Here is a 72,089-nt window from a genome sequence, read left to right on the forward strand (position 1 = left end):
CAAAAGTGAGATAAATAAGTACCACCCAAGAATATTAAGAATACAAACAGTAGTTTAACATCTATTCAGTTGAAACACAATGAATATATGTTATCCTCTAAATTAAAATGTAACTGGTCTTTTTGGAAAACAATGTTTCAGAAAGTAACTGAGAAACAAATTACAAAGAAGGAAATAAAACAATGAATAATGTCAAAAGAGGATAGCCTTAATTGTTTTCTGACTGTCAATAAACATTTCACTGTATTTTGGTAGCTGAAGGAATTACCATCACGTTAGAAGTTTTTACATGTAGAATTAAACTCTATTTTGTTTAGAAAACCTCACTATGTTTTATCCAGATTGACTATGGAAAATTTCTGTTGAGGAACATCAGTGAAATTATTTGGTCAGAGCAATCTTTTGAAAAGCTTATTTATAAGAATAAAAGTAGAATATAAGTACTTTAAATAGTAGTCAAAGAAAAACTCATATTTGGTTAATGGCAAGTTAAAGTGAATGACTCTTCAATTGCTTAATGAAATCCAATGGATGTTTTGGAAACTGTTTCCAAAGAATCCAATACTTTTTTTTTTTTTTTTTTTAGCCATTATAGTGTGAAAATCACTTCAAAACTTTGACTGGTTTTTTTAATAAACTTCCATTTCACCCTTCTTTCCTCTATAGTGAGGACACAGAGTTTATAAAAACTCTGTCATTGCTTGTGTCTTCAAAGTCATCATGTTGTATATTTAGATGAAGTTAGAAATTTTTATTTCCTCAGCAGATTGCCAACATACAAAAATGAGCACTTTGATACAGAGAAAAAGACACAAAACCTTGTGTAAATGTCCTTTTTTCCTATTTCACTCCTGTTTTCAGGACTTTCCTTGTAACACAGTCACCAGCTTCCCCTGAACAAACTTATTATCTGTGATGACTAAATGGGAAATCCAGGATGACTCGGTTGTTCACATGTTTTTCATAATCTGGGAATAGGCTGTTCAGAGCTGCACAGGATGTGTCTCATTTTGAATGCTGGTTCATAACCCATGATTAAAAGAGGATGTGCAAGGAATACAGTTCCAACATTTGCATGAATTACCATCATCCTTTTCTGGGGCATTGTGTAATTCAGCTGGGATGATGAGGCTTGTCCAGAGCATGATCTAGGGGCCATTGAAATGAGAATTAAGGTTTAGATTTTTCATTCGAACCTTGAAAATAGTTGACTCCAACTCAAGATACTGTGAGATACAGAGAAAAGCCAAAATCTGATAAAACAGCTGCTCACTTGAAGAAGATTAATCTCCTCTTACCTAAATTAATCCTCTATCCTCCCCAGTCATCACTCCCTCTTTCACAGCCCATGCTCCCAGTTACACTCTTTCCTGGGAAAGTGTCTTCCATGGGGACCTGTAGCCTCCTGGAACCTTTTCTGAGGGGTGTCTACCAGCATATGCTTTCCTTCCTATAAGAGATTTCTGGAGGACAGGAGGCTGCTGACACTCACACAGAAGCTGGGGAGGAGCAAAATTCTATGCTGTCTGTTACTGAAGAACAGCAAATGGAGCACCTGAGTACGGATACAAAGGTGTGTGATAGCAAAAGTTTTTGCCTATGTTTTCTTCACCATTAGTTAAAGGTGAAGAGGCAAAGTCAAAGTGAGATTCTGGGGTCTTTGGTCCACAATTGCCTTTACTTTCCTCTCATTCTTTTTTTCTAGGAGAACTAGGAGCTGGAATGATTCATACAAAGTCTATTTTACCTATTTGCTGTATATTTGAGGAAGAGAGGTAACAATGATTTCAAAATGTACATTTACACTACAGAGACATAAGGAATAGTTAGGAAAGGCTTCCTCCTCAAGGGTGGAAGTTAAGTTCAGAGCATTTGAAGTCACAGTGAGTAGAAAGGCTACATGGATATGTGGTTAATTCCTGCAGCTGCTAGATACACCTGGACAATATGATTTGATTCGAGAGAGAAAAGAAACACCAGTGGAAAGGAAAGCAGGTGTCAAGTACGGGAACAGATTGGCTTTCCAAAGAAAAGAGACTGAAGTAAAGAATATGAACATGTCAGATACTTCAGCTGGGGAAAATTTGAATTTATTTCCTAGAGTGATCTGCAGATGCCACAGACTGCCTTCAGGAGAGAGCAGAGAGATGATCATGAGGGGTAAACAGTACATGCTCTTGCAGAGTGGGAAAGGCAGAGATGGGAAGACAGACAGTAATGAAAGAGACTATTCCTCCAAAGAGAGAGCTCTCTCTTTTGAAGTTTGTCTGTATTTTGTTCAAACTATTACACAGGAACTGCTTTTCACAGCTGCATTAAAAAAATGGTATTTGCAGCACACATTCAAAAATCTGACACGTTGGTCCTTTTGATCTGTAGAAACGTGAAGAAGCTCAGGATGATCATTTCTGAGGTCACAGAGCAGTGAAGGAAACTTTCATACTCAGAATAACCAGAAATTACATTTCTGTCTCTTTAACTACCTTGTTAGGCTGTGCCTGGGTCAATATTTACCTGAATCAATGTTTACTAAGCTGGGGTGAATATTTACTCACATTTTTAGTAAAGAAACTCCATTGCTGTGGTAAAGAACTGTTTACTACGGTTAATTGGAAGAAATTGTTATGCTCAATGTAGAAAGAAGAGACAGGCAACAGTATCTAGAGAATGTGGAGGATGCCACGTTAGGGAGCTGGTAAAGCCAGGGTATGAGATACTGAGGATGTGGAAAGGATCCCTGAGAGGCAGCCAAGCAGGGGATCTGGTTTCATTCCTTCCTGACAGGACTGGCACTTACCTAACTGGCTCACAAGGACTTCGAGGCACACTTGCCTGCCCTTCTTTACCACAACAATCACAACAATGTTAAGAAGGTTTTGATCATCAAAGCTGGGATCTACTAAAAGGCAGCCCAAGAAAAGTGCCTTTTTCTGTAGTGAAAACTTAGAATGAGAAAGAACTTTAATCTCTGGGACACCATGTTCCTGCAGAACAGATCCTGTCCTCCTTCTTTAGTTTTATTCCAATAGCTCTCTGCATTGCAATAAATGCTACCCATTTTTTTCCCAGACTACCTAAATAAAAGCCCTTCTTTCCACCCCCGGGGTGGAATTTGTGTCAGTTCTTCTGAGGAGTCTGCAACCTGTTCTCGCAGCACTGTGTGCCTGTTAGATGTGCCTCTCTCCCAGCCCAGCCCCATGCTTTGGGAGCAATTTCCCCAGGGTATGTTTGCTCCTTACAGGGCAGCAGTTCATCTCTTTCCTGAAAAGACCTCCACTGGACCCAGGTGGAGCAGTCACCAGCAAGCAGGCTTCCTGCCTTCTTTCCCATCACTTCCCTTTGAAAGACCCACAAAGTAATCTAAGAGCAAATGAAGCAGATGCTATCCATCAAAATTTAATAAAAAGATTGTTATATAAATAACATTTACATGCAGTTGCCTGTGACTTTCTGGGAATCAGTATTTGGAGCAGCATGTAGCCCTAAAAGTTTGTTAAACTGGAGTAATAAAATCACACAGAAACCTAGACTGTTCTAATAATGATTTTTTATACTGACTAAGCAATAGTCAAAGTAGGTCAGACTGGGAAGGATGGCTTATTGATGCTAGGCCATCTGTATGGTCATGGGTCATAAAATTATATAATGACTTAATATTGTTCTTTGGTCGTTTGGCTTTTTTAAGCTTGTTTATCTTTTGAGTGACATAGCAAGGGGAAAAGAGTGAGGTTAAAAGAATACTTGTATCAGAAATGATCCCACATTCCCATAAAGGCACACAAATATTGTATATCCAGATAAGGGCAAAGTTGGTGAAGGGTCTAGAGAGTAAGTCCTGTGAAGAGCAGCTGAGGGAACTGGGGGTGTTTAACCTGGAGAAAAAGAGGCTCAGGGAAGACATTAACACTCACTACAAGTACCTGAAAGGAGGTTGCAGCAGGGTGGGAGTTGGCCTCTTTTCTCAAGCAACTAGTGACAGGAGAGTACATAGCCTCAAGCTGCATCAGGGGAGGTTCAGGCTGGACATCAGGAGGCATTTCTTCATGGAAAGGGTTGTTAAGCATTGGAACAGATTGCCCAAGGAGGTGGTGGAGTCACCATCCCTGGACGTTTGCAAGAAAAGACTGGACGTGGCCCTTAGTGCCATAGTCTAATTGATAAAGGGGTAATGGATCAGTAGTTGGACTCAATGGTCTTCGAGGTCTTCTCTAACCTAAACAATTCTGTAATTCCTTAAGTTAAAATAATTAATAGGGCACTGCACCAACATTCAATCTTCTAAGTCTTCTCCCACTCAGTTGCTCCATCCTCACATACTCCACCTGCCATTTCAGGAGGGTTTGGATACCTAAAACATATCCCTTCTACCTCTGGGTATCTACAGGTAGCATAGTTGTTTTCATAATTCCTAAATGGAGTAATATCTTTTCCCCTCTAAGCTTCTTGGAATGGACCCCCAGTCCACTCAGTAGGCTCCCTGTGCTCCACCTTTATCTTCACATTTCAGTTTAACTCTCCCTAAAGCCTAAGACAAAAAGAAGGAGAGATGGCTGTCCAATCCTCCTTTGTCTCCAAAGAAATGACTAAGTTATTTAAATTACAACACCTTTCTATCCTGTAACAGATATCAGAACAAATGTATTAAATTTTGCTGGGAAAAGATATGAATGGGTTTTGTGAAGCAAACCGACAATGAGTTTACCGTGACCTGTTCCTCATCAAAATCTTGCTTTGAAATGTTTTTAAACACCAGATGCAGCTGGTGACCAAGGTTCAAATAACTGACATTACTAAGATGCAGCCAAGATTTCATCAAGCCTCATGGCGACACTTCTGGACAAAGATAAGGCTTTGTTGTAAGCATGAAAGCTTGGAACACCACTAATCATATGTAGAAAAATGTCACAACAAAACCCATTAGCAGTTTGAACCCAGTGAAGAACAGGGAAAAGACGTTAGCTTAAGGACTAGGGTTGAATAAACAATTCTTAACTTTTAGAGTGAGCTACATAAAGAAACTGTAATGTAAGGTGTCTGATTACACCTTTGTTCTACACAGACCAAAACTAACAGTCAATTATTCTACCATGGTTTTTTTCTACCAAAGGAGAACAATTAAAAAGCTCTTGCAAGGACTTTTGAAATTAAATGAAGAGGACAGCTAAAATTTCAAGAGTCTGTTGTGTCTAAAAATTTTGACTTCTTTTAAACATCATTTCACATTTACGGGCTTTAATTTCAGATTTGCACCTGGTCTTAGCCTAGGGGCAGAAATAAAAGGATACAAGTCAAAACACAGAGACACAAACCTTCAGTATTTAGATAGGACAGCCAACAGCACAGGGAAGCTACACATGTTCACAATGTGTTTGGATTACTAAATAAATAGTAATTATTGGATTTGCTCTTCTTTCAGTTTGCTAGATTTTTAAAATTGTGCAGGAATAAAGAAACTGCATTTTAGCTTCCGCTGACATTTGCATAAAACCAGAAATTACTAAAATAAAATATAAATCTAAACAATGAGTCAGATATATTTTTCCTTTTATGCTTTAAAAAAAAAATCTCCTCTGTCTCTTAAAACCCCCAAATAACAACGAAAAAACCACTCAACCCACCTCCCCCCCAAAAAAACCAAAACCCAACCAACCAACCAAAAAAAAAAAACTAACAAAAAACCCCACCCAAACCCAAACAGTTAAAGCTAATTTCCTCTCTGCTTTGCTGTCCTGGTGAGAAGGCAGTCAAGAAGAAAAAAAAAAAAAAAAGAAGCAAAGTTTATATAAAGCAGTTATAACCACAAAAGTTAGAATCGTTTTACTAATGAAAACATGATTTTCATGTATCTCAAAAACATGCTGTATTTTGAAAAAATACATACAAATTCTATTATTAAACAAGATAATAGTGAATTAAACTATATACTACTTGGTTTGACAGTGATTATAGCATAAGCAAAGGAGGGTTGATGTCTGTTTAAGTAGTTTTACTTAAAACTAACTCTTTTTTTCCTGATAATAATCTCCACTTTGCCTAACTCTAAGATTAATTTTATATAATTTCTTTGACTTAAAAATACTATAAACAAGAGGAACAGCCAAACAGTTTTTTTCATTAATGAGTCATAAAAACCCCCATAGTTAAAACCAAGAATTTCCTACATATATGTTGTAGGGACTTAACTAAAATAAGTAAGATGAATTACAGCTAAGAATCTGTCTTATAATGTACAAGCAGTTTGGGACTGTAAACAGTTGAGAGAGAAATAAAGGGAATGAAAAAGAAAAAGAAGGAAAAGAAAGCAAAAGAGCTGATAAAGTTTCTGGCTACAATACAGGAGACATATCATTACCATATGATCTAATGTGGGTGTCAGCCTGGATTGTGTTCATTGAGAGAAACCTTATTTTTTAACTGTGCTATGGAATAGAAGCAGGAGGGTTTTCCACCAAGTGACAGTCACTGAGCTGAATTTACCCCCTCCTCCTTTCCACACCTGCAAAGCTTTTTCCTGGGTTGAATATTTAGTTTAATTACATCTCAGCTTTGAGAGCTCCTGTTGCAAATCCCTGGATTAAAAGGTATGGTTTTTAGTAATTCTCCTGAACTATGCTGCACTAATAAAACTTCAGACAAGTTTACGGCAAGAACTACTTGAATTTTAAGATAAGCAAGCTAAAAATCCTACTAAATGTTTAGCAATGTTAAGTTTTCTATCCAGCACTTTTGTTTCTTGAAAACACAAGAATGCATTCTCAAGGACTGTGCAGATTTCATACTGTTTATTTGACTATTCTGTCTCTTGTTTTGATTTGTATAAGCACTGCTATAGCCCTTTCTTTTTCTTTACTGTAAACTTTTGCAGCAGTATATTCTCTCTCTGCAATCCAGTGTTTAGAATCGGTGATGTAGAGAGTGTAAAAAATGCGTGTGTGCTTACATTTCTGTTTTAAACTGCACTCTGTGATTTCTTTTTCGTTTCGGTTTCTTCATATATATTCCAGACACTGATGAATATAATTTCAATTTCAGAGAAAGAAAATATGTAGCAGTTAGTTAAACGGGCTCATTGTATGCCTTTAAAATGTTAGAAAGTGCTACGTTACAGGGTACAAACAAGGGAAACACATTTAAAGAAGGTTCTTATGAATGAAGTAGTAGGAAAGAAAATTCCTGGAGTTAAAACTCCTGTTAACAGAATTTTAATCTCTTTAAGAGTTCCAACTCCTATGTTTTCACATCTAGACTTGATTGCACAAAATGGGTAAAACATAAAACTGAAGGGATTTTTTTGAAAATGCACATATTGTTTAACTTGTCTTTTGTGGAATTTTGAGAGACTTCTGACAATAGGGGAACTAATTTAAACTTTAATATTAAGGTAAACTGACATGAAGACCACCAATACAGCAGTGACGTGAACTCATGAAGCACACTTCCAGGCGTATTTTAAACTGAAATGTGGCCAAGCCTATGGTATAGCTTCCTCTGTTTGTGGAAAAGTCTTCCTCATTGTAAACAGATAACTAAAGCAAATTTAAACAGTTATGTCCTGCAGACATAAATATTGTGTCACAGAACTTTAAGAATTTAGATTTTTGCCCTCTTTATTTTTTTTTTGTAAGTGAAATGTAAACATTTCTTGAAAGTACAGTTTTGTATATATCTTTTTCTTTGTTTGTGTTCACTTACACATGCAAACAATAGGAACAGATACATGTGTCTTACAGGATGAATACATATTTGACTGAAGACATGCAGACCCATTTATATTTCTATATCCTGATTAATATGTGGCTTGTATTTGCTATTTTCTCTTCTGTGTCCTCAGATTATGTACTTGGTTTCCTTTGTTGTCTTAAAGTTTTACTTTATAGTCAATTCTTTCTGATTTTATTGCAGTTTTTAAAAAACAGGGACCAAATGAAAAGGCCTACTACAGGGTTTAACTGAGATATATGAAGTCATCAATATTAATGTGAATAAGAAGCAAAGTGTGAAGACTTTCAAAGTGCCTTTGCATTTTTTGGGGCTTTTTTGAGTGGTAGCAATTTAGTTCCAGGATAAGATCCTGATAGTGCATTCTTAGGATGGACGGTACTTATCAGTGACCCCGAGAAGGAATACAAGAAGTTTTAAATATTTAAAAATAATTTAGAATCATATTAATACATTAAAAAAAAAATGCTGAGGAAGGTCTTTAAAAAGTACTGACTGCCACTGGCATTCTAGGATTAGCATGTAGCATTCCAAAAGTTTATTGATGTTAATGTACATTTTGAAAAATAATTTCTACTGGGGTAAAGTTTTATTGATTATTTTCACAAGGCAGCTTATTGCAATGAATGGTGATCATTTAGCAAATTTGTCTTCTCCTTTCAGACTACTAATAAATTGCATTGTTAATTTACAATAATTTGTAGATAATAATTATTATTTAAAAAATCTTGTTTTCGATTAAATCCTGGTAACATCTCACCACTATGCGTTAACAGCATTTTGCTGTGAAAGCCTGACTTCTCCACATGTACTCTGCCTGCACTGTGGAGGTGGTGGTGGGGAAGGGACACAGACCACAGACCCAGTGTCAATGGGGGGCCAGGATAGTAGGAAGCACAGGGGGATAGTCCACACAGGAACACAGTCTGCTCCATGTCAGCTACATGTCACGAGTTTACACAGCACTGAGCTTGGATGACAGGTCATGCTAAAAACTCTGACTGTCCAGTTGATGTTGGGGTCTGTGAAACCCCTCAGTGCCTGCAGTAAGATGTCTGTTCCAGGAATAGAAATACTTTCATGTCCAACTAAGGAAACAACTATGTCTCTTAAAGAGACAACATAAATAGCGGTTTACTCCATGTGATGTTACTTGGGAGTCTTTGGGATACCTGTCTTCCAGTCAGGTAGATCACAGAAATGTAAGCTATCATCTTAAACCAGTAGTCTCTCTCATAATGTAACCTTATCATCCTCTCAAGAAACAGACCTAAAGGTTTCTGCAGGACTACACAATATAAATTGTACCTAATTCCAGTCCTGTGGGGTTTTATTTATTTACTTATTTAGCTTTTTTTTAATTGTTTTTACACTAACCACTCCTGTTAGAGTAGCTGGTGGTAGTATTTTAGAGACAGGCTTCAGTAAACATTACCTATTCTTGTTAGTCATCTACCTGATAGATTCCATATGGCAGTGTAGGGAGGGAGACAGTACTCCTCTTCTGCCTCTCCCACAGTTTTTTTATCTTTCCACCAATGTAAAATGCTATACCACGCCCGTAACTGTCAGATTATTTCTGCTAGAAAAAGAAGTAATCTCAGCTAGCACCCAGACAGGGCATTTCAAAAGACATGGACCTGAAGAAGCAAGTGGACATTTTTCATTACACAGAGTAACATCTGTATTCAGGACTATGCCATCCATTTTAAGAAAAGGCTCCTATATAAATGACAAGTTAGCTTTTCTGTCACTTGGCAACTGGAAGGCAAATTTCTTAATTTTACTTTTTTATGGGTTGTTTTAGATCAATGAAGGTTTGTAAAATATAAGCTGCTTTATATAAAATACACAGTAAAAAGAAAATAATTTTCAGAAAATTAACTGATCTATACAGCCTTGATACAAAACCTGCAAACAATTTTGTAATTTCGCCTTAGTGCAAAACAACACAGGTAGCACAATGTACAGTATGTTGTAATGCATTTAGGCCTGGGTCCTGAGAACATGTATAAGCAGTTTTTCTTGTGTAGTGTTACTCCGGAGCATGAAAGTCTGCAGAATTAAATCCTGAAGTCCCATTAGAAAACATGCACACAACAATTCGAATGCTTATGCAGTGCAAAGCAGAGGATTTTCAGGGTGCGTGTCAAAAATTTGGAAAGAAAGCCAAGGATATTTGATATAATGCAACATTGTATTACATTTATTATGCTGTATAAACTGGGAAAGAAGTATAGTGCATTTAAACAGCTAAAGATCTTCCCCTCTCCCTCCACCCCATCACTAGATCCTACACTTTCTCAGTCAGTTTTACTAGGCTATAATTTAAAACACACACCAAGCTGGCACTTAAAAAAAAATATTTCTCAAGACATGAAATACTGAATTACTGTGAGTTTGAGAACCTCAGGATTGTCCCCAGGGGACAAACCCATTGCTATGAAATAAATGCTAATGAAATCAAATAGACTGTTACGTTGGCTGAAAACAGGCACATGGAAAATGTGGCTTATTGCTTTGACTGTTTTGCATAACAAAGTTGACAATGCTGCCTGTTCTTAATAAATATTGCTCTAAATATGCAAACAGATGTGTTTACAGTTGCCTTCAAACTGCTCTGTAAAAAAAAAAAAAAAGGCTATTGACAAGAAGTTACCAGAGTCCTATCACATAACTGTCCTATTTTCACAATTCAGTTTTCTTTTACTGAAAGGAACAGTTATGCAATTGGTGGATGCACTGGACCTCCTTCAGCAGGAACTCTGCAGCTATGGGAAACTGCTACTTTTGTTGTTAATCTACTGCTTTGAATCCTAGGTTCTGCTGGGAGTCGATGAACTAAGCCATGAAGAGGCTGGCTCTCCTCTTCGTCCTACTACTGCCAGCATGCTTGGCCAAGCCATTCCACCAGCAGGGCCTCTTTGACTTTATGCTGGAAGATGAAGGGTCAGCCGACATGCCTCCAACGGATGATCCCGTCACATCTGGATTTGGACCAGTGTGCCCTTTCCGTTGCCAGTGTCATCTTCGTGTGGTGCAATGCTCTGACCTAGGTAAGCCAAAGAGTGTCTTCACAGGTTATACACTTACTTTCTAGTCACTGAGTTTGCTGCTGAGATGGTGAGGCTGCTATGCACTGCCACCCTGTAACTGGTTTTGTTTCCAAAGAAATATGTTACAGCTACAGTTAACTAGAATTTACCGTACAAAGTAGGCCATAAACCCCTGACAAGATAGACATTTGTTGTGATCATGAAGAATGTTTGATTTTTTTAATATGAATTTTTTATATATAAATTTTATTTGTTCTTTGAAAGACCATGGATTTCTCTTGCAGAGAAAATAACTTTTCAAAGTTGTTCCTTCAAGTACATCTTAAATAAATTCAGTGAGGTCAGATGTGGGGATGGAAACATTTTAAAAGGTTCTAAATTGTGTGGTCCAAGCTCCAGGACCCTTAATCATTCTGTCTAGTACCTCAACATAGAAATCATCCCATTTCCATTGGAATACATGAGCGTGGAATAACTAACTGAATCATACATCCTGCAATCAGCTCTTTGGAGGAAAGAGCTTGGAAACACTCCAAAACAATGAACACATTTTGGAGTTCTTTATTAAATATCTTTATTAGACACTATATAAGCTGAAACCATGAGAACCTTTTTCACAAACTCCCCTTACTGCCTCATGTACAAGGGCTTGTCTACACAGTCAGAGAAGCAGGATGTGAAGCCTTGTCTGCCATCACTGTATTTGACTTTTCCGTGCAGAAGTCTCAAGTAATGAAACTGATTTCAGTGAGGCTGAATTTGTTTTAAACCAGTATTATTCAGACTGAGTCAGTGCGCAGTGCAGAAAATCAATTAAAGCTGGTTTTGGTCACAAGGAAATTAGAGAATTTATTCAGTGGACAGACAAATAACTTCTCATGATTTTAAAGAGGCTGTTTGGGTATTTTTAAGTCTTCCCTCAGCTCTTTAAATGTATAGCTGGGTGTTTCTATTTTCCTATGTTGTAGCATTGGCTTTGATGATTACTGTAAATCATGGTACAAATCTTCCAATTAGGAGCTGTGTTTCATTGTGGTGGGTGTTGTATAATTACAGGAAGGAGGGGGAAACTTTGGTTACACCCCTAGAAACTTCTATGACTTTATTAAAGCAAGCCACATAATTACGCAACAGATATGTTTGGCAAAGACCCAGTGAACAATGCAAGCCAAGTTGCACAAATGAGCGCAGGCTAACCTAGCCATGCATTCATAAAGTTTTCACAGTACTGTCCCTGTTGAAAGATATTTTCTTTTTTTACCATTTATATGCCAGAGAGTCGCAAACATAGAATGGGTATTGGGGAGGAGATTGCCCCACACGTCATGGAAGTCTTAGGTTTTATTATTGTTACACTTGGTAATGCTGATGGAATTTGAGTTATTTTGGGAACTTGTTCCTAGTCTGCTTCAATTCTCCAGAACGTAAGGAGCTTTCACTTGGTAAAAAAGTAGAAATATTCACACAGAGACCCTTTGCTGTTGTATTTGCTCCCATGGTTGTTCAGCTCTTCACACACACGTGGTTTACAAAGGGTTGCACTACAGTTCATTGCATACAGATACTTTGGGTTAATAGAGTCCCATATTGACCAAGACACTCAGAAATACCACAATTAGGGCTCCAGGTCTGTGTTTCCCAGATAATTTCAAGTGGAGTGAAAAGAAAGAGTTACATTTTGAGCTTGGTTTAAACCCACATGCTGTATAATGTCCAATGAACAAATTGTGCTTTTGAAGCAACTAGACTGATAATGTCCACCCTTTGGACACGAAGGAAAAGAGATCTCCCTGGGCTCAAAATATGCAACCCTGAAAAAAAAAAAAAAATGTTTTCCTGGCAGAGCTCAAGGAAGTAATAACCATTCAGTGTCAGCCTTGGCATTAGGTTTCACCTATCCTTGTAGCACATGGCTACCACGGCCCCTGCTGGGTCGTGGCCCAAGTGAGAGGCTCATGAGAACACAGGTCTGATGGCCACCCTGCAACAGGGAAAGGACAACTGTGTGTGCTGCCAGCTCACGGGCAAACCTGCCTTCCGCTCTTCTCTCTTCTGGCCTTGAATCCACTTCTGTGTGACTCAGACCCAGACAAAATCATATTTATCTACTGACTTGAGGAAAGCCAGTTGCTAGCCCTGAGCGATCAAACTTTTGCTGTAAGCTGTGGACATGACCTAGCATGCTCCCAAGCTGTGAGATGGACGGTGCTTGAGGTGCAGCCATCAGGAGGGCAATTTACATGCAGGAGCCATGAAAGCAGCAGTGACAGTTCCACCCCTCTGTTAACCACTGCTCTTGGTCTGACTCTCCCTTCAGCTCTAGGCACTTCCGACCCAACTAAATTAGCTACCTCCCTTCCACTAAATTATCAAATTTAGTCGTCTAGTCCCATGAGCACTAATTGAAGAAAAACTGCAGGTCATAATAAGACTCTTCACAGGGACATATTAAGACCTTACTAAATAAAGTCCCACAAAGAAAAGTTGAAATCTGAATCAGGATACTTTCTCCTATTCTCCCTCTGGCATGGGAGGGCTCTTTGCAGCCATGAGCCCATGGGTGCAGAGGGCATGTCAGAGTGAGGCATCTGGAGGACCCTAATGTGGGTAACATATAGAGAGGGCTCCTCCTCCTCAGCCTCTTTCTTTTTGTGCTCAGAGGGGCATTTGCTGTTTGTAAACTCTTGCTTCATAAGGAAAAAAACAACTATCTGACACAAGGTTATGTGAGTAAGCCACAGGAGAACTATTGGATCCAGAGTCCAGAGATCAAGTTTGCACTTTTTCTCATGAGCACTGGGTGGGAGTAACAAAAAAATAAAATCCAAGTTCAATAAAAACAGTGAAAAAAAAAAATGCCCAGTGGTCCAATTACACTCTTGTCAGCTAAATTTTTGCATTCTATACTTTTAAGCTTCAGTCACATCCTCCTAAGCACACACCTACAAATTAATTTATTTTGTCTCCAAGCCAAGAGCTGAGTTGGCAGGAAGGAGAACTCTGCCTTCTCATATCCTGAAGAAGAATTCTCTCTGAACTGTGGTTACTGATGAATCAAGAGCAGAGTTACCTTTCATGCCGTGTATTTTATATCTTTGTTAACAGGCTCAAGGGTCTCACCAAGGAAGGCCATTATGGTATCTTTATAAAAATGCTACCTTTTCTGAATCTGACCCCTGTTGCTGAAAGTGAGCAATAGGCTGACTTTTTAATCACAACTCAGTATGAGGGGTTACTATTCTGTAGCCAGACTTCCCATAGAAATCACAAACATACTCCTTATTAGTACACACTACAGGTAGGGTGTAGCTGATATAGCTGGTCAGAGCCCACTCTTCCTGTTTAAAAATAATAAGTAGAAGGAAGATATGCAGTTGGCCAGGCAAATATGCCTCATAAAAACTCTAGCAAGGATTAATAGTTTCATTTAAAGTCTTATCCTCCCAGAGGGAGTCTCAATTAAAGTTCATCCCAGAGTGCCCTGGTAGGCAGCAGGACGCATATGTGATTACTCAGCCCTGCAGCAGATGCAGAATGCATCATGAGCACATTCAGGGGTGGTGACCAGAGCTTTATTTCGCCTTCAGATAAGTCTGGCAGCCTCTTACTAAGCAAACAGTGTCTCTGTACAGGCATTGATATTGCCTTCCTTGGAGACTTTACAGGACATAAGGCTGTCCCTCCATCCCTCTTACAGTGAGCATCCATGGAGGAATTGTGGTCTCTGGAAGGTGTGCAAGAGATAGAAGGTAGTAATCAAAGTCCAAGCAGTAATATAACTACAATTGGAATTTTACTCATAGCTCAGAAATGTGAGGTTTTTCCAGCTGTAAAGAAGAGACCTCAGCACGGGTGTTGGAGTGCGTGTTTGAACAGCACTTTGAGATCAGTAAGTGAAAAGCTCACAGATATGTAAAGCATTATCCCAGGGATCTGGTAACATGAGACACTTTATCTTAATACACAGAGTGTCTCAATATATTGACTGATGGTTCTTCATAACTGAACCATGGTAACATGACAATTTATTTGTTGACTAAAGATTATTTATTTCATTGTATATAATCTTCCAGAAATATCTGAACATGCATTTTCAGATCATGACTCCATGTGAGAACCTCACCTCTCATTTTAAAGTAAATTATCTCCTTTGTGATATACCTGGATTTGAACTACTCAACATAAAATCTTTTCAAATAAAAATATTACATACCTCATTTGTTAGCCCTGAGGTTAACTCAGTTGGTCAGAGTGGAGTGATAATAGTGCCAAGGCAATGGGTTCAATCCCTGTATAGACCATTCACTAAAGAGTGGGACTTCATCCTCGTGGGTCCCTTCCAGCTCAGAATATTCAGTGATTCTGTGGTGATCAGTCTCAGTCATTTTATGAGTTCAACAAAACAGATAGACTTACTTTTCATTCTGTACATAGCTTTAGAATCCCTGCCACTGTTTGAAAGCTAACCAGCCTTTCAAAACCAGAATCTTTAAAGCTAAATGTTTGGCTCAAAATCTTCTGTGTTTCTAAACATGCAATAAGAGAAAGAATGGATTCTTAAATGGTCAGACATTAACAAATGTAATTTCTAAAGAAAAAAGTTTTAGTTAATTTACATTGCAATTGATGAGCCTTTAGGACAAGTTCTTTCATATTTTATGCATTTTTTTATTCTTCTAAAAATAAGGATTAGAGACCTACTCCTTTTAAGTTTATTAGAAGCTGAAAATCTCATGATTCCCTGGTTTCATTAAACTAGTTCATTTAACAAAATTATTACTATTAAAAATGGAACCAGGAAATCTGTGAACCTATACTGTCACTTATACTGAGAATAGCCTCTACATCATGATACTCTGGCCTTAAAACTGAAGACCAAATGCCTTTTTGGACAACATTCTTTAGCTGACCATAACTTAGGCCATCATCAAGCACAATTCATTGGGCTTTCCACATGCTGACTGGGTGAATTTCAATGCTCTTAACATATTGGCAGTCAGACTGGAGGATCTATATGAAATATTACAGGTATTATCTTCAATATAAGAGCTATTTCAGGTGATGTTAGGACTCAAAGAATCATCTGAGTTCCTTTCCCAGCTGTGGAGTGAGTTAGGCAGCTGCCCAAGCAGTAGTTCATCGTGTCTGAGGCAGATGTCAGTGACAGAAAGGATACATCACTCTTGGAGAATCAAACTGCCAAAACAGAGCAAAGACCACTCAAGGCTATGCAACTTACTTTCAGATTAACAAAGTTATATGTGATAAAATTGAGGCATGGGAAAATAAACTCATGTTGCCACCATTGTTTTGTGATAAATTTTCCATGGATTATTAAATTTTTTTTATATATTCTGCTTCAATACAATTTTGGGGATGCCCTGGAAGTTAAAAAAGCATGATTAAAGCCCTGTATTCAGTACATTCTGAAAAATTATTAAATTAAGAACCCAATAATTGGAAAACACTCTTGAAAAATTATCAAGAAAAAAAGGATAGGCCTGTATGTAGTCTGCTTTATATTAACAAAAAGCCATTACCCTTAGCCAGTGCAACAGTAAAAGACAGGCCTTTTTGCATTCCCACCTGAATTACTGATGTTCCAGGTCCAGATGATAAATAGGATTCTAGATGAAAATTAATCTACTCTAAATATATCCCTTCCTTATTGACTGCTTACTCCAAGGTATCAGTGACATGCTCTGTATGTTTTCTTCTTTTTTTCTTGTATTTTTTTTAGATTTGTTTGCTTGCTTCAGACTAGGAAATACCATTTAAGAAAGCCTAGTGGCAGGAATGGAAACAAGGGCTACTAAGTCCAAATGATACAAGAAGTGATGATTTTCTGTCTTGCTCTGCGACAAGCATTCATTTCTAAAATCTCCAAATGTACACATAAATAGCTAATAGATAGCTAGTAAAATATGAGTCAGTTATAAGTCATAGCAGGTGACTACAATGCTTAAAACATGATAAATAGCCACTCACACCAACTGGTGTTATGGACTAGTAGGTGTGACTTATACGGTGGACTAGTATATGTATTATGGTCTTAACACCTTTGAGGGGTATATTACTTGGTAAGATATAAAACTATTGAAAAATATCTGTGTTTTCACAACAAAAACCTGTGCTATTCAACTGTGGAATCTTCCCAGCCAAGTCTTAGGAAGACCTAAAGAGCCCAAAAGCTCCTTCGCAAACTTCACTAAGAACTCATTGCCAACAGGGAGGAAATCTAGGGATTTAGGTCCTATGTGAAGCCAACAATGATAACAGCAAGAAACTTCTGGTATCAGCCTCCAGCTCCTCAGGAAAACTCTGTTCGCAAGGTCCAGTTACCATGGTATTTTGAAAATATTCTGGTTTTAAGAACATTTCCAAAACGCCCGTCTCAAACCCAGATCTGAGTGTGTCCCCTCCTTATTGGCTTTGGACTCACTGGTCTATATCTTGCTTTACACATGTCCTGGATCTGTCATAGGATTAAAAGGAACTGGTCCAAAATCAGATTACAGAAAAAAAAAAAAAATTTTCCGAGTATACTTTTATAATTTCCTAAGGTTCAAATCAAAGAATATATTCTTCAAAATATATTTTTTAAAACTTATTCTTCCTGCTTTACATGCCTGACAAAAAAATATTGACAATTGCAGAAGGCTAGGTCTCTTCAGCTGTATTGTATTGAATATATTCACACAGAGCATTATTGTCTATACAATATTTATAGTATAGACTGTATTTATACTATAAAAGAAAAGAAGATAGATGGAGAAGATAGATAGAACCATAGAATATTCTGAGTTGAAAGGGACCCATCAGGATCATCAAAGTCCAGCTCCTGGACCTGCACATGACAACCCCAAGAATCACACCATGAGCTTATGAATGCTGTCAAACACTTGAACACCGTCAGGCTTCATGCTGTGACCACTTCCCTGAGGAGCCTGTTCCAGTGCCCAGCCACCTTCTGGATGAAGAATCTTTTCCTAATATCCAACCTAAACCTTCCCTGACACAACTTCAGGACATTCCCTTGAGTCCTGTCACTGGTAGCCACAGAGAAGAGATCAATGCCTGCCCCTTCTCTTCCCCTCACGAGGAAGTGGCAGACTGTGATGAGGTCTCTCCTTAGTTTCCTCTTCTCCAGTCTGAATAGAAGAATAGAACTTGCTTATCAGCTTCTCTACAAGGAAAGAGGGAGAAACGGTGAACACAGGCACACAGGGGCCTTAAGACAAGGAGCATGCCTGCATGGTTTTTTTTTGAGGGAGGGGGAGTTTGGGTCACAGTTTTCAACTTATGGTATCAATTATGAGACTCAAACAGTTCTGTGCAAATGAACCTGATTTTAGAGCGGTTACATTTGCTATATGGGCAACTCTACTGCAAACCTCTTATGTACTCAATGGGAATAAAAATGGTGAAAAACAGTATTTAAAAATTTTTGTGCTCTCTGCACGCATGCTCAAGTGAGAGGGCACCCAGGAGAGCATCTTTGTGTTTGTTTCCTGGGATATATTTGAAGTGGTTTTAGTTGCTACAAAAATCTGTTGAAGAAAGGATGGTTGTAGTTTTAATTTAAATGAGAAAAGGAATGCAATAAATATATCTTTAAAAAGCAGTGAAAACAAGAAACATTTCTGCCCACCTGATTTCATGGCAGACTTAGGGATTTAATGGCAAAAACCCCAAAGGGACAGATTATTTATAGAAATGCTGCAGTTTTAAAACATTTGCAAGTGTAAATGAGGCAACAGTCTAGTCCTAAAATACAACATTAACGCAGTTGAAATGTGCAATAGGACATCCCAGAACCAGTTTCTACTTGCACCTCCTCTACTACCTAAAATGTGAAAGCCTAGGAAAATTTTAGTTTCTATGTTGGAGTACATGTTTTCCCTTCTACTGCTCCAGAGTGGGCTTCAGAAAATAAAAAGGTTCTTGATGAATTCTTATTTGAGGGTGACATAGAAGAATGCTTGTAGTGGTGCAATAATCAAACTCATTGCTGACTATCTCCACCTCAGAGATGTAGGAGTAAAGGCAAAGGATTGAATTAAAATCTTAGTGGTTTTTAGGGTTGAGGGGCAAAATGTACATTCTCTTCTTTATTCTTTCACTCACTCTGTGGCAGAGAGTTTAAGTTCTGTGGGCTGGGGATGACTGATACAGCTGTAGTTGTCCTGGTGAAGATCTATCAATAAATGGCTAAGAAAATAAAAGGAGATACAAGCAAAAATTTCTAAGAGCTAAAAGGATACATATAACATCACATGGTAGAAAGAGGGAACTAGCAGGTTTGCAGACTTCCTGGTTCATTCAGGAAATTACCTCCCCAAATTTATTTAAATGTTATTCACTACGTCCCAACATGATCACAGCAGCTCCTTTGTTTGCTTGTATGAGAGTAAGTTGACAATAATCATACAACTTTTATGAAAAATGGCCATGTTATGTTTAGAAGTACCTGAAATAACCATGAACATATCTCTGCCCTCAGGTTATAATAAAACTAGGGCTATGTAATGACCATGTGGTCAGAACAGGAAGGGGAAAGTTTACTTGAAACCAGAGAAGATCTCCCCCAAATGACACTTTAAAGTAATTCTGGTAAGTCCCAAAGTAAAGACTGAGGAAGCTGTCCTCAAATTGTCATCTGCTGCCTGTTGCTTATTTAAACTGCAAAACAGGTAAACATGAAATTATATTACTGCAAAGGGTCATTCAAAATACAATTTTTTAGATAATGTTCACTTTTCTGAGTCACTGAATCTTTCCTATGACTACTGTAAAAATTTTTAAAAAAATAAATGTTTCACCTAATGCTTCAGTACTCGCAGATAGTACATCTAAGTTGCATCCACTTTGAGTAAAGCCATTATGCACATGGTGTTGGCAGATTGCATGAATCACACTGGTCAGTTGCTGTTGTCTGATGGGATGTTTTATGTCTGTAACTGTGACAATAGGAAATGTAAAGCTGATTATTCTAGGAGTTCAGAAAACTCATGATATTTTATTTTAATTTTACCTAATGTCTTAATCCCTGAAGTCTCAATATTATTTCAGATTATTTTTCTGTCTTTCTAAAATGCTCCAGTGATTCTTGAGGAGGCATATCCCTTTGAGAGAATCAAAATTAAAAGTCAGTTAGAAAGAACACAGAAGTAGAAGTTGCTTGAATTTTAGCTTTAAGAATGTATCATTACTCTTAGTATTACTTTTGGAGCCAGGATGCTAAATCTATCTGTACCAAAAATGTAGGACTGAAAAATGTAGGACTGAAAAGTAATTCATAACATCTGTGGCATGCAGTATCTGTTATACTTTGAAATATGTGTTCACTACACAGAGTGGGTTGAAATGGAAAAGAGCAATTAAAGCAGTACATTCATTTTAAAACATTTACTAGAGCATTTATAATTACTAGTACTATCATAATGCAGAATAATGCATTTGATTGTAATGTGTGAATATGTTTCTATTTTTTTGTGTTCCTCAGTCTATTCTGGGAAGCAATGTTGTAATGTTTGGGAAAAAAACCCCAGCATAGTAAGAGGTCAGTAGGTCTACCATTGTGAGAGGCTACCTCAGCAGGGAATGAAGTTTGTTTTCTTGTTCTTTCCCATGGAAAGGGTCAGACATATACAAAAATATTAGTCTGTAATAAAAATAAGTACAAAATGGATCTTAATGGAATATGAGTCTTAAAGACTGCTGAACAGGAAAAAAGTGATAGTAAATCACCTTTAAGTTGTATTTTAAAAGTCTTATGTATTCAGTAATGGATTTTTACATCTCTTAGAAAAAAATATTTACTGATTTCATAGCAACACAGGAGAAGGTGGAGAACAAACTTTTAGTTTGAAAGTGAGACAGAGAAGGAGGCTATGGATACTTCTCTGTAGGAAAAGACAATGATTTCTTATTTTATGGAGATGGTAGGATGCAAATAATGAAATTATTCTTGTTTGCAAATTCCACACAATAGAGAACAAATTTCCTGTAAATGGTGTAACACATAGCCTGGGAAAGTGTCAGCAAACTTTTCTGAGTCAAAGCATTCAAAGCAGTTCCTTGCCATCCTTCCAGAAAGCAGTCCTTGGATCTTGTTATTTTTCCGTGACTAAGATTCTTGACCCTGTAAACTTACCATTCGCCTCATTTGCCCCAGGGTCCACTCAGGGCTTTGCTAAGATCATTCACCCCTGGGAGGATTGCTGCCTGTCAGTAGGATGCAGCCGAGCTGGGCTTGGAGCATGCACAAGACAGCTCAGGCAGCTGCTGGAGAGGCTGCCTCCACTGGGAGTGTAGCCGCTGATGATCACAGATGGGAAATACATGTAGTTCAGTCCAAATTCCTCAGCTGGCAGCAGCTGCTTGTGGAAACTGAGGGAGTCTTTAGAAGAGCCCCATTTTATGGCCTCTGTCAAAATAATCATAAGCGTTGCTATGTAGTAACACATGTATCTGAGCTACAGCATTCAAATTTCTCTCTACCTTTTGGCCCCTCCTCTCCAGATGGGGAAGTGAAGGGTTATTCAGAGGAATAAACCCTACCTCTGCTGCTTGTAAATGGATAGACAGAGGAAAAATCTCCCAAATACCCCAAACACGCACAAAAATCAAGCCACAAACCCTATTGCATGGTAAAAATTGTTTATAATTGGCACTGTTCACATGTTTGTTATTTTGTTGTGGTGGTCTCATTGTGACAAGGATGAAATTCTCAGGAAACTGTCCTCATCTCTGGAATATGGGCTCAGACTTCCATTTGCTTAGTCTCCCTCACTGGCCCTATAAATCTTACATTCCTTTTCTGCATAGTCGTATGGCTTCAGCAGAAATGTGGCTCCATGCCAGATGCAGACTAGTTTGTGGCTCTCACTGCTGAGCAACTGGAGCAGTGGACTGAAACCTCTTCATAGCGAGGAGAGTTCAAAATACATCCTTCTCCTTTATGGGTTAAACAATTCCACAGCCATTTGATCGCAGCTCCTGTAGCTAAGCAGGTTACTCCCTCAGCTGCTGAAGTAATAAAGCCTGTTGTGTATAGCAAACCCCATAACCTCCCTTAGTCCTCACACTGTTTCCAGATCCTTTCTACATCTCCTATACCTGTTTGTCCAGCTAAACAGCAGCATGTGCTAGTTGAGCTGGTGCAGTGCTACACAGGAGATGGCTAGCCACTGATTGATTCTCTCTCAGGGACCAGATAACGGATGAATTATACCAGTCTTGGCTCTTTGCCTAATTTCTGGTCTCATAAAATCTCCAGACCTATCAGTCTTTTGTCCTCTCCAGGAGGTGAAGCAATCACAGCTAAAGAGCCAGACACTGCAATTTTGCTTAAGAAATTATAAGAAAAAGCTACACTCCAAAAGGATGCGATCCCATAGAAACAAGGTTGATTTCTGCAAAGTTACCTTCTCCATCTTCCACTAAGGAGGGATTTCTGAGCCTTGTAACCTATCCTCAACAAAAGTGACTCTGTATAAGCCTTGCCTGCATAAAAGAAATTATCCGCCTATGCTGGAGTTTATTGAATATATTTTGATTGTGTTTGTTATTTCAAAAATCTGTGGTGTAGTGACTAAGTGTAAGAAAAGTTAGGAACATTTCTGCCAGGGATAATAAAAGTTCAGCTTATCCTGACTAACAGAAGGAAATATCCAAGCTTACTTCTCCACCTTGTTCCTTCCATTTTGTAGTTCTGTGGTATATTCTGTTCTTTATGTGTTTTAATATGCATGCATTTTTAGACATATACATGTACACTGGTGGGAATAGTTGTTTGCTACAGGTTGATAAAGTAAAACAGTAGGAAATTTCTATTTCTAAAAATCCACGTAAGATAATACAGTTTTGACCTGTGCTACAGAAACTGATGGCTGTTCAGCTTCTATAAGTAAGTCATAATTTGTCCCAAAGAAATATTTTAGAGCAAATTAAAACTGTATTTTGACTAAGATACATAAACTGATTAATGAATTCTCTTCTATCTCCAGAATATTTAAGCTTTTAAGCTCAATGTGAAGGAAGGGTGGAGCTATACCTTTTCTACTAATTTGTGAATAGATTTTTTTAAAATTTATTTACCAACTTAAATTCTAACTGACTTAGTTTTATTCCACCAAAATAAAAAAGACATATGTATTTTCAATTTAATGTAAGTGGGAAAGGCAATGGAATCTAAATTTTTAATCAGTTATAAGTTAATCTTAGGAGCCAGAGGCCTGAAATATTTCAAGGTAACTGAATACCAAACTGTGTAACACTGATTATTAACATAAAAACTCAGATTGCTATGAGAGATTTTCATATGTTTTTTTAAGAAGCAAGCTACAATGTATGAAAAAAACATAGCCAAGAGCTGGAATATCAGTGTATACTGTTCTTAAAAATTTGAGATGTGGCTCAACTGACATTTTCCAACACCAGTTCCCCATTTGGTTGGTATTACATAAATTTCACTGGAAGGCATTTGTAGGTGGACATGTGGTCATACTGTACAACATGGCTTCAGAAGTGCATGGCATCACTTGAGTTTCTTGGAAATGGGTAGTAACAACAGCCCACAGTTCCCTTCTAAATTTCTGTCTCCCAGACAGAAGAATTAAAAAATCCTTTTGGGAAATAATAATTCTAAGCCAAGAGTCAAAAGTCATTTGAGCTTCTAGTAGGATTACAATTTTCTCCATTCAATTTAAATTCTGTCAGACTGTCATGTCAGTTCAGGTTCCCTCATTCATCTGACTTGACTGTCTATTGATCTGTCCTAACCAGAAAGGTTTGAGGGATTGTTCTCTAAGGAGGGAGTCTTCAGCACAGGGACTAGTTTGTACTACATCGATGCTCCTCCAACACATTCTCTGTCCAGAGGTACATCATATAAAGAACTGGCCCTGCAAGATGAAGCACAAGCTACCGTAGCTGTGGATCCAGTCCGCACCTCAAATGCAGTTTAGTTCTGAATTATTTAGATGCTGATTTTGCAAGGCTGTGTCCAGATTCATCCATTTATGAGCTCTTCTTCTATTGGAGAGCTCCTATTGATGTAGCTGAAGCTGGAGGATGTACTAAATTGCTTACTGATAACGCAAGGTCTCTCCAGTAGCTGATGTACGTCATCCTCTATGCTTTGCTCTTCAAAACTCGCATAAGTCATGAAAAGAAAAATCAAATATAATGTCTATAGCTGGTTTTGAAAACATTTTAAAAAACAGATTTAGGAAATTCGTAACAGAGTTAGACATGAGGTAGGTAATAAAAAAAATTTATCCCTTCAAGTGGTGGCAAATATATTCTGCAGGCAGAGGCAATTATTGTATTACATATCTGTCTAGTTTCTAGTACAAGATAGGAAAATGTTATAAATAATTTTCTCTAATGGATACCTGATTATTAAATTTGTCTTATCTTTATAATCTGAAAAATTTAAAGTCCAACTTCATTGCTTTCAGAAATTATTGATTCTGGTATTCATGGATAACACAAGTTTTTAGGAGCTGACATGTGAAGCTGAAAAGTAAAGTTTAGTTTGAAGTTTAGTCTCTGGCAAATTATCCCTTCAGTGGCAATCCAAATGTTCTCCAAGTGTTCTTACAAAATTATGTTCCAAGGGTATTACATAAAGTACAACTGTATAGCTCTTGTGCCCCACTGTCTGCCATAAACACTTAGAGATATCAGTCTACTAATATAAATGTACTGACAACCAGAATGTACTAACATTACTTTGAATACAAATAATTAAACCCTTTGACTTTTGTGTTTATATGTGAAAAATGCTATAGGAGTTGCTAGACTGTAAGAACTTATAACAGCATTATGGTCTTGAAAAAGTAGTGCTTTTTTGGTAAGAATTTTTAGTTACTGACATCATTCCTGTTCACTGAAGACAGAAACTGTCCAAAGACAACCAACATACAAATTACACAATGTCACATTTTCATATATTTGGAACTCTAGTACTAAAATTCTGAAGGTAATGAGGGTTTTGCAACTGCTGCAGTGAAAATGAAGTCCATGCCTGAATGAGGAAAGGTTATTTTAGTAACATGAAGAATGTTAATCCGGATCAAATATTTATGCACTAAATATCAGTAAAGTAAACAGGATGAGATGTGAGTTTTGGCTCTTGTCAGTTTATGAAGCTTTTACTAATTCATCCAAGGCTGGATGATTTTGCTTTTAAAAACTCTTGAATTCTGGTGTGATTAAAGCTCAGATAGGTTAATTTATATTGCACTGAATTTTAATAAAAATCTGATCCAAATATTTTAATGTTTTTATCTAATGTTAGAGAACTTATGGGTGGGAAAATAAATTTGAAGGGTGTTTGGGATGATGTTTTTTTAAATTCAGACATCAAAATTTTTGGTTCATAATGGGCAATGGAATATGTTCTGTACATATTAATATTATCAACTCAAAAGTAAGATTAAAAGAAGGAAACACCTTTCAAAAGTTTAGGTCTCCTGCATCCATATATAGACAACTAAAAAAGCATCATTTTTTCCATAATTTACTAAGCGAAAAACAGCATTAACAGACACAGTGGGATCTCTGACATGTTCAGCACTTTGGAAGATTCCGACAAGGTGCTGAAAGACAAATTGGAGGCCTCATCTGCATGCAGATATTTTTAAGAATATGGCCAAATCTATAATGAATTCTTAGCACATCATTAATTGTAGTAAAAGCTTCAGTACACATCATTGTGCCTCTCTACACTTTATGGTAGAGTTTTATAGTAGTATCTATACAGAATAGTGCTCCTTATGTAAATTGAAAAAATTGAATACAGGACCAAACATTTCCTTCTTTTCACGGTTTGCCTTAATCCTTTCCAATAAGAGCCAACCATATATACAGATATATTCTAAAAATGGATTGAAAGAGAAGGTGTTTTGCTTAACATAGGACTTTGACAGAGAAACCTACATTCTATGTGTCAAAACACATTTTTGAAGAATGTGAAGTATCACAAAATCACAGAATTTCTGAGTTTAGATGTCAATTCTTGAGATCATCTAGTCCACCCCCTGCTTAGGGAGGTTACTTAGGGCTGTGTCTAGACAACTTTAGAGTATGCCCATGGATGTGGGCAAAACATATCTTATCTGTGGGAAGCATATCTCCCTGTGTTTGCAATTCCATGTTTGAGATTAAAATATATTGGTTTAAAAAGATAATATATATAGGCATAGATCTTTCATCTGAGAAGAATATCATGCAGTCCACCATCATACTGGGTAGATACTGGCAATACTTGCAGAGAGATCTTTCCCAGAAGAGTTCAAATACAGCTTCAAGAAGACTAGTTAAAACCTTTACTTGTAAGAAAGACTGTTTTACCCAGAGAAGACCAGATGCCCATACAGAGACTTTATTAGTGTCTATAAATTTTTCCTACCAAGTATTCATTTATCATTTCACATTCTGTTATATAAAGAAAAGGGTAGTTAGGAAAGAACATTTTAATTTTGTGGTAAATCAGAATGAATATAAAAGATTTGCTTTATTCCAAGTCACAGTATGAAAGGAAAGCTGGGTAAAGCAAGTGTTATTTAACACTAAATAATTTCATTTCCATGACTTCATCAGACTTACATATCAGCTATTCAGAAAATAGTCCCAAAGTGAGTCTTTAATTTAAACTGTCTGATGTTCTTTTGGCAGTTGTAGTGAAACCAAACGATTTGTTCTCCAGAAAACTTGGACATAGTTTCAGTTCAAAGAAAAGGGAGGAGGCAGATTTTTTTTTTTTAAGGTGGACTGTACTACAATTTACTCACTGTCAAACAAATAGTATTTTTTCTGGAAATGATTACAATTAACTATTGTACCTCTTTCAAAAAGCCTAGTACCTCTTAAATAGCACGAAACATTCGCTGTCCACAAAAACGCACAGTGAAATTGATAAATACCCTATCTGCTTCCAAAAGCAATTTTTATTTACACAATTCAGTGGAATTAAAAGAGTTAAAAATAATTTTCCCAAACTAAATCCTTTTCTTCAAGCTAAAATTCAGATATATTCTCAGAAAAGGCATAATGGAAATGTGAATAAATAAATTTTGGGTAACTTAGCAAAATAAAACTCTCTTTGACTGGCTGGAGACAGAAACACTTTCAGATAAGTCTTCATAAACTTCTTCAGGAAATGAGTTCTAGAAATGGTGTTTACTGAAAGGAAAATGCTATGAAGAAAAATACTGTCCCTTATTTAAAGTTTCTTTCAAAGTCAGTTGTCTGTTCTTTTCACTGTTGTTAGGTCTGGAAAAAGTACCAAAAGACCTTCCTCGAGACACAACTCTGCTGGACTTACAGAACAACAAAATCACTGAAATTAGAGAAGGAGATTTCAAGAACCTGAAGAATCTTCATGTAAGTCTATAAATGAACTGGCATTTGTCAACAAAGATGGGGAGAAAATGTGGTTTTGGCCTGGTACTGTGATTTTTAAGGACAACTGATGAAATACTCTATGATCTTCCTCCACCAGCCCAACCTTTTTAGTTGCTTTCCCTTTCCTCTCCTGCAAATTCTCTTTTCATACAACAGAAGTTTTTCATCTCTCTTCAGCTCATCATACTTATCTTGTGTCCATTCAGTCTCCTGATCTCCATCATAATTTCTCTCACCTATTTATTTGTGTTTTCAGTCTCTTTGGGACAGTGACTTGGTTATTTCAGTCTCAACCCTGCCACCTCCCTCACTTATTACTGTATTCCTTCCCCTCCCACCTTTGAGCTCACAGAGGTTTGTATGTGCCGTGTTTGTCAGCAGATTTTCTGTACTAATTTTAGCTCAAGAATTTTTCCAAATCACTACAATAAAATAGTGCATTTGCAACAGCATTCTCATAGCAAAGCTCCATCCTCATCCTCCTTTACCTGCCTGTCTCTTCCATCACTGCTGTGCGATTTGCCCTTTGCTGAAATATTTTCCTTCCTGGATTCTATGACTGCTTCATTTTTCCTGGTTCACCTCTTTTCCAAGTTTCCATCAGACAACTACCTTCCTCTCTTTCTAAATTTCTTTTGCTCTGTCTGAGGTCCTCCTCCCTGTCTGTAGTTTTTATCAACATCTTACAATTTATACCTCATACTCTTGCTTCAGTTTTGTTGAAATATTTTTCTTTACAGATCAGAAAATGGCTATTAATTCTCTGTCTTTGAAAATAATATCCTAACTCAGGAATATGTCTGAAAATATTATTTTTCCAGAATTTCAACAACTGTTTATTCTGTGTATTACTCTATTTGATCATTTATTATTATAAACAATAAATTATTTGGCTTTGCTTTCCTGGCTCTTCACAGCCTCTTTCTATTCTATTCTGTTCTATTCTAGTCTATTCTATTCTACGCTATGCTATTCTTTCACAAACAGGAAGCTAATTCCCACTTTTTATCCATTGCTGGTGCCAATACCATCAACCAAATAAACAATGTTTCCAACCAGAATCTGCATTCAGCCACTCATACTTGGGAAAAAAAATCCTACAAACATTTACCTTCTTAATTTCTTCCGACGTACCTCTTAAATTTTTGTTTCAATTCAACATCAAGAAGATAATTTAAAAAAAATTTCTAGGAATAGGCACAGTGCCAGTCTGTCCATAGAGAAGAGATCTGCACAACTCAATCATGATGGCATTCATGTCATCTAATTTTAGCATGGGTGTCTATACTTGATCTAGTTACATAGATAACCCCTAAAGTCAACAAAACACTTGCTTCTACATCACATTTCATTAGGCTAGGTTTGAGAATGAGATGACTTTTTCCCAGATTTTTTTCAATTTCTCTCCTTGGCTACTGAGCAGATTTGACACCTTAATTCCTTCCCATTTTTTTTTTTGTTTTCTTCCACCTTGGAAAGGAGTCCTATGTTTTCAGTGAAGATTATCTACAAGGTGTTAAAAAAGACAAAAGTCTTATCAGTGAAATAAATCTTTTAGCAATCCTTCCTCATGACACTGCATTGAATTAGTCATAGCATGGTATTGCAGGTGAAAATCAAGGCTCCCAGTGATTTTGACTCCTACCTACTTGGCATTCAGTTTGAGTCTGTTACAGATCCTGTGAACTATTTTATCTCATTGAAGCTAACTCTAAGGGATTTTCCTCTTTCTTTCTTTTTCTTTCTTTCTTTCTTTTTCTTTCTTTCTTTCTTTCTTCTTTCTTTGTTTCTTTTTCTTTCTTTCTTTCTTTCTTTCTTTTCTTTTATTTCTTCCTTTCTTTCCTTTCTTTCCTTTCTTTTCTTTCTTTTCTTTCTTTTTTTTCTTTTCTTTCTTTTTTTTCTTTTCTTTCTTTTCTTTCTTTCTTTCCTTTTATTGCAATAGATACAATTTAATAATGAATTAAATAGGTAACTCTTCATTATTTGTTTGGCTTACTCATAAAGGTACCCAGTACATGCTTAGGGGTGACTGGAAATCATACAGAAAACTGACAACTTTAACAAAATTTTTGACAAATAACCTTCAAAACTGCAATTTTCCTGAATTTACTCAAGAACAAATAATGATTTTCTCAAGATCTCCTTCCAACCGAAACCTTTCTATGATTCTATGATTCTGTGACTCTATGATCTCCTCCCCAAAATAATTTAGTCATGTGGTACATTTATGTAACTAGGCACCATCTTTGTTCTCAGGAGGAATATTCCTGTGCCATAGCTGGGAACAATTACCATTCCTCAACTTTAACTTAAATATTCTTCAGAGTGATAGTGAAAGGGAAATGTTACTTTTAGGAAATAAAACTCAAAAACATTGTTGGTAGAGCTACATTGCAACTTTTGTTTTAAGGAGATATGTGTGTGTGATTATCTATCCATCTACCTATCTATCTATCTATGATGTATATACTTTTTAATCGTATTTTCTGATAAACATAACTTGGGTTAATGTCACACTTGATGTGATGTGTGATGTTCAAAAATTCAAATATTTCTTAGATATTATTAAACCTTCTTGTATTCTACTAAAACAGGAAGATTTGCAAAAATTGTCAGTATTATTCTTCCAAAATCTAAACCCAGAAACTGAAGTTAACCTTTTTCATGAAGTGATCATTTAAGGGAACAATTCCTTAAATTCCAAAATGGACAGTATACGCAGTTTATTCCTTTTGAATAATCCTTTTAAATACCTTCCTAATACCTATAGATATCACAAACCACAACTGTAATAGTTTTAGAAGAGATTTTCACGAGCAAGTTGGGTTGAACCTAAGATTCAACTAGTACTAAACCCCAGAATAATTAACAGGAAAAGAAAGGATTTGCCTATAACTTGCCCAAGGATTCTCCTTCAGCACAAATGTAGCTGGTTATGCTCTGTAGGGTACACAGCAATGAGATGAAAGAGAAATTAGAACCTACAAAAATATTCTTTGTATTGAAAATTTTCCTAAGTAGATAAAAGAGCAGCTAAAATTTGCAGCTGTGGAAATAAGACAAGTAATTAGAAAAGGATACAACTAAGGGAATATTTACCTGCAAATAATGGATTCCTGCCAGGAAACACCAGAGTCAAGAGTTATGCTTAATATTTTTCTAGTTTTAAATTATCCAGGAAAAAGTGGCTAAATTATTAATGTTTTACTAAAAAAACTCAGTGAGACTTAAATCAATTTAAAATTGACAGACAAGATTTTATTTTTTTTAAACCAGTGGACTTGAGTCTTTTTTAAGGGTAGAGGACTGAGTTATGTGGTTTCAGAGAGCTGACTTATATTATGTAAAAAACTTGCTTATAACTTAGACCTGTGGCAAAAAATCAAACAGACGCTATTGGAAGAGCCAGGAAAAAAGTCTTCTATTTCTATGAAACTGTCGGAATTTTCCAGGCAGACTGACATTTCTGGATAAAGTTCAGTACTTTGACCCCATGGACACAGTAAAGAATCCAAAATACTACATGAGCAAGCCCTCATGCAGAGTAGAGGAGGAGTCTACACAAACAACACATGGAGTTGCCTGCTGTGTGGCAAAACCAAAGCAAACCAGCATAATGCCTGGCACTTGGAAAAGGAGGTAAAAGAAACTACTGCCTATTAGATCACTATAAGAAGAGCACAAACAACAGTGACTGCATGCTTTTCCAACAGGAATTTTTCAATGGCACAGTGTCAGTATAGTGAAAGAAGATCAATGTGTTATTGGCCTGAAATCAAATAGAGCATTAATTAATTGAAACTTGTAGAAATACGCAAAGCCATGGTGGTACATACAATAGTGCTAAAACCAGTTTTATCTAAACTGAAGGAAAAGACCAAAGATTTAAGCTTGGAACTTAAGGTTGCAACCATATCCACAGTAAAGGATTATCAGCACTAAACATATGGGTAAAGAAAATGAAACATTCTTTGTAGTAATAGCAAGTGGAAAAATAATGTATTGTATTAGAAAAGTTTCATGACATCTTTTTCTTCAAAAAAAACTTTAAACTTTTTGGAACTTTAAACTTTTCTTTAAATAAATAAATAGATAGATAAATAAATAAATAAATAAATAAACTATTTAACTGAAGAAAAGTCTAAGGACATCTTCCAGGGATATAGAAAAGCTCCTAACAGATTAAAAAAAAAAAAAGGAATAATCCAGTCTTCTGACAAATCCTTACAGGTTCAGTTCCCTTTTCCCAGGCATAAAGAGAAGTTGGGTAAACACAGCACTCAGTAAATCACAGAATGAAGAATCATTAATTACTGTCATACCGTGAAAAACACAAGGACAGATATCTCTGTCCAGGTTCTATCTCTGAACTCAGCTCCTCCTATTATCGATGGCAGACATTCTTAGCTGGACTGACAGATATATATTTAAAGTTTACTTTTTTTCCCTCCCAGTTGGTGCAGCTGTAGGTTTCTAAAAAATATTCTGAGGGGAAAAAAAAGTTAGTCTTTCTGAAATACAGTACTCCCTTAGAGAGTTTTCATTTCCTCAGACTCTCCTTTGCATTGTCCTTAACACACGATGAGATTTTCCACTGAAACAAGCATGCAACATATCACATGCACACAAAACACTTTTCCTGTGCAGCAGGTAAAGATATTCTCATGTTAGGAAAAAAACAGGACAGAAGATCTTTTAGGTCCTTAAAATTCTGGGAAGAGTCAACATACCAAGTTTATGAAAAAAATTAATTTTTTATAGAATACAACAATAAAGTAATCAAGTAAATTGTGATAAATTTAATTAATTACAAAAATCCTTGTCATAGTAGACAAGGACAGGGTTGAAGAAAAAGGGAAATGTAGAGCCAGCTGCTCCCTCATTATCTGTGCAAGTCATGTTGCACGAGAGTTACCAGTGAGAGCTCAAAGGCCAGACAAACTAGATCTGCAACAGGCTCTTTGGCTTTGTGAGATTATTCAACAAGTTACTGTGTATGTGATCAAACTACTTTGCACAGGCTTCTGTACTGTCAGGTTGTTGTTTCAGGGCCTTGTCATCTTCTTTCTTCACAGTTCATTCATCTCTTCCCTATTGCTTCTATGTCATCCCTTTTTCCATGTCTTTCTTAGCTTTGTCCTCTTGATCCTGGGTTTGGACAATTAGAGAAGAATGTCAAGTTCTGGATTATTTTTGTTTGTTTTTGTTTGTGTTATTTAGTTGTTTGTTTTTTCCCTAAGTGTACATATGCCCCTAATAATTTGGCAGAAAACCTTGACTATGACTTAAAAACTGAAAACATAAGGCAAACCAAAGGGATGAATTTTATTATTGTTTTTATGTAGATGCCTAGCTCCTGGGCTTAAAGTTCTTAAGACATAACTGTTCCTAGCAGAACTGTAATAAAAACCAGGAAAAAATGTAACACATAACCCAGGAAATTAAAGACATTCCATTGGGTAAGTGGATTGAGTTTTCAGTTTAAACCCTCAAGGACACATGCATCATTGAAAAACTCATAGGTTAGGTAAGAGTACCATCCCCAGCTGGCAAAACAGGTGTTTCACTATATAGTACGACTGATAAGAGTTTGCTGCTAATTGTACTGTTTAATTCTGATGTCTGCAAGGCTCTCACTTCAAACTATCCTAAATTAAGATGAAGGGGGACTAAAACCCCTCAGAACAATCTCCTGAGATTCTAATATAATGAAATTACACACACACACAAAAAAAATTAAATCCCCTGTTCTCCACTCCTAGACAGGTCAAAATTTTTAAGTTTTAGTAACCTCAGGAAGAAAAACCCTATGCTATTTTCTACATGACTACTGCATGCTCCCTCTGCAGTTTGTCAGGGTATATTTTGACAAAAGCATGCCAATAAGGGTTCCAAAAATTTCATGAATTGTGAATCCCCCTTTTTGTTTTGGAAATAAATATTTGAGGTAGAAATCGTGTCAGAGGCAACTAAACGGCCAGACTCCCACTGACTTCAGCGTAGCCAGCATCTATTCCTGTCACACAGTGATTTTTCTTTTTTTTCCTGACTACAGAAATACCAGAGGTGTTTCACTAAAAAGAAAGTCATCTTCAGAGCAAAGCTTGGATTTTTTTCCTCTCTGAACACCACTTTAACTGCAGGTTATGACAACATGGTACAATATTATAAAAATGTTAGTGTTTACTGCGCAGTGTTTACATACTATGTTATGACAAAGGAAAAAGGCTTTATCTCAGGAAAATGAAGATGGAAGTTAAGTTTTTTCTTATCCACGGGGAATTGCTCTGAACCTTCTAAGCCTGGCATTAATACTTGATGTATTTATGCCTTTTTTATTTTCTCTTTGTTTCTTGTCTCTGTTTTTTACCCATGGCTATATATCTTTGCATCCATATCAGGTCATGTTGAAAGCTGGACTTTTGTATGCTCAGCATTTTTTATTGTGAATTGTTGATGTGCTTCTTTTTTTTTTTTTAGTACATTTATTTTAAATTAAATATTTTTTTCCTCCACTAAAGCAGAAGTGTGGAAGAAGGTAGATTTTCAAATAAAAGTGTCATTTCTTGTGACTCTCTGTTCTAGGCTGTCAGATCTCTGCCAAATCATTTCATACCAGCTGCATTGCAAGTGATGTCTGTGACCAAGGGGTCCAGCATTTTGAACACTTTCAGGTTTACCCTTATTTTCCTCTCCAATTACTCCTTGCCATGTACAAAATTTTTGTTATGTTCTTTGACATGATAAATAGAATGTCCCATCATGCCATCTGGTCCTTATTCAGGATAGCTAGTCCACATGACTTGTTTTTGCCTAACATCCATTGCTCAGGAACACTGCCTGCAGATGTTTTCCCTAGGTTTTTCCTCCCCTGGTTCCTGTTTTCATTGACCTCTAAAATCCCCTGAGCTTTTAATTTAATTTTATTTTGATTTGGTTTAGCTTTCGTTGCATGCAAACCAGACGGGACACATTCTGAGGAAAGTAAACAGCATTTCTCCAAGCCTAATAACTTAGTTCTTTAAGTCTTGCATATAATAGAGATATTGTGAAGTGGGAAGGGAATCCAGGGCTATGACTTGCCAGGTGCTATATTGGTGTGTTATCTTCATTTGTTGTTGCTCTGGGAGATAGTAAAACTTTTCTTGTAAACTCTAGTGTGGTTTATTTTTATTTCTTTGCAGCTGCACAACAATGGGGAAAAATAATGCAGGTTTAAAATACTAGGAGCAAGGATTTGCAGAGGAGGGTCTAAGTGGGAAATGATATTCTGGTCCAAAAAAGTTGAAAACTTTGACTTATGATACCTTCCCACCTTATACTACCATATACATGTTCCCACTGAGAAATTAGTATTTTTAAATGTGCTTTTGATAGACACCATCATTTCCGAGAGACTCTCGGAATAAAACAACTGTTCTGCGTGTTTCCGCAAGATAACATTAACATATTCAGGAGAAAGAACTGGCAAAGCAGAACAGATTAATCCTAGGTACCTAGATAACTTCTGGGTTTGGTCAAGGCTATCAGTTCTGCTCTGAAAAGATGTAACATCCTCTTAACATAACTACTCAAGAGAATATACCCACCTGCTTCCACCAAGAAATATTTCACACTAGATCGTCTTTTGTGATAATCACAGCCCAAAGATTTTTATCTAAAAGATAGCAAAGTTAAATCAAAGAAAAAAGAAAGAAGAAAGATAAGGTAGCTTTTAGCTGAAATAAATTACTAAGCAGTACCAAGCAAGATGCAGGATAAAAATTTCAAGTGTTCAGCAGATGAGTCCAAACTCATTAAATGTAGACTTAGAGATCTATGGAAATGAAATCCATTACGAAATTAAGAAAAATAAAGAAGAATGTAATTAACAGTAGAACATTCAATTATTGCAATAAAAACAATGTAAGAGATTAATCTGTATAATTTAAACTGTACCACTTTTCAATAACTGGGATGTTTGCCGTGTCCTAATACTGTACAGGTAGCTGCATTTCATTTTGGGCAGAATCTACATCTGTATCACAATTCTGGCAATGATGAATCAAGAAACCACACCCGATGAGTACCCTGTATGTTCTCACGTCAGTTCTTATAGCTCAGTCTCAAATAAAAGAGAGTAAGGGCCATGGCTTCCACTGACCAACATACTTATTTTGGGAAAGGCTTATTGTTAGGGAAATACTCTACTGAGCTATAAGTGACCTCTTCTACCTCCTCTTGCATATGTGTTATTTCTAGCTAACATATAAAATTAAAATGAGATATGTTCTGTTTTACGTGTACTCAGTGAACCCATGTACAGAACACACTGCTTGCTTTGCTCAGGATGATCTGCAAGAGGAGTACGTTAGGGGAAAACTACACATCAGGCACCATTTAAAACTATCTTCTCACTTCTCTTTCAGTTTACATGAGAGAGAGGTGCTGTCACAGATGCTGACAGTCTTGCCACTGTTTTAATAATTAACTGATTGTGGATGAGTTGAATGCTCCATTTTCCTCCAAGAAACAGACTTAATTGTAATTCTGAAAATATTGAAAGTGTATTAAAATGCTCTGAATGTTATCTATAGTATACACAGCAACTTTTTTCTTCAGTATCTGAAATTAGCATAATGGAAGAAGTGAACAAAGATGTTCTGTATCTATTCTCTAGTAATAATAAAAGCAGATATTATATCTATGTTTACATGGCCCATTCTACCTAATTCACTGCAACTAACATGCAGCACTGTAAGATAGCAAACATAGATAGCAAACAGATGAAATGATAAGTTTCATTCAAGTATGTATCATATCAAATACTTTCCATTATGTGTGTTATGTTCTGACAGCAATGGGACTTTCTCCTCCCTTTTTGTGTCATGGTTGATTAATCAATAAGAGACTCAGCAATAATGTAAAATTTCAGAGGTATGTGGAGCCACCTATTACAAGTAACAGAGTTTTCATGGAGGCCTTTGTCCCTCAGCTGTATAGAGAGCTCATTTGCTTAGAGTTACCGGGAGTCTAGATATCACAGTGGTAAGAACTATATCAGGCACCTACATGGAAGGCAAAGTGGGTATGGTCCATGATCCCTAACTGCAGGAGTTGGAGTATGATGCTTCAGATTTTTCCCCTTCCATACAAAATTACTCTAACAAAGAAAAAAAGCTTATATATCTCTGCAAAAAATGAAGCTGTTATCAGATAGAAATCTATTAAGTGCAGTCTTAAAAGACTGAGAGGAAATAGGTGATGCTATGTATATTTTTATTAAGCTGGGCTGTGCCTTCACTGCATTGAGTCATAGAGTTTCTCATTCAGGAGAAACTGGTTAGAATGATTGTGTGATGATGGGCAAGGCATAAAAATACCCTCAGAATAAACAAAATGAGAAAAAAAACCCAACGAAAATGATAATATTTGGATCTTTAATGACTGTCTTGTTCATTACAGCTTTCAAATGGAAAGGTTGTACTTATTCATGGGCATAAATTATGGATGCTAACAGAAGCTGCATGTGGTCTCAGCAATGAAACAACATGTGCGTTTGTTCTGTAGGACTTTTTATCTTTCACCATTTCTAAAGTTTATAATCTGTTTTCTTTAGTACTGTATTGCATTTTCTTCAACTCACTAAATTGGCCAAAAGGCTCTAGAAAATAATATGAATTTTTAAATGCTTCATTGCTAAACCAATTTCCTTTGTGATCATCTGAGATCTCCTTCATTATTACTCCACAGGCATTGATCCTTGTTAACAACAAAATCAGCAAAATAAGCCCATTAGCTTTTGCTCCTCTGAAGAAACTGGAAAGACTATACCTGTCTAAGAACAACCTGAAGGAACTCCCGGAAAATATGCCGCAGTCTCTTCAGGAGATACGGGCTCATGAGAATGAGATCTCCAAGTTGAGGAAAACTGTCTTTAACGGACTGAATCAAGTGATTGTCTTAGGTATGATCATGAGAAATTATAACAAAAGCAACTCAGTATTTTTCAAAGACGTTGTTTTTAGTTCAATCAGTGATTTCATGTAGAAAGCCAAGAAACACTCCAATAAATAGTACCTCCAAATTAGTTTTGACTGGAAGAATATAAGTACCTACACTGCATCACAGCTTATGACCATGTTTTGTTGGCAGAACTAGGCACCAATCCAATCAAGAGTTCAGGCATTGAAAACGGAGCTTTTCAGGGGATGAAGAGGCTCTCCTACATCCGTATTGCGGACACCAACATTACTAGCATCCCAAAAGGTAAGAAATTCAATTAATATTTCAGAGATTTGCACAGGTATAATATAGTGACTTCCAGTCAGTTGGGGAAAAAAAAGTTGTGGAAGCTTTTTGAGCCAGTCCTTCCAGTATTTCTTACTTGACTATGTTTTTTGATCAGTTGACTCTACTTAGTAGTTTGGAAAATTTTGTCTCTCTGTTATGAGAAGTTCCACGAGAGATGTACTGTAAAAAGTAAGCCATTTTATGTTATTTGGCTTTTCTTGTCCCATAGCTGAAATATAAAGTGGAAGAACGTTTTTAACCTCCAACCCTGGTTGTTGAGCCTGATTAACATTAAGTAGATATGAACTCATGTAGAATTACCTGAAATTCTAAAAGCATAAAATCAGCCCTCCACAAGTCTGTGGGTTTGAAGCCAAAAATACTTTCCTTATACAAAATAACAGCCTTTGCTATTTTTAAAAGTACTTAATTGCAAATTACTATGACATAAGAACAACTTCATTATGATTTATTAAAAATAAAACAAACAAACCAGAATGGTTGCAATCCAGAACAAATTAGATTCAACTTATTCGTACTTCAGCCAACTGATCATTTTGGAATGGCTGAAAACTTTTTGAAAGTTTAAACTGCTTGTTATTTTTTTCTTCCCACATTTTCTGTTTTGGATGTTCCTTTGAGGGTCCTCAGATAGGTAAAATATGTTTCCTTTTTTTTCCCCTGATAAACAGAATCTGTAAACTAGTATGTACCCTAGCTAAAAAAAAAAAAAAATTAAAATTATCTTACCTCATCCTTACAATTGCATTTTCTACTGCTGTTACTTGTTAAATACCTAGGAGCTAAATGTTAGTACATTTATGTATGTGGATATTCTGGTTAAAAAGAAAATTCTTTCTCTTACACTGTTATGCATATCCCACTTACACAATCATGAAGGCTAGAAATCATGTCTGGGAAGAATTTCAAGAGGTATTTTTCAAGAGTTAACTGTTCTGTAATGACCTTAGGAGTTTGGTCTTATTTCATGCTAAATAAATTGTTACTAGCTGTTTTAATTTTCCCTGATTGTGAAAGTTCTTTGTTTCATTCAGTGAATTGTTCTTGAGCATGTTATTAAAAGTCTTTTTTTTAACTGCAAAAGAGCCTCAGTATAATGCAAGTCTTTTTTAAAATTATAATAATCCAGTATAATCAAAAGCAATTTGATGGTGTTCTCGTTTTCAGGCCTTCCTCCATCCCTTACTGAACTTCATCTTGATGGCAACAAAATCAGCAAAATTGATGCTGAAAGTCTGTCTGGACTCACCAACTTGGCAAAGTATGAATTAGTTTCATCTGTTCACATAAAATATTAGTTGAAATTGTAATTGTCATACACTCACAATTAGAGAACATCAGTCTGGACTTCATGAGCATTATCATCAATGATGCAGGAAAAGCTTCTAAGGGTTTGTGTACTGATTTAAAAAAAAACCCAAAACTTTTTTTTCTAACAAAACTTTCCATCTGTTTTCAACTATGAGTGATGTATGTCCAAGACAACTGTTTATTTGATTTATTAAAAACAACAAACAAACAAACAAAAACAAAAAACAGGAAAAAAGAAAAAAGATAAAGAGAAAAATTAGATTTTTTTTTTTTAGATTATATCATATTTCATTAATTTTATGTCCATCTTCGGTTTATGCAGTTTTCTTGGTCATACAATTTGCCCTGGAAACTGATGAAAAAAGCACATGTGAACCAAAACTGCTTTCAACAGGGGTCTCTTTGCTTCTCAAGAAAGGCAAGTCTCCAATGGGTCCAGAAACATGATTAAAAAAGAAAAAATGAAAAAGTATCACTGTCAGATTGATTTTAATCAGCTAATCTGTGAATATGTTGTTGAATAAGTTTCTCTAACTGTAGGAAAATGTAAGGAGAATTCCCAAAGAGTAGTTATATGGAATAGGTTTTGAATTTGTTCACATCACAAAACATGCTAACAGAGTAAAACGGGCCTTTATTACAACTTATTTTGATGATATAATACTTTAAAACTTCATATTTGATCACAGACTTTTCTCTGCTCAAAAAAATTCTGTTCCTTTATTTTAATGAAAAAAATAAAAATACCATAATTATGGGATAGAGAACTATGAGGCAGTTATTGTTTATAACAGAGGTTTAGTATAGAATGTAACATTCTTCAGAGAAATTATGAAGAAAACTTCCAAAACCAAAACAGTATGATAACTACTCAAGTAGAGAGTAATTTATTGGAGGTGTGGGTTGTGGTGTGTGTGAGTTGTCCTGTAGATGACAGTTTTTCTACTCTTTCACATTCACACTTGGATAACACTACAGGCAGCATCTCATGGACAAAATTGTTGAAAGTCCATCTGAAGACATAAAGTTTTACACTGCAAATGCCAATATAAAAATGTCTAACCTTGGGCTGCTTCTATTGTGGCTGTTCTGTAAGGAGAAACAAGATATTCTGTTGATCATAGTGTAGAAATGTGGAGCTGCTCAGAGCAGGCACCAAGTCTTAAACCACTCTCTGGTCTGTGCTTAAGCAAGTAACCCGAGTACAATCAGAAATTCTGTTTTGCAAAGTTGAGAGGTAAGGTAGAATACAGATTGGTGAACAAGGAGCAACAAGGATTGGACGTAACAGAGAAGACAGATGAAGAAAGGAGGGAGCTACGCGAGAGCTCCAGGAGACAATATGGGATGATCTAAGGGCAGCATGCCCCTTGTGTCACAGAAACAAGCTACCAAAACCAGCTTTAATTTATACATCTAAGTCTTTAGAGATATTAGGACAGGATCAGATAACCTGGATCATGTCAACTCAAGCTCAACAGCCTAATAGGCACCCTAAAGCACAGTTAAACTTTGAGAAACAGGACATTTTTTCTGACTGTGTTAAAGTATTTTAAACTGTAAAATGTTCCATGAAAGAGCTTGGTATAGGTCTACTGCTCATTCTCTTTTGAGTTCTTGAATGCTAGTAGATGGCTAATATTTGCCCTTTTTGTTTTCTCATTTTCCTTGTAAAATTACTCGAGTTTTTAAAGGCCTTTCAGAGAGTATGCAGTACCATAAGCACAAGTTGAATGATATAATGATAATTATGATTGCATACGTCAGATGCCAAGCTTATTTGAATATATTTCTTTAAACTCCATGGTGACTAGCTCAGACATAATTCTGAAAATTAGTCTGGTCTCTTCTACAACAGTAATGTAGAGAAGGAATCAACCCAAGGAAGATGGTTATGAGGGCAAGTTTAAAATGTTTTTATTGTTGGTTTGTTGTGGGGGAGGGTTGTTTGTTTGTTTTGGTTTATTGTTTTTGTTTGTTTTTATTTTCTAGATTGGGTCTCAGTTTCAACAGTATTTCTTCAGTTGAGAATGGCTCTCTTAACAATGTACCTCATCTGAGAGAGCTCCATTTGAACAACAATGAACTTGTCAGAGTACCCGGTGGACTGGGTGATCACAAATATATCCAGGTAAAGTCTATCATATTGCCTCAGAGAGCAATAGTTGAAAGATTCCAAATGGTATTTGTGTGTTTATTCGGTATTGAACAGAAACATAAGCAGTATTTGTGCAAAAGGGAACTTGATGTAAGTTTCATAAACTCTTGAATTGTTGTGGAAAGGTTTCATACAACAGGAAGACTCTTATTATGATTTTTGTGGAAGTGGCTATGGAGGTATATAGATATGGAGGTGTACATTTGTTGTCTCTGTGTGTCTTATGGACCACAACAAATATGAGATATTTTGTGTGTTTGGTTTCCTCTTTACTCAAAAAAATACTTTCAAAGAACATTTCTTCTGCTGATTTTTTTTTCATTTCTAGTCAGTGACAGTTTGCAACCTTTCCCAAAAACCTTTCCTTTGTTATCTCACAAAGCAGGAGGGCAAAGAGATACAACAGGCATTTCACTTCAGCAGTATTTTTAGGGTCCTTGTGGCTGGATATCTAGAAATATGGCCTCTTGGAAGCAACTAAAATCTTTACCTGGACTAAGATTTTACAGGAAAGAAACCTCCCAAAGAATGAAGACTCCCAAATGTAAATCACCCCTTGTGTGTAGCTTGGGAAAATTAATCAGAAATTATGACTCAGGAGCAAACTAATATTCATCACCTATTTTAAATCATTAGTTAGTGACTACTTTGGCTTTGAGTCCTGTACGATTGCTCTCATGAGAGTGAAAGCACTACAGCTGGAGAGAAACTAATTAGCATCAAATGCATTGACTCCCTATTTGGTTACCATTACCAAATGACAGTAATGTTATTAGATTGCCTTGCACAGTTTCTGCACTTTTTGTAGAAATTATTGTATTGAGTGTACTGCAGATATTTCAAAAGGTAAGCTGAATCAAGGACATGTTTGGGAAAAAAGATATACTGTTATTCTGTATAATGTTGCAAAAAACATAGCAAGCATTTAATAAATGATATCAAATAATATATTTTGATAAATGATATTAAATAATTTATCTTATTTGACACAGTAGCTCTATTTCTCACTTCTGTACTTCCATGCTTTTCAGGTGGTCTATCTTCATAACAACAAAATTGCTTCCATTGGTATCAACGACTTTTGCCCCCTTGGCTACAACACCAAAAAGGCTAGCTATTCTGGTGTGAGTCTTTTCAGCAATCCCGTGCAGTACTGGGAAATCCAGCCCTCTGCTTTCCGATGTATCCATGAACGCTCTGCAGTACAGATCGGAAATTACAAATAGGTGTCTAAAGATGGGGTTCGGTTGTGTTTCAGCTGAAGTATCTCTTGTTACAGGCCTGTTCAAAAAATCGTTGCTAACAATTAATGCCAAATACCAGAAACTTCACTTTAAAGTGGAGACGATTCATTGATGTAGAATAAATGAAACATTACAGATGTACAAGAGCAAGCATAACATCAAAGAGAATTGTCAACTGTGCTTTAAACTGACTTATTTCAACCTTCTTTTCCAGCATGCTTTCTGTGGCATTTTTCAGTTCACTGAATGCTGCAGGTTTTCAGATTCCACTGTATATGAGATTTGGAGTAAATATTTGTTAAGCTATGATATAGAAAAAAAATAGTGAGTGAGGTTATTTTTATAGCCACACACACACAAAAATAGTAGAGGAAAAAAGACTCTCAAATCATCTTGAGACTTGAGAAGGTGAGAGTTACCTCCTTTAAATTTATTTCAAGCCCTGGAGGTTTAAAAATATCCACTATAACTCTAAGATAATTCTGAATGTATCTATTTAGCAGAGGCAAATAAAGTGGTTGCTAATGTCATTATTTTGGGAAAAATAAAAAAAATTCTTATTGTATACATAATTCTTTAAAGGTTGCCATTCTCCTAGAGCAGTGCTATTCAAAATTAGCCTAACATCATCCTGTTGAACAAAGTATTGAGTAGTCTGCAGTAAAAAATGTGTAATCTATACCTGGAGCTTAATGACTAAGTTTCTGCAGTGCAAATCCCTCTCACCTTAGTCATAAGAGCAGTTTTAATGACTTTACTGCCTTGAAGAGTATGGTATAAGGGTTTAGTAATTGATATCAATCCATGTATGTATCTACAACAAAAAAAAAATAGCAATTCACTGTTCACTTGTTCTGCATTGTACATTTTTCAGCATCCTTTACTGTTTTTGTTGTTTAAACAAAGTTTTTAATTGTTAAGTAGACATACACAGGCTCCTCCATCTGACGAATTTGTGGAATTTAGATTGTAAGCAAAATCATAAGTATAGAAATATATGAAGTGAAATAAGTGCAAATATGGACATTGCTGGGACATAATTTGTAGAAGTATCTATTTAGAGTGATTTTAAGCCCTCTTTAAATTGGGATTCTTCAACCCATATCAATGAGTAGCAAGCACATCAAAGGTAGGCTGCACATTCCTACTGTCAATCTACAAAGCTAAATCTATACTCAACAAAAACATCATCTGGAAAGAATCTTCTGCAGTCTCTTAATACTCCAAGGTCAATCTCTTTAATTTGTAAAACTTCTATGTCATTTATATTAAAGAATAATGTAATACAGGCAAACTCCAAAGTGTTTGTCTTTCATTTTGTTTTGACAGCATAACACAGTGTTAGCAGAACCTAAACTAAGTCTTGAAAATTGAACGTCTTCAGCATGGTGATAGCTAAAGTAAAAGCAAGTTGTGTGAAAATCTTTTGCGTCAAGGAACTTTTTCCATGTGTAAACCTCATATTTATTTTTTTTGTAGAAAACAAATATAGCCTTTTTATAGCTGTCATTTATTCAGTAGTAAATAACTGGAAAAAATTATGACTCAGTAAAGCCATTACACTCAAAAAGTATATTTGCACTCTTGCTAGGTATCTTCTGCATATAATAGCCAATGATTTTTCCCACTTGTCTCTGTTTTTTCTTCTGGGTTTCACATTTTCAGAGTGTTATTTTTAAATAAAATAAACAGTACATAATATCTTTCTGTCACTGAAAGGAAAACCCTCCAGAAATTCATCAGTTAGATTTTTTCCCTTTTGGTTCTTCTTTTGGATATTTGCTATTGTGAAGACAGAGACTTCATGCAGAAAACTGCACACTGGTATTTCAAGAGAGAACAAAGGTATTGTAAGTACAGTGTTTGCATGTGCCTGGTTCAAATTAGCAGATAGAGATACAATTTACAGCAAGAGATTCACACAACAAATAATAACAATTACATGTTACTTAAAGCTTCATATAAACATATTCACAAGCTTTCCATTTCTCCATCTGTAGTTTTAAAATTTCCCATAGTAAGGCTCTGCTTTCAAATTAGAAGGAACTTTTTGTCCAGAAGAAAATATCTGAGTCTAGTCATTTGTAGTACCCATGATATGTTCTCTACCTCTGCTTGCTGCTAAAGCACAAGTTTTCCCCTCCCATAAAATACATTCCCTGCTAATAACCAGGGGCTGCAAAGATAGAAGGGATTTCCTCATTCCCAGTCTTGCTCAATGAAACAGAATAAGCACATCCTATAACTAGAGACCTAAGCAAGATCTTGAAAAATTCAAAAGGTAAACACGCTGTTGGTTTTCCATAAATTGTGCAGCCACACTAATATTGTTTGACTGATGGGATCCTATCCACACACAGCATCTGCAGAGACTTCAAAGAAGCGGGAAGCAAAAAACTTTTAAAACTGCTTTTCATATAAATATAGAACAGATGCTCTCCCACTTAAAAAGAAAATAAGGAAAGGAAAAAAATAAAAGAAAGAAAAAAAGAACAAACAAAATCTATAAACAGTTGGGAGGAAAGAAATAAGAGAACTGAAGTAGAAAGCCTTTGGGTCCAACAGTGCATTCTCCATTTCTCTGTAAAATATGAAAACGGAAAATGGTCACAACTGTAGGACTCAAATACATAAGGAATAATACCCTTGTTTCCTAGTGGAGCCCAAAAGCATCTTATCCTTTACTGAAGGAAAAGCTGTGACCATTTTGGGCTGGTTTCTCCTATAGTACACCAGGTTATGGGCAATCATCGTATTTTTGATTGCGGATGTGTAAGTGACATTAAATTTAATTTCATTTCCAGGATAGATTCACCTCTTATATCCTTGACATGAATGTGTTGCTCTAATTTCTAGGACTATAGATTTCTTTCAGTTGCCTCCACAAACTCAGATGCTCTAAGCCCAAGGTCTGGAAACAGAGCTTTGGCCCATAACTTGGTTGTTGGGCTTCTTGAGTTGCTATAAAACTGCTCTGTTTTAATCTATTTCTGCTTATGTTTGTTATTTTTCTAAAAACAGATATAATTTTCTACCCCACAATCATATGTAAAAAAAAGAGAAAGCTGAGAAACTATTTTTGTTTGAAGCAAACATTAATTTAATGCATCTCTAATGTCATATGCAAAATAACTAGAGATTACAGACTTTCTGATCCCACCACTACTCTGAAGTGCCATCTAGTGTCACTGAGGGACAATAACAAAGTTACCGTTCTCTGAAAACCAGGAGGAAAGAAGTTTATGAGGTTTTATGAAAAGAAGGTGCACAAATTCACATACTCCGCTGTTTCGGTTTTATATTTATATTAAGTCAGGTGTGCATAGCTGTGAAATCAATAGCCTATTTGTATACCCACAGTTAAACACTCTTTCTTTGAACAAGAATGGGTTTTTGCTCATCCTCTCTGAATGCACACAATGCTCTGAAATCAGTTTTGCTTCAGAAACTGGTCTACATCTGTCAATTTTATTTTTTTTTTTTCAAAAGAGGTGGCCTAATTTAGTTGAAAGTAGTTCATTCAATAAAAAGAAAAATAAATTAAAGAGCATGTTAGTGACAAGTTGCACAGCACTGGAGGAGAAACATGGGCTGTGAGATACATGTTCAGTATTAAGTGCATCATCTTCAAACTGAAATAGTGCAACTAAAAATAGTTGATAAATTTTAGCATAAAACAGTACCTTAACAATGCTCCTACAGCTCCATCTGCAAAAGAACAAAGGATCTGTGGATGTCCTGACAAGCAACAAAAACTGTTTAGCTGTTTGAATTACACTCAACACAAACACTCAAACAGCTAAAGTAATTCAATGGCTACATTTTAAGTGACATAAACCAGCCTTTGGCCTCCTGCCCTACTTCCTGCTCTGGAAGTTCAGGGCTGTTAGTCTACCAGAAGGGCTTAAGGATCAGTCTGGATGTAGGCATTACAGAAGGCTGTTTACCTTATCTGTTAAACTCCACACTTTTCTTTCTGAGATATCAAGATGTGGTTTCTTCAAAACTGCTTTGTCAGGCAATTCCCCTACTCAGTGTGTACATTATGCTGCTTGAAAGCTTTGGAGACTACCTCCAAGTGGGTGTCTTAAATCAGCAGACCAGAAGAATGTTAATGCTCTTCTACTGCCTGCTTGAACTAGGACATAAATCTGTGAGAGAAAGAATGGACAAAACTATGTCTTAATAATATACATATTTGCTCATCCTTTTATATGATAACAGGGAACTGATAGTAAAATTGTAGCAGTGTCATGAGAGAGAGTGATGTTGCATTTCTATATCCACATGTATGTCTGTAGTAAGCAACATAGCGAAGAAGCTTTTGAAAAACAAATTTTTTCAACATTTACCCACACAAATAATTCCAATATTTTCAGTCAGAGGAATTGAAAGCTACAGGTTGTCACTCAGTTTTAAAGGGAAATTAAACAAAAGATGCCATCCATTGTCTAAATATAAAATTCTGTTTTTAAACAAACAAACAAAAAACTGCCTAAATCACATCCCTCCAGAAAATTTTCATCCAAGGAATTGTCCCAGGTACTGTTTTTGACTCACACCCAGATGGAGAGAAGATGAATACTTGAAAATTATGATTTCTGGTGGTAAATGTCATTTTGTTTAGATGTACAAATATTAATTGGTAGGTTGTGTTGCTCCTAACGTGGCAGAACAGACAGTAGAATATATATGCTTTACTCTGTATACTCCCTGGATGAAGGGTTGGAATGTACCATCAGCAAGTTTGCTGATGATATGAAACTGGAGGGGGTGACTGAATCACCTGAAGGCTGTGCTGCCATTCAGTGGGACTTTGCTTGGCTAGAGAGTTGGATGAGAGAAACCTAATGAGGTTCAACAAGAGCAAGTGTAGGGTCCTGCACTTGGGGAGGAATAACCTCAAGTACCAGTAGAGGTTGGGGTCTGGCCTACTAGAGAGCAGCTCTGCAGAGAAGAAGCTGGGAGTTTTGGTGGATGACACGTTGACCATGAGGCAGCAGTGTGTCCTTGCAGCCAGGAGGGTCAATGATATCCTCGGATGCATCAGGAAGAGTGTGGCCAGCAACCTGAGGGAGGTGATCCTACCCCTCTACTTGGACTAGAGAGGTCACATCGGGAGCACTGTGTCCCATTCCAGGCTCCTCAGTACAACAAAACCAAGGAGAGGGCCCAGTGAAGGGTCACAAAAATGATTAGGGGTCTGGAGCATCTATCTTATGAGGAGAGACTGAGGGAGCTGGACCTGTTTAGTCTGGAGAAGAGAAGGGTCAGGGGGGATCTCATGAATGTGTACAAATATCTCAAAGGTGGGTGTCAAAAAGATGTTTTGGACTCTTTTCGGTGATGTCCAGAGACAGGATGAGGAGCATTGGCCATAAACTAAAACACAAGAAGTTCCACCTCATCATGAGGAAGGATTTTTTTACATTGAGCCCTGGAACAGGCTGCCCAAGGAGATCGTGGAGTTTCCCTGTCTGCAGACATTCAAAACTCACTTGGATGTGTTCCTGTGTAACCTGCTCTAAGTTACTTTGGCAGGGGTGTTGGCCTAGATGATCTCCAAAGGCCCCTTCCAACCCAAACGATTCTGTGATTCTGTACAAATGGTTATAATCTGCTAAATGTTCTATATTCATATCTAATGTGAAATCAAGCAAAATTTTTTCAACTCTTTATGTTATTGTCTCAACAGAATTGAAGTATATAATTTATGATAAATCCTGATTACACTTCTTATTCATTTTCAACTAATATATTAAAGTACATATTATATTTGAATAAAAAAGCCTTAAGGATTTGGCTTCTTTTTTTTGCAAACTTTGGGCTTATACAAGTTACATTATTGTTTCCAGATGAGGACTTTAATTGAGATAAATTAGGCTAGTTCCTCTCTACAGAGTAATTTTTGAAAGTGTTCAAATCCCAATATAAAGGCATGGAAAATAGGGACCATGTGTCTGCTACTAAATGGATGTGAGAAAGCCCTTTCAACAGAAAAACTCAGAAACAATTAAAGCTAATCATGAATTATTCTGTTGCTGAATCCTTTAATCTTATAATTTTAAGGTATTGAATCTTTGCAGGAATCAAAAGTTTATAAAGAATAAACCAAATTTCAGAGAGTAGAAAAAAATAAATTTCAAAATGCATAAAATAATCTTGACATGAAAGACAGAGTAATTCTAAACATTGCTTGACTACGTTACAAATTCTAGACAACTGAAATGTTTCAAAAGGCTTACTCACTTCTGAGAATAAACCTCAGAGGTTTGTCCCTACACATCATTCTAACTTTGAGGGAAAAAGTGGATACATTGCAGTGAAGTCTTGAAATAAAGCACTGTCTTTGAAGTGTTGGCTAGAAGAGAGTGATTGAAAGATCCTAAACCTCAGGTGACTTAATATTTCGTCATGCCATCACAAAAAAATGACACAAAAAGATTAACCTTTTGGGGTATTTTTTTATTTTTTTATCCTTTACTGCTCATTTTCAGCATGAAGTTCTTTAAAGACATGCCAATCATTTTTTTTATATAGAGAGGAGCCAATGTATGTGTAGATTACAGGAGATAAAGAAGACTGTGTGGAATTCTGTTTAACAGATACAGATAATTGGATTATTATGGAAAAAGTTAAATAGGTAGGTTCTTTACTCCTGTCAAAGGACTAAATCACAGTGAAGTGGTAATATTCCCTTTGAACTTCCTTGTTAGAATTCTGACATACAGGATTGTTTTGTTCCCTACATCTTAGACAGAGGGAGTGTGCTCATACTATGAAAAACAATGCAAATGCACAATGATTTTAGATTATTCTGCAGAGCTGAGAAAGAAATAGCAGGAATAAGAACTGGAGAAGATGTTCCTTTTACCAGAGCTCTGACCTACAGCAGATGAAGCCAAGGATACCTCCAGTCCCTCTCTATCCTCCCTCACAGTTCAAGTGAGAAAGAAAATATAAAAGAGCATTCTAGCCTCTTGGTTAGCTCATGGACGGTTTCTGAGCTAGTATGAGAGTGTATGAGGTAGTATATGAACATATGTGAACCTCATGAAGATTGAGGTTATCCCAACATCAGTAAATACTCAGTTATAAATAGATTAAGATCAGTCCTGCAGAAAAGGGCTTTGGGATACTGATGGATGAAAAATTGGATATGAAACAGCAATGTGCACTTGTAGCCTAGAAAGTCAAAGGTATCCTGGGCTGCATCAAAAGCAGCATGACCAGCAGGCCAAGGGGAGTGATTTTGTTCCTCTACTCTACTCTCATGAAACCCCCATCAGCAGTTATTCACAGAGCGCCTGAGTCCCCAGTAGAAGAAAGTGCTGTTAGAGTGAGTCTAGAGGAGAGCCATAAGAATGGTCAGAGGGCTGGGACACCTCCTGCAAAGACATGCTAAGAGAATTGAAATTGTTCCAGAGAAAAGAAGGTTACAAAGAGATATTATTGCAGTCTTTTACTATATAAAGGAGGGTTATAAGAAAGGCAGAGACCTCTTACTGTGGTCTGTAGTGACAGGACAAGGCACAATGGTTTTAATCTGAAAGAGTGTAGAATTAGGTTGGATAGAAGGAAGATATTCTTTAAATAAAGGGTGGTGATACACTGGAACAGGTTGCCCAGAGAAGCTGTGGATGTCTCATCACTGGAAGTGTTCAAAACCAGGTAGGACCGGGCTTTGAGCAACGTGGTCTCATGGAAGGTGTCCCTGCTTATTGCAGGGAGCTTGGACTAGACGATCTTTAAGTGTCCCTTCCAACCCAAACCATATGCAGTATCAGGTCCCTGAGTACACCGGTAGGCTCTTGCTGCCATGACCATCTTCTAGAACCTTTGTCCACCTAGACATCTACAACTCATTGTCCAGGAGCTACGTTTAAGCTCAATTCCTTGTCCTTTCCCTGAGCTTATTGCTGGGGTTCAGCAAGAGAGGGCAGCTGTGCAAGTGAAGGCAAGCTAGGAGCCAGTAATTACACAAGGCAGGGCAGCAACCTCCGGAGCAAGATGCACGATCCCACAGCACCTACTGAAGCGGAGCAAAGCTGGTTTGGTGACTGTAACCAAGTCTGCCCCAACCATCCAGCAACAGATTTCCACTGAGGAGGCGGATTTAGGGTCAAACTCAGACATCATGTGAGTAATATAATGCCAGGTACAAAGCTAGGCACAGCTTACCTACAGCTTGGACTGGGGTTCATCTTGAATACAGCTGCTGGCCAATGGGTAAGCATGGAGTAAAATGTTCATTATCACCTGAGTTAATTAGGACCCCAAACATTGTTTTCCAAGACCTTGGAAGACACATTTCAAAAATATTTTACATGAATATGTGACGTCATTAGTGGTGACTTTCAGACAAAGGATTTTGTGCTAATTGATAAAGCAAACACCTTCTTCCCTTCACTGAGGTTTGAATGAAAATGTTGTGAGCTATCACCTGCACATCTATTCCCCACTTGCCTGAAAGAATAACCCTCATGTGGGTTCCCTGGAAAAGTCACTGATCTGAGACAAAACAAATCTGATGTGTCTCACGGTTATTCAATTATTGTTGTGTTAAAAGTTCCATAATAATTACAGAGATTTAACTGCTAAAACACAGTGCAAAACCCTTCCCTTCATGAGCAATATTATTAGAAATGTGTGATCCTCAGCTCTGGAAACAAGAAGGTCTCATTCTAGTTTTGTGAGACTGAAGAGCAGCAATGGCTTTTCTATACCACAGCTGGCTACCCATATTATTGAAGTTATCTATGGGATAAGAAAATGACTTAAATTATAGTGTTACTCACCGGTACTGCTGTAGCTAAGTTTGTGTCAGCAGTCCAATGTGAAACCAGTTTTTCCACTTAAATGTTATTACTCTGCTAAGTCTTGGAATCAGATGTTATTTCTTGAATATATCTGTTTCTCTATTATAAATTAAAAATAATCCATGTATCTTCTTCAAAACTTCAGTCCGACGGATTAGTGGGAATGGGGGAGACCTCCAGGCTTTAGGCTGCTAGCCCATTACCTGTGAGGTGAATGCCCTTCCCCCCGCCCCAGCACGTGGCCCTGCGACCCCGCAAGGAGCACACAGACCACCAGAGAGGGACAGACGAAAGAGGAAGTTTATTGTGGGGTAGGGGTTTATAAGGCTTCCAGGAGGGTCAAAAGGGGACCAATCACAAGTTCAGGGTCACATAGAAAAAACCATCAGGTGAAGGGTCAACAGCCAATAGAAAGGGGTTAACAAAGGCCAATGGGAAACATCTCAGGACACCTTCCCAGGACACCTTGAGTGGGAGCACAGGGGGTGTTGGGAAGAAGAGGCAATGACTCAGCAAAAAGGTAAAAGCCATTTTAAAACCTGTTTAAACCACCTTAAAAACTTCAGTTTCTGTAACATTTGAACTGCTCTCATTTTCTTCACTAATCCATCTCTGACAGGACTTCTTCCATCCTGCATATGGCAAATCCATTGCTACACTTCAGTGTAAAGCAAGAGTGATATATGCTCACACATACACATGGAAACACATAAATTTTGAGATAATGGTGAAAACAGTGAAATTATATTTTGATAATAATACAATCGTGCATCAGGGCATGTCAGCAGACCTTAGGACTTCAATGTCTACTTGCTTATTGATAGATCAGTTTATATTCCAAAGTCTGAAGCTGCATTTTTACTATTAAGTGAAATTATGCCATTTTCCATCACTGGAACATGATTTTGCCCCATCTCTGTTGTAAGGGTTTCTTACCAATGAAACAGGGTGGCCTCGTTTAAACTCTCTGTTGAGAGTGGTAAGTCTCAAATCCTGGCTAGGAATCATTCAGTTCAGTCTAGAATCACACAAAAGCCCATTCTAATAAATTAATACTATAAAGAATAACCTGACAGTGTCAGAGACATTATGAGGTTTACTGGTGTAGGTAAAGCCTAAAGGGGAGGTTTTATAAGATAATTTTGCTTTTATAAGATAATTTTGTCTTGTGACATTAATATTTTACGTTGATCTACCCAAATATTGAAAATGCTGTTAACCTGCTTGATATCTGAATGTTTTCCTTATGTTTTCTTCTCAGTCAATTCTAATGTTTTCTTCAGCCCTTCACAGTAAAGTTTATCTCTGAGGGTTTTTGTTTTGTTTTGTTTTGGTTTTTTTTAATCTTTGAAGAGCTGATACTATGGAGTTCGGATCCAATTGAGAGTCTGGAAGAGTTACAGCATTTGATTGCAATGTTTTACCTTCCATACCCACAATCCAAAAGACATTACAACCCAGTGTTTGAAGAGAGAAGGGAAGACATTCCCTCTGAGTTAGCTTCATATTACTATTCCAAAATGTACTGTATCTTTCAAAATGGTATTCTGTTGCGTAGCATGATGTATCTATATAAGAAAGGTAATTTAAAATATTATGAAAACATTAAAAAGTATGTTGGGAAGCTAAAGGGATAGATTTTCTTTCCAGTTTTTGGTCCAAACTAGTTTACCATTTAACAAACAGACACACCTATGTATAAATATACAGATTCAGAATTATCCAAATAAAATTGCTAGGTGCTTACTGAAGTCCAAAAAATATAAAAAGAGATAAAATAAAAAGAGGTTAAGTAGACAGAGATCTAAAATCTATGGGCAGTTAACAAATTTAATTGGGAAGTAGTGTATACTCCTTAAGACATTCCAGGATGAGGGAAATGTTGGTGCAGCTGGCCTATTCTTGGTTTGGATGAATATCAGATTAGACCTTGAGCACTTTTACATCCATTCAAAAAAAGCTTGAGTGCTCGTGACAGAAAATGTCTTAAATAGTTTCTGTCCTTCTCATGTGTATAACTTATACAATTATATTTGAAATCTATTGAAAAGCTTTCCTTGACTGAAGAAAAAAACCCTGTTCAGTTTTTTTGAGGCCTCAGGGAATGGTGTAACAGAATCGGGGAACTGTCTTCTGAATTTTTATTTGACCTTTCAAAAAATTCCCAATTTTGCCTTTTTTATTATTATTTTTTTAGAGGTGGTAGGAAAATGGAAAATACCTGTGGGGGGATAGTCTTGACTGTCTCCAGCCTTGTACATCTCATTTTGCTTGGATGAATTTCTGTGGCATTTCTTTGGAGACATTCTGATGAATACTCAGCTAAGAGAAGCCTGCAGAGAAAATTGTTGGTGAAAATACTATTCAAACAGTTTACACAAAGTGAGGATATTACTTAGGAAACTGACTGTCTCCTGGACAGGAGCTCCAAGGGCACAATTAAGGTTCCAAAATATAAGTGTCTAATGTCATTCTAGGTTGCTTATGTGTGCCTCGCCTCCTGCTGCTACTTCAGGATAGGATATGTCTTCTCAGAATCCTGAGTCACAGCAGCCAGACCCACTTGGATGTGCTATACAACCCTGGATATGTCAGACAGCAGTTAGATACCCTTGTATCACCTGACTGAAACCCTTTACAACAGTCAAGTGCCTAAATGCAGATGCCTTGTTATTAAGCACTGTGGAGTTCTTTGTTTTGTCATCAGCTACCATTTGAAAAGGGCACAGGTGTTAAAGTCCTTTCTCATAATCTATACAGATGAGTTGGATAACTTAGAGCCTCTCAAATATTATTAGATGTCTACCTAGGCAACTGAATACTGTTATGATGTCTGTTTTTGAGAATTGAATCATACCCTAGATTCCATGATTGTTTACTACATCCCATTGACCTTAAGGAGTGCTTGAACTCCTAGAACACATGCTGTCTCTCAGGACCAAAATGTGAGATACAGCACTTGAGACCATTTATAATAATAGATGATGCAATCTAGTGAGGTATGAGGTGGAGTAACTTAAGAAACAAGTAGCTTTTCTAATGGGAAATTTGATTTTTTGAGATATTAGTAGTGCCATGTAGTAAAGTGTACTACAGTGCCTATACTAAAGCATTGAGTTTCTCAACACTTCACAATTCCTAAGACAAAAGGTATTGCTTACAACATGAGTTTAATCCACTCTGGACATCTTTATAAAGAACAAAGACAATTTAATCACTGGATTGGAATCTGTGGTTACCAAAGCTGGCCATTTAATATGGCCAAAAGCATATTTCCAGCCAGTCTTGCAGAGGAGCTCAATGTCTCCAAACAGGAAAAGGATGAATGAGCAAATTTGTCTGGGAGGAAAAAATGTAGGAAAAATAAGAATACTTTAGAAGAATTTAGGAGATTGTCCTCAAATACCTCTTCCCTCTTGATATTGCACCCAAAAAGGTCAATTTGAACCATAACTTTGTTTCAGTGGAAAAGCAAAATGTTATTAAAAGTGAAAAAAAAGCATGAGGCATGAAGAAATAAGAAATTTTTAGTATATATAATAGTGTGTCTGTCCATGTTAGTAATAAGGCAAAAATAAAACTGTTGCATTGAAGATACCAGTGACAGATTCAGAGATAGCATGGCTGAAGATAGTTGTAAGATGAAGTTTATGATGAGGAAATTAAATTCCAGCACAACTAAACAGATAAGACAATGGCTGGAAATTAAATAAGAAAAAAAATCAGTAAACACTGTTTCTCTGCATCTGGAGAGGAGTAGAAGATGTGCTTTCTTCAGACTGATATACTTTTATCATATGAAGAATATCATGTTCTTTCTAAAGGGGAAAGTAATATTTGTTAGTGATAAATACTTCTAAATTTGGTTGTCATGATAATTTGTACTTAAATGTCTTAGGAAGCCACCTAAGAGTTCCTTGGTTCATTTGCAGCCCATTGCCATGAGCCTGAGAATACCAGAACACCAGTGTGTTGTTACTGTTCATGGACTACAAGTAGGTAGAAGCAACACCTCAAGCATATTGACATGCCACCAGTCCCAGGGAAAGTAATGAAAAAATCTCATACAGCATTCAGTTGGTAATGAATTAAGTGACGACTAGTGTCAGAACAGATATTAATAGATGGTCAATGATATAATAAATATTATCTAGGAAGCCTTTATTTGCTTGTGAGGTTATAAACTTGGTGGATAGCAGTGACTTCCATAGTAGGAGTAGATTTGTCCAGATTTGAGCAGTATTTTTAAAAACTACACATTAAGTGCCTCCCAAACTCTCCCATTTCCAAGGCAAAGACAGTTTATCACCAAGTGGATCTGTTTTAATACAGGGTGACATCAATTAACAGAAGGCCAAATACTACATTCTGGTCATACAGCAGAATATAGATGATGTAACGTCTTCTAGTGTGATGTGAATGCAGACAAACATTGCTAGTGCTTAGATTAGGGGAAGGTGTTAAGTACCCAGTGATTTTCAAAGGAGGTCTATATTGATACAGCATTAGTATATACAAACCACAAGCAGTGAACTAGCCAAGTTTGCCAAGTCCAGCTCTTTCTTTTCCTATAAATTATCTGTACTGTTTAAAATACAGAGATGTTATAATTTTTACCTGTAACCACAACTTTCTCACAAATTCAACAACTTCTTGTGATCCTCTTGGATTCTTTATGGAATCATTTGAATTGTTTCATGCTCCAGGACCACCTGATTTTCTTTTATGCATGGATTAGCAAATTTTGAACGCTATGACAAAACATACAGTATATATAAAGGAATTTGTTTTAAAAACAGACTCTCGCCTTCATCTGTGTAGTCCTTATCATAAAAAAGCTTTCATCAACCTTTGAATTAACTCAAAGGAATTTTGCTGTTGACGATTTGAATCAAATTAAGTACAGTGTAGTACAAAAACAGTCTGAAAAGAAATGGAGAGGAGTATAACAGAGCTAAAGTATAGGCACAGTCAGGTTTGAAGCAAAACAGTGAGCAGTTTTTCAGAAGGACAAAAACAAGCATTCATGCTCAACTAAAATATCTGTTGCGGTCTGCTAGTAAGTTTTACTATTACCATTTCTGTAAATTTCAAGAGCTGGTATTTCCTTTTTAGGAGAAAGGAAAGAAGGATTTAGATTGCCACAAATTTTGTAATGCTTATAGTATGTGGTCTGACACTTTCCATTTGACATGAAAGTGCAATGTAGAGCCTGAAAAAATAAAATTTCAATTATCAGGAAAGGAAGTTTTCAGATGAAAAAATAAGCACCTACAGGCTCCAGAATCTGGAACTGAATTGTTTTTAGTGGAACTCATTTGATGTGAGTCAGCCTTCAGTAATATTTTCAAAATGCTGCAGAACTTTACAAAAACATTTAACTAATTGCTACTGAAGATTTGAGTCAACATTATATTTTTGTTTATATGCTACCTCTTCATAATTAAGTGTCTTACTGTGTGGTGTCCATGGAACAGCCCATTCTTTACCTTCTTCTACAGGTAGCCAATTAAAATGAACTAACCTTCATTGCATCTTGAGAGCAACGTTTAATTTAAATTTTGAGTGATCAGTGGAAAAACCTCACTGCTCTTTTTATGTGGCAATGTGAGAACTTCCACAAGGACTTTTTCTGAGGTTATATGATCGTATGATACAGATATCCTACTCTTAATGTTTGGCACCCAAATCTCTTGGTTCTGAGTACCAGATGTGTGTACAGGTTTAAGATAAAAACAAAGCAGTTGGATTAGATAATATCTATTAGGTTTTGGTAACTTGAGTTTTTTGGGAAAAAGGGGATTAAAAGCAAATAGATTGCCCTTCCACTTATGCAGAAGTATGCAGAAGTACACAGAAGTTAAAAAGAAGACAGTTTTACAAGAGAGAAAAGGTAGAGAGGATATCACTGATGAGCAAAGAGACAAAACAGTAACACTGTAACCTGAAAATATTTGAAGGGTAGATCTTGCCCACTGCAAATTAATACACTTGCAGTGAGTTTTCCTTTCAGATTCTTTCACTACAACCTACTAGACTTCTTGACCATCTCCAGACACAAAAATATGAATTATAAAAAGGAGCTTTGTATCACGTAAAAGAAATATTTCTGTTCATGTATCACAAACCAAAGAAAATCAGAGGAGAATAAGTCTTGATCATATTTCCCACCAAAGAAGAATGAATAAATGAGGAATAAGAAGAAAATTAATTTTGAAAAAAACAAACTGGAGCAAAGGATTTGTAAAGGGGAAATATCAATATGTCCTGACATGATCAGGTGTGAAGTGTATTCATAACCAGTTTGCAACTTAGATGTCAGAGATGAATTATTTTGCATATTCCTTGAAAATTAGCTAGACTATATTCACAGACTGTCACATGAATTCTGAGAGTTAACAAAAAAATTGCAACCCAAAACAAAAAACAGGGACAGAAATAAAGAAACCACCCACCCAGACTCTGCCCCTTTGTTGCAGAAGAAGCCCAACCTCCATTTGCTGGGCTTTCATACCTACCTGTTTTCCTGAAAAGAGGTTTATGAGGAGAGACCATCATGAATCAGAACAATAAGATTAGGAAAGCATAAAAATTATGCTGAATGGAAAGAAATAACAGAGTGGAGAGATGGTAAAATTTTTTTTAAAGAAAAGGGAAAATCTATTGATTTATATCTTAACCTTGGAAGGTATGTGATTATTCATCTTGACTGTGCAATTTCTATAGCTAATTTAAAACAGTCAGTAAGACAGGAGCTATATGAGTGAATATGTCTCAGCTGAACTTTGTGTGACTCAAGCTTTTACCATATATTAATTGCAAAATACCATCACGTTTACTTAAGAAGATTTTTTATACAAGTTATAAAGATATGCATGTTTTGTATTTATGTTAATAGAATGAGAAGAAGGATATATACTGGATGTACAGAAATCAGTGTAACAAAAAACTGGTGCATAAATACAGCTGTGCCAAAAACATATTAAGCCTAGACTATCCTGTACTTGCAGGCAATGTACAATTCTATTTGTACTGCAAATGCAAAACTACATCTATTACTGAAAGTTCAAAATATGTATTAATTTATCATAATATTGAGTTTTTCCTTCAAAACAAATCCATAAATGTAAAAAATTCAACTAGTGCCTTTCCCGTGATTTTTAAAATTCCCTTTACAAATGTTATGCTCTATTCATTGCTCAGCTTGATGTACTTTCTTTCACAGAGAAAACTTCAGTATTGCCTTGAAAGGTACCTATTTCTGTGTTAAAATTATTTTCCTTATTCTGGCTGATCTTTTGCTGAGTGCTTCTACTTGTTGCCACATTTTCAATCAAGTCTACAGTTTAGGTTTTCCTTGGTCAACTAAAACTAATGGAGTAGTGTTCAAATAAATATCATTCTGTGTGTGAGAAATTCCATCTGGTCTCTGTTTGTCCACACACAGAACAACAGCAGCTTTGTCCAATTCTACATTTCTAGTTCTGATACCATGCACAGATTTTCACTTAGATTAGTTCACTATTGTAATCTCACTTCTTCACATTCACTTATTTGCACCATTCAAATAGTACTGTACTTATGATCTGTCACCAACATGTTTCCCAATGTGTAAATGGTTCTCCCACACCAGGGAGACAGGTATGATGTCAGAACACCAAAAGCACCACATTCACTCCCTGTAAGCTGCACTGGTACTTGGCACTCTGTCTTGAGCAAATTTGTTTGCTAATTGTGGTATTGCAGAAGTACAGAGGTCTGTAATTGTTTGGTGTCTTTCCTGTTCTCAGGGAAAGGGACTGGCCTTTCTCTGCTCCCAGAAACCTTCACTGGTGTGGAGAGTGAAATGTATCAACGGCAGATTTTGGGGGACGGCCATGTCCAGGTTCCTCTTCTTCGGGAAGCTGCTGGAGTTCTCAGCCCAGCCACATTCTGTACCATAACTTTTCATAAAGATAGTGAGTTGATAATGGACAAAAAACCCCTAACTTCTATGCCCAACAATTACAGTCAAATGCAATTAAACATGCAAGTCACTTTAAAATGGCTTGTGCATTTTAAACATGCACAAACATATGCAAACATATGCATGCTTGACATTTGTCCCCATCCAATGTTTTTTTAAAAAGATATACACCTTTTAGAGGTAAGGGAGTGTTATTATGGAAGTTTTACACCCACTTTAAATAGTTGCTGTCTTAATGCATTATTTTTCGACACTGCCTTGTGAAAATAACATGTCATCCAAGCCTTAAGAGGAATTCTTGAACTACATCCATGGAATAAGAAACAGACAACATAAAGCTGAGTAGTTCCAGATTCTGAAAAGCAGGAGAAAGCTGTAAGTGCAAAAATGAAGAAATGTATGAAGGGAGTTTACAGTAACTGCTGAAAAACCATTCCTGGGATGTGTTTTTATTAAACAAACACACATTCAACCACCAACGGAAATCTCCAGACCAAATCAATTCCAATGATTTGCAGAAGAATCTTTGAACTCAGTATGTAGTGTGGAAAAGGTTATGATTGGAAGATAATGCTGCATCTTTTGGATCTGATCCTTAAACTAAAGCTTCTATTAAGGGTATTTTACTGTGGTCATAAGATAGTTAAAGAAAAAGGCAGAAAAATGAATGAGTCACTTGGCTGAAGAAGCCCAGCAGCATTGAGGTCTGAGTGCTATGTGTTAGCTCATGTCTAGCAGTATAAAATAAGTTGGAAAACAAAAACCTGTTTGCAATTTATTTTTCAATCTAAAATGATTTCCCTCTAAAATACAAAAATTACTCTATAAGCCTATGACTTATAAACTTTCTCAGGTATGTGAAATATCATTCGGTCATCCTACAGGAATAACAGATGGGTTGTCCTTGTACAAAATATGGTATCCACCTGCACTTCATTAGAGAGCTGCATTTTTGTACATGCGACACCACAAGATCACCATGATGACATAGCAGCTTCAGAGAACAGCGTGACTAGGGCTTTTTTTTCTTTTCCCCTCTTGTAACACAGAGGATCTGGCAGACTTTTATCTCCTGACACTCTTAAGAGCATATATTGGTCGATACAGTCTCTTATTGCATCTGCTCTGGGAATTAAGGAAAGCAACTTCAAGGCAGTAAGGTAAGTGCTGCTGCATGTTTTTACTGTAATGTTCAGTTATTTAAATGTAGCTGCAGTGGGAACATGAAAACATGACAGGATAAGTTTGCCAATTTGTAAACTGAGCACAAATCACCAGTTGCTTAGTGGATTTGCTTTCTCAGTTTCCTTAAAACAGCTTCACATATTTTGTAGATCAGTGTTGCATCTTTTTATAGTCTGTTTCATTCTATTCAGAACAAGAGTTGATATACAGTACAAAGAAATTTGTAAGAGTACTCGTGTATTTTTTCATTCATAATCTGTTAGTAAGAGCTCCATAAACTCCATTTGTTAAATCATTCTGCTTCATTCTACAAAGAAGCAAGGTATCCTGATATTTAAATAATTAACCACATAAACAATGAGAGGAAAACTATAGATATTTTGAATTTTTTAGTTAATTTTAAGGTACATTTTAACTATACTGTTGAAACTTTTAAAAATATAGTCTTTTTCAAACTGTGTAAGAAGTTATGCTACAGAATTAAGGTTGATTTACTTATAATTTTATATTTCGTTTTTTTCCACAACAACTTTACAGTTAAGGTAGTATAGAAAAGATCAAAAATAGTTTGAATAGGATATCTACTCTAATGTAGTGAGCATTTTTCCAGAATCATGGATTTACATTTAGTATGATTTGACAAGTTTCCTGAGCTACTTCACAAATATTTTCACAGGTATTTTACAACATAACTGCTTAGAGCAAACACAGGCAATTATTTCAATCATGCTTATGTTGTAAGATAACTGTCTAAGAATGTATTCTGATTTTATCTTTTGGAGTCATGTAATTCAGTGCAACAAACAAGCATATGTACATAACCTATTAACCTTTTACACTCCTGACAGACAAATGTTTAGATACCTGAATGAGAAATTCATTAATAAAACAAGTTACAAACACTATATATGTGCTTTGTTATTTTATGCCACGTGCATGCCCATATGTCCTTGAACCACAGAGTTGTAACATACAGTTTAAAATGTTGTTGATAAATTAATTCAAAGCACTTGTTATTTTAATTACTTCCAGGGATCTTCAGAGAAGTTAAACTTTGTACACTACTTAAAGGACTGCCAGTCTATGATATCAATAATGAAACTTAACACTACAAATAAAATTTGAAACTAGAAAAGCAATAGAATTTGAATTAATAATGTCTGTTATTTTATCTTTAAGGCTATAAATTACATAGATGTGTAAAAAATACCACCCAAAGAATGTAGTTCTAGAGGTTCACTATACTCTCGTTTATACTTTGAATACAGAAGCCCTTGGTGTTCCTTCCTTAATGTTTAGTACCTGAATAGGACCAAATTATGAGCTGAATTGTGTTACTGCATTATTTGCTTTCATACCAGCTGTACTTGTTTATACCAACAGGGGACTGAAGGTTGAGTTTGCATGCTCTCATGCAGTAATGAAGAACAGACAAAGGAAATTACACTGATAACTAATATTTCAATGATTATCCTACGATTTGTTATTGGTTAAATGTGATGGGACCAACACCATGGAAAAAATATGTAATCATATTCCTTATTCAGGGACTAACTTTGTGGAAGATTGCCCAGATCTGAAGTCAGTATCTAGTGGTCTGTTTGTAGGCTTCACATACTTTCTGAAATTACTTGGGAACAAAAAGTTTTAGGATTTTCTTAATCCTCTCACTCTCTGAACAGCAGCTGAATACCTGGAACCTTATCTTTTGCTGGTGAAAATCAAAGCAAGCTCACTGACTTTACTGATGCTGGACCTACTTTACCAGCAAAATATCTGTCTAGGTAGTAAGAAATATAATCAAGATACTAATCTGCACAGATTAATCAGCAACTTGTGGAGTATTTGATGAGAAAGATATGCTTTTAAAAAGTGAGACCACTCCAGTTGAATCTCAGCAAAATATCCCCAAGGACATTGATTTTTTTCACATACTTTACTCCATGTGAACTGGAAATCTATGTGAAGCCAGTGTTTCGTTGTTTGATTGATTTAGAATGGACACACAATGTAATCAACACATTTGTTATACAGAGAATTTTTAAGGACATTTTCACTATCTGAAAATCAGTTGTTTCAGATCCACTGTAGATTCATATTTGATAGAGTATCCTTCTGCACACATATGTAATATGGGTTGTTTGGCATGTCCAAGATATGCTATTTATTTCTATTAGTTTGTCCTCTAGGTGAATATGAAACTCAGTGGACCATGCTTTACTGCACATGATCCATGAGAAAGAGATATTTCAAGCTATACATGTCTTAAAAACACACAATGCAGCAGATCATTACTGTCAGTTTGTAACTTCCCTGTCTTTTTCAAGCTTAAGTCAAATAACCTCATGTTTAAATATGAGGCAATTCAGTACATTAGGAATACTCAAAAGAATTTAAATGGCGGAACTGACTCTGAACACGGCCTTCAGCAAAACTGAAAATTCTTTGTCAAGTTTAAAAACCTTGGGCTTTGTCAACTTTCTTGAGACTTAATGAATGTAGAAAGATATAAAGAATGTTTTACTTACAACAACAGAATGGCCTGCAGTTTTGCATGACAAAGGCAGATTATAACAAGACGGGCAGTAAGTTTATAGTAGCAACAATGTAACACTAACAAACCAATATTTTTTTCCTTAATTAATAGCTTTAAACAGGAAACCTAATTATTTTTAAATTATAATTGATTTTTAATTATAATAATTTAAAATATAATTAAATCATAGCATTAAAATTATAATTTGTGCGGTAAAATTTTGCATATTGCTGAAAGAGAGAAAAAAATTAAAGTTATAACTTTTTTATTCCCTTTCACCATACAGGGACAAGACATATTAGGAAGATGACTTTAGACTCCCTACCTGTCTTGCTGTTACTGATCAGTGGCATTTTTTGCCAATATGACTATGGTCCTGGAGATGATTATGGTTATGATCCTTTTGGGCCATCCGCAGCAGTCTGTGCCCCAGAATGTAACTGTCCTTTGAGCTACCCTACTGCCATGTATTGTGACAATCTTAAGCTGAAAACCATTCCGATTGTACCAAGTGGAATAAAATATCTTTATCTTCGAAACAATATGATTGAGGGAATTGAAGAGAATGCGTTTGATAATGTAACAGACCTACAGTGGCTGATCCTAGATCACAACCATTTGGAAAATTCAAAAATTAAGGGAAGAGTCTTCTCTAAACTAAAGAATCTGAAGAAACTTCACATTAACTACAACAATTTGACTGAAGCTGTTGGACCACTCCCCAAAACTCTAGATGACCTGCAGTTAAGTCACAATAAGATCACAAAAGTCAATCCTGGTGCACTTGAGGGGCTGATGAATCTGACTGTCATTCACCTCCAGAACAACCAGCTGAAAGCAGATTCCATTTCTGGGGCTTTTAAAGGCCTGAATTCACTTTTGTATCTTGACTTAAGCTTCAATCAACTTACAAAGCTACCGACAGGACTGCCTCACTCCTTACTCATGCTGTATTTTGATAATAACCAGATTTCCAATGTTCCTGATGAGTACTTCCAAGGTTTCAAAACCCTGCAATACCTACGTTTATCCCACAATAAATTAACAGATTCTGGAATACCAGGAAATGTCTTCAATATCACATCGCTGGTTGAGTTGGATCTCTCCTTCAATCAGCTGAAGAGCATTCCAACTGTCAGTGAGAACCTCGAAAACTTCTACCTCCAAGTCAACAAAATTAACAGTGAGTTAAATTTGCATATTTTCGTTAATGTTAACCACAGACTAGACACTGATGGTCAATGTAGGTATCTGAAATGACAGATGAAGCATTTCTCTGAAGAAATGGTACTGGTTAGACTGTTAATACACTGACATTTATCTGACTGTTGTCCATGTTAACGTTAAAAGACAGACATTTATCTAATAGTGTCTCAAAATATCCTTAAAGAGAGAAATTTCTGGTTTTATACTACCATGGAAATTATTGCTTAAATTCTCATCTCATGTAAATTGAGTAACTGCATAGAAACCAATGGAGTTTTCTTATGCAGCTGAGGAAAAAACTGCGAAAAGTTTGGTTAGTGCAAAAGAATTCAGAATTCTTAAATCAACAAGAAGAGACAGATATCAGCTAAGGGTATGCATAGGCTTTCAGGAAGCTGGTAGTGAAAGTGCTGGAGGGAAAGGAGAGGAAGAAGACAAAAAATTTGTAGGGTATCAGGTACAAGACACAGTGAAAAAGATACAACAAAAAAGCAACTTCTTTTCTTTCTTTCCTCCCTTGTCTCCTGCAGTATCCCTCCAAACCTATCCTGAAATCCAAAGAGCTGCCCCATTCTTCCTTTTTATTCCCATTTCACACATCATATGGTCAGGTGGCAAGCTTGTCTCCATTCACTCACGGTTTGAAAAGTGTTCCTTCTGGAGTCAATTAATGTCATACTTTGCATGAACTCACAGAGGTTTCTACTGAGGCAGGCCTTTTACGAGGCTATCCTATTCCTGGGTCCACAAGGAGGTGTTGCAGATCTGGAGAGATCTCACCATCATGTCAGAAGACCACTCCTGTCAGTGGTGGTCCTTGATGGAGAGGGAGGTCTGTCCAACATACCAGGATTTCTGCAGGAGGATTTACATCACCTTGCTAGCTGGCATAAAATAAACCATAAAGTCCCCCCTTTTGTTTGCCTGTTTTGTATCCATCAAGAGTTTAAGAGTATCAGTGTCAGCTATTCCATACAAAGCCAACTCCATACAGATGTAGCCTTTAAAGCCAAATACTTTTAGTGCAGATCTTACCAGATGAAGGGTAAGACCTTTTGAAATGTTTTATATTTACTATATTTCACATTTTCCTTGATGTTATGGTGGTTTTCTTTTCTACTGCATCTCAGTTCCTTGTTTTGATGAGGGAAAACAATGAGTTAATACTTCCTGTCTAAGGCGCTGCAGCAACCTGTGGAACTCCATCTGATACTCTGCCACTACTAAAATAGCTAACAATGATGACTTTTAGTTTCTCATGAGATATATGAGGTAATTTTCACTGCTTAGAAACATTGTTCTGAGCCTTCTGCAAGATACCTGGGTACTAAGCTTTTTTGATATTACCAGAAAGAAAAGAAATATTTCTCTAAATTAATGTCCATGAGTTTCACCAAGAACTTCCTACAGTCATTATGCATTGGTATACACAAAAAAGTCTGTTTGAGAAATACTCTCATTTGAGTGACTGAGTTTTTTTAACAAGAGCTGATAAACATGGACATTAAAAATGTGTAGCAGAATTGGTTTCACTTCAGTATGTTCTGTCATCCTTTGTGTTGCAAGGAACAGTGTGTAAAGTAGATAGCAAACTGCAAAGAAGACAAATTCAAAGTAACTCTGATCTCTATATTGAAGCACATCCATTATACTGAATGTGGGTGCCAACTATATACATCACCTCTTGTACCTGATGCTGGTTGGACCTCCAGGCTAGCACAGGACCATGGAAAATTTATAAAATGCTTTGCTTTCTCCATACCTCAAACCTAAACCATAACTTCTAAATTGAAATGTCTTTTAATATTTCCTATTAATAGTAATTTAAGGGTGGATTTTTCTGTATAATAATAGCAGTGGTTACCTACCATGTTTTTAAGATGCCATTAGTATTATATACATACACTGTGCACACACACAAACACACAGGCACACAAACACACACGCACACAAACACACACACACACATACTTGTAGGATGGAAAATATGAGAATCAAAGAGGTTTGGTGATACAAGAAGAAGGTCCAAAGATGGACTTCTCCATATTTCATTTGTACCTATAAAGGATTAAGGAGAGAATTGTTGCTCCCACATGAAACACCAGCAAGCAGATACCATGTAAATGGAGTATAAATGGGGAAGTGTGAAAATGTTCCAGAGGATAGTTAAGGGGAGCTATATATTCTGTTTCTGTCCATTGACTGCATCAGGACCTGTAGCACAATTGCACTTATTATGAACAGAGTTAGTTGTGGTGGTGCTTGATGGTCCTTTATGTGGCTCACTCCATCAAACAATCGCCTGCTCCTACTTTATTTATTTTTTTTCTCCCACATATTTCAGGTAGTTTGTTGGAATATCAGAATTTCTTATGACAACAGGTACTTTTAGTGAGAACATAATTGTTCAGATAAAAATCCAATTTTCATCCAACCTTTCTTATTCTCAGTGTCCAGCTTATGCAAGAATCCTGTGTTGGGAAAATATGTGAGAAAAATTCCAGGTACACTGCCCCTGAACCTGATTATAAATTCAGGAAGACATTCTAACCCCTGCAACATGAATAAATGTAACAAAGGAGGAAGTAAGCTACTGAGATATTTTATGCAACAGTGCTCTGGTCTCACTGATTGCAGTTCCTGTTCAGATCATTCTGATAACAGCACATCAAGACCCTCTTATCTTATTTTTTGCTAGTGAAGACTTCAAGTAAAAAAACGAACATTTTTAATAAATTTTAATACGTTTTTAATACACTTCTAATGACTGACAATTATATGAACTGGATAAAAAGTTAATACCCAAATTCAAACAGTGGAGCAAAATCCCACTGAAGTCCATGACGGAGTTCATTTGACTTCTGTGAGGACTAGATCCACATCCATTTCCCAAGTAGTTTCAGTATCATAGTCAACACAGATGAGTGTTTCAGTAACAGTTAAATTTTACAGTTTACAGGCATGAAGCTTACATCCTTTGAGTAGTTTAAACATCTACCCAACTTCTATAAGCATAACTTCTTTGCAATCAAACATTAGTATATATGCTAAAAAATAACAATATGGAAGAAAAAAGCCCAATCAAGCAAGTAAATTTATAAAGCTTTTTAATGTCTGCCTTTAAAAAAAATATACTTACCATGTCATTCCTGAATGACAAGACAATGGAAAAAAATCTACATTAGAATTCATGTTTATTTTAAACTTTATAAATTAAACCCAAGCTCTCTGTAGAAAACTGGATCTAAATAGTTAACGGTATAGCCAAGAAAAACAGTTAAAAGTTTCAGGAACTTAGACTTCCATTCAGCAAAATTACACACAGAAATAATCCTATAAACATCTCTCAGACTATATGATCTTAAATCATAAGATTCATCAGTTCATTTCTGCTGGTACATTCTGAATCAGAAGAGTATCAGAATTGTTCTGAGGTCTTAAAATTTTACTATATTATGATGTAGACTGTTCAAAGGATGTTTTTCATCTCTTACCCTTCCAAAAGAAGGCTGCACACTAAACAAAATATCAGAAATTGTTTTTATTTGCTTTAATTAAATTGATGATCATGATCTGATATTTGAATTATATATCCTTAATCCCTACTCAAAACAACTTATTTTGTGAAAGAGACATGAGTCTTTACCCATTCTTAATATCATATCTCTGTCCAAAAATTTACCTAAGCTCTCATGCTTTAAAGAACTGCCTGTACATTTATACTTAGTTTGCAAAAGCCCAGTTTCATCAGAGACAAAAGATTATTGTAATGCCAGTCCTGGAGGTACCCAATGGTAATCCAGAACTTAATGTGGAGGTACAAAAGCTACTTCCTTCACTTCCAGTAGTACTGCAACATGAAATAGGTCATCACATTTTCTTAGATGAGTTAAATAGCCATGTAGAAAAGAAACATAAGGTGGTGTTTTCAAAAGTCCACGAATGACATACGATTGGTAGTTAAAATGGCATCCACTCTTGAGTGCTAACTTTATTTCTCATAAATTATGAGACCTAGTGCTTTGCAACTTAAAAGCAACTGAAAACATGAAATCTGTCTGCTGGTATACAGGTTCATCGAAGGAGTCCCTTCATCCCTTTAAAATATTTTCTGTATGAATTCACCTCACGTCAGTGGCCTGAAGAGGGATCAGTCTCTCAGACTGCTTCTTTAGTAGTCATGGAGCTTTTCATTAGACTAATTGTCTGTCTGACTCAAAGAAAACACAGGTGAGAACAAAAGATCATCTTTGCAGAATTACACTATGTTGTATGCAGGGGATATCAGATTTATTCACACACATTGTCTCTTGAGAATAGGTCATTGCATGAAAGAGATCTATAATATGTGTATGTCTGTGCTTATGTATACTGAGCAGAGAACCTCAGTGATTCATCTAATTCCTAGCTTACAGTTAATACTGATCATAGTTTACAAGACAGATTTCTATTCGAGATCTCTCTGGTGGTATGTGAACCAAATAATACTTCAACTGAATAGAGAGATATATATCATGATATATAAATTCTGAACATCTCACAACTAATGGAAAGAACGTCTCCTAACACAAGTCTGTCAAGTTCCAGTAAACTCATGGGGATTTACATCACTGTATATGCAAAATATTAAAAATAGTATAATAAACTAAGGGAAAAATTCCCAACTAAAATTTAAAAAAAAAAAAAACAAACAGAAAAAGAATGGCTTTGTCCTTCTTGTCCTAATTATTCATGTTTTCTCTTGTTTCTGTTCTCTTTGATTCAGAGTTCCCGTTGAGCAGCTTCTGTAAGGTAGTTGGGCCAACGACCTATTCCAGGATCACACATTTGCGCCTGGATGGAAACAACCTCACTCGGGCTGACCTGCCACAGGAGATGTACAACTGCCTTCGGGTGGCTGCTGAGATTTCACTGGAGTGAGACACCTGGGATTACCCAATTCTCTTCTAAGAGCAGTAACTACAGGAATAACACATCATGATAGTGCTTTAAAATTAAGATATGCCTTAAAAGAAGTGTCAATCTGCCTATTATCCATTCTGTTTGTTAATGTTTAGCATGCACTTGGCAGCCTAAAGGTTTATTTTTACAAATATTTGTATTTAGAAAGCACAAGAATGACCAGATATAGTGCAAAATATGCTTTCACCTGGCTAGGTGAGTGAAAAACACTCAGAGAAATCTATGTCCATGCATGCAGTACATGTCAGCTGGTTCCAAACTTACATGGAAGTCATGTGAGTTTCATCATGGGTTATACTGAAAAGTATGAGCTGGCCTGTGTAAATACCAGATTCCTCTCCAACTTTATTAATTATCGTACCTTTTATATATTTCTATCAATGATAAAGAAAAAAATGATTTAACAATCTAAGAAAATTTAAAATGTATGAAAATATCTTTTCAGAGCCTATGACATTATTAAATTAATGGAATATGTGAAAGATAATCAGGGAAAAAAAAGGTTAAAAAATTTTTACCTTTTCTTTTTTCATACTTTCATTTAACTTGCATGGTAAGATTTTTATCCTTTACTGGTATAATTGTTATTTCAAAATAAATCATATATACATATATTTTTATTCAATTAATTGCATGCTACTCTTAACCAGTGTGTAGGAAATAAAAGATATCAAATAGTGTTCTTGTGTCCATATCATTTTCAACTATGTTTCTTTCTCTTATACATTGCAAAAAAATCGGGTTGAGACAAGATAATCTAAGCTATTCTATTATTATTAAAATTTATTGTAAGGTTAAATAAACTGTTTTCTCTACTTTGAAGTTTCAATACGTTTATAAATGTAATTTAGCATGCTCCACTGCACTTATGTTGGCTAGTAAGTTGACGCATTATGAAGTTTGCAGTATGGGAATCATGGCACTACGAAAAAAACAAGAAATTAATGTTTCAGTATAGTTAAAACAACAATGAAATCTCTCAGGAACCACAGACAGTGAGTAAAATGCGGCTACACATGGTAGAGGCATGGTAGTATATTCTGCTCGGGAATGAATAGTCCAAATGTTGTCAGCATCCTGGAACACACTAAAATGAATGTGTAGTAGCTGAGAGCCGTAAGTGACTTGCTTGCAAGCACAGATCATCCCACGGGTACTATTTTATTTTCAACTACTAGGCTATTAAACACTCAAACAGAAACTCTGCTAGTTTCTATAGCAAAAGCAGAAACTATCACCTCTCAAAAAACCCCAAACCTTTAACCAATCCATGCCAAACCATTTAGTCTACACTTTGCCAGTTCCAGATGTTCAATATCAATGCACAATTCACAAAGAAACCCGGGACGAAAACAAAAGGAGAGATGCAGAAAACAATAGAAATACTTCCCTCCTCATTTTTGTCATTTTGGAATTCATAAGTGTTACTGCTTTTTTTTACCCGTATACAGGAAGGATTGAAAGTAACCTTTGGTACAAGTAGGATTGAAAGTAACCTTTGGTACAAGTAGGCTGGAATATTCATAGAAGAATGAAGTCTAAGTCTCGGACTTTCTGAACACATCAGAGTGGGAATCACTATGGAATGGTACTTAGGCATTATAATATAGGAAAAGAAGAAGTAAATGCATACAAAACTTCCCAAAGAATAGCAAAATATAACGGAAACAGTATTTAGCCATTTTCAGAGAGATTTTAACACAACTGTCCCCTTCACAGGAAAATATTAAGACTTCTAGAGCAGAAACTGATAATGAAATTTGTCACCTCATAGCTGTAATCTAACAATACAACAGAAATTTATTTTCCTTTTCAGCTTGTTTCAGCAAACTAGTTATCTTTATGCAAAATGAAACAGTGTGAACAGTGAGACTGAGAACAGTCCACATCAGGATAGTTTAGAACTATCCTGTTGAATACTGTTGAAGGTATTTTCTAAATACCCTTATGTTGCAAAGAAAGCATCCACAGATGTTCACAAGACATTTTTATGTTCTATTCAAGGTATACAATAGAAGGAAGTCCTCTGTCAAAGTAGCAAACAGTACCAATGGCCTCTCTCAGAAACTTGGACGTCTTTACCTTTCAATGAGCACTTGGACAAGTAAAATAAACTGGCATTTGGCAGAATGTTTTTATCTTGAACATCTCTTCCTTGTGGTTCAGAAATTCATGGTTAGTTGGGAAGATATGACATTGTGCAGTAAGCTCCTCACTACAAAAAAACCCAGAACACAAGGTCCTTCTGCTAAAGGAGAAATGGAACAGTATATGTTTGCTTTCATATTATGAGACACAGAAGCCCAAGTTTCTGCTTCTGCATTAATGAATTGTTCTAAATCACTACAGAGACTAAGCTCCCAATCTCTACATATCTTGCAAAAACAAATAGGCAACAATATATATGTTCTTTAGTTCTCAATTTATGAAAGCAGCATGAATTATTTTCTGGACACTATGTAGAAATGTAGATGTTCGGGAATACTTAACAGAGCTAAGGCCCTGACAATTGACTCACCATGTTACTTAAAAGTAGGCAATGTGAACAGATAATAACTCAGTCTCAGTAGCATAGAGAATGGGTAAATTACTCAGAATTTAGGGCAACATACTATGCAACCTATAGCATAGTTGTACAATTTACTTACAACGTTTACCTCCTTTCAGGTCAAAATTGGTAAACTTATCATAACACTTTCACATGAAGTTTTATATGGAAGAATTTACAAAAAATAAGAACTTTTGGAAAGACATAAATTTGAAAGTAAACATAAAATGGAAACTTTACCTACAAATATAATGAAAAACAACAACAATGTACAAATGCAACAGACAAAAATTTTATCCATGAAATTTCAGGAACTAGTTTGCAAGTGTGTTGCACAGCCATTTACAAAGATAGAGTTACCTTTCAAGTAGGCAAGCACTGTCGGATTTAAAAGATATTTTTCATATTAGATTAAATTATAGAAGCTCCCTAGAAGGAACAGGCAGTGTCACATGAATTTTTGGACCAGAATCATAAATCCTACATGCACTCTGCTGCTTTTTCAAGTCCAGCACAGTCAAATGGATTAAGAAAGGATTGAGCAGTTGTTGAATAGAGCTGCACTTCTAGTGCAAGGAAGCTGGCAGGGTCCTATCTCTACTGCAGATCTCTGGTTTAAGTGAAATGGAATAGACAGGTAGTTCCTTAACATGAATCAAATTATCTGGAA

At 36.3% G+C, this 72,089-nt stretch overlaps 2 protein-coding genes across 2 annotated transcripts; both read left to right on the forward strand.

Moving 5' to 3' along the window:
- The first annotated feature begins 6,378 nt into the window (after positions 1-6,378).
- On the forward strand, positions 6,379-43,491 carry DCN (decorin). Its single transcript, XM_027660558.1, has 8 exons — positions 6,379-6,581; positions 10,540-10,775; positions 27,058-27,170; positions 36,924-37,137; positions 37,326-37,439; positions 38,652-38,745; positions 40,788-40,926; positions 41,985-43,491. Exons 2-8 carry the CDS (start codon positions 10,568-10,570, stop codon positions 42,177-42,179), a joined length of 1,077 nt encoding a protein of 358 aa, XP_027516359.1. The 5' UTR covers positions 6,379-6,581; positions 10,540-10,567; the 3' UTR covers positions 42,180-43,491.
- A 16,312-nt stretch (positions 43,492-59,803) lies between these two features.
- Positions 59,804-69,700, forward strand: LUM (lumican). The gene is made up of 3 exons (XM_027663312.1): positions 59,804-60,142; positions 62,990-63,886; positions 68,675-69,700. Exons 2-3 carry the CDS (start codon positions 63,010-63,012, stop codon positions 68,827-68,829), a joined length of 1,032 nt encoding a protein of 343 aa, XP_027519113.1. The 5' UTR covers positions 59,804-60,142; positions 62,990-63,009; the 3' UTR covers positions 68,830-69,700.
- Positions 69,701-72,089: the final 2,389 nt, after the last annotated feature.

This window comes from Corapipo altera, unplaced genomic scaffold, assembly GCF_003945725.1.
Source record: "Corapipo altera isolate COAL_440 unplaced genomic scaffold, ASM394572v1 1, whole genome shotgun sequence".
Lineage (NCBI taxonomy): Eukaryota > Metazoa > Chordata > Aves > Passeriformes > Pipridae > Corapipo > Corapipo altera.

Excerpts from the sequence above, each read along its gene's own strand:
- LUM (XM_027663312.1), top strand. The coding sequence starts at position 63,010 with ATGACTTTAGACTCCCTACCTGTCTTGCTGTTACTGATCAGTGGCATT. Across the intron at positions 63,887-68,674 it reads CCAAGTCAACAAAATTAACA|AGTTCCCGTTGAGCAGCTTC; the intron begins GTGAGTTAAATT and ends TCTTTGATTCAG.
- DCN (XM_027660558.1), top strand. The coding sequence starts at position 10,568 with ATGAAGAGGCTGGCTCTCCTCTTCGTCCTACTACTGCCAGCATGCTTG. Across the intron at positions 27,171-36,923 it reads AGAACCTGAAGAATCTTCAT|GCATTGATCCTTGTTAACAA; the intron begins GTAAGTCTATAA and ends ATTACTCCACAG. Across the intron at positions 40,927-41,984 it reads GTGATCACAAATATATCCAG|GTGGTCTATCTTCATAACAA; the intron begins GTAAAGTCTATC and ends CATGCTTTTCAG.